The following is a 72,089-nucleotide window of genomic DNA, read 5'->3' on the forward strand; positions in this document are numbered from 1 at the left end:
TTTTTTATGTCTGTCACCACTTCGTTATCTTTTTGGCAGGAGAGTAAATCTAGTTGTTCCTTTGAGGGGCCAAAAGTAAAAAAATTCACGGTAATTTTCTTAGTATTTGGGGAAAATGAAAATACAACTGGGCAAGTAGGCTAGAAGGGGCGTCCTCAATGGGGGGGGGGGGGCAGTCGCCCCCCATGACCTATATTTTCTTAATAAAAATAATATTAATCTGTTGATTATACTTTGTTTTTTGTATGTATAACTATGCTTATATGTCGGATGCCCTAATGACATTACATACCCGAGATAAATCAGGTAAAACACTTAGTAATTGGTGTATTTATATATATATATAATGTATGAAGTTCACCCCCCTCCCATATAAAAGGGTCTAGGGACGCCACTGGTACCTAGGTAATCACTCTAATGTACAATTTTACAGTATTTAGTAGGTGTTGACGTTGAGTATAGGTACCTCGTCATATACCTAAAGTAGACATAAGTATGATATTAGAGTAAATTAATCTATTGTCAAAATTTTGGGTAAGAACATTATCTGTGCTTCAGCGTTTCGCTAGAAAATTAAAAAATCGAATAAAAGCCGACGCTTAAGCACAGATAATGATCTTACTTAAAAGTTTGATAATATGTAAATTCACTCTACTATCAAAAATAAAATAACACTATTGAAACTATAGTGAACGAAAATTTGATATATCGTACGCGTTTGTAAGACGGAGACAACAAACACATGGGTAGCAACTAGCAAGAGGTTATATTGAAAGACAATTTCAACCACTTATTAAAACAACAAAAAATAATTTACATTTATTACAAAGTACCAATTAAAATTTCATTTTAAAATAGGTATTTTTACTCTATAGAACCAAAATCGAGCGAGTTCTACTCGGACTGTGTAAATGCGATTTGTCGAAGTCGTACGTGCGTAAGAGGTTAAAGTCGTACAACTTTAAGAGGTTAAAGTTTCTTGTAGACTGTAGTTGAGAAAACGAGAAGTATAATAATTATTAGATTCTTTTTATGGGAAAAAAAATTTTACTTACCTTATAACTTTTAAATTTTAATTTGATTTAATTTTGTTAATGAATAGGTACTGCTGTAGTTACAATACAGATTAAGATTGTTATTGCAATATTTAGTAAATTTAATGTTGTTTATTTGTAAAGGAGAAAGGGGTAACTCTACAAAAAATTGTGTAATATTGGTAAAAACATAAACACAATACTCAGATAAAGTACAAAAAAAACCAGCAACTGACAGTTTGAATTTCTTTTAATATAATAATCTATAAAAAATTATTTGAAAATTAAAAAAAATATATCTTAAAGAACTTTCCTAATATCTTTTTCGAGTTATTGCACTTCCTCAGAGTAGAATTGCATTGCTATGTTTGTACTTTGTACATTATAGTTTATACGAATATTTTTACACAATAAGTAATATTAGAATATTATTTGATAATATATATATATATAAATATAGGTTCAAAAATTATTATATCATTTGTTTTATTACAGACTATGCGTGTTTGTTACTCGATTATATCCATGATAGTAAATTGTAAAAAATAAAATTGGTATTCATCAATTAATTAATGTTCGGTATGTTATTTTTACAATTAATATCGATTTTGGTCATAGGTAGTTAATGTATTATTATTTATTCAATATGACTTTATGTAAAGCTGTAAAGTATAAATTACGGAACACGTTTATTATATTTTTTTCTAACACTTAGACTTAGGTACCTAATTAAGTGTTTTGCCATTATATTATGATAAAATTGTTTTTTTTTTTAAATTTAGTATGTAAGTAAATTCTTATTATAGGTCTTATAGTTTTGTTTCTATAAAATAAATGAAAACAATAAATTAATTAAATTTAATGAATGTATTCATTTTACAATGACGTGTGTTTTTATTTTTGTGTCTGAAGACATTTATCCATAGTAAAAAAATTGCACCGAAGATCAACTACAAAAAGTTTGCGATAGAAAATTGGATCTAGTTTGTACTTTCAAAATTTCTCAGAACTTTTATAAATAATTGGTATAAAAAAATAAATACGAACATAGGATGAAATGTTAATAATTTTATGACCTTTATCATTGAATCAAAATGTAATACATCCGTAATTTATTACAGTTACAATAATAGACCTACTCAATTATAAATTTAAATTATAATTTGTAAACAATAAATTTTTTTCGTATTAATTTAACATGTAACTTTTAGATTCTGAGCGAAGCAATGAATAATGTATTGATTTTATAATGATGTGTGTTGTTTTTTTATTTTTTATTTTTGTGTCTGTCGTCGCCTAAAGTAAAAATGGTTGGATTTTCTTCAACAGTAACTTTTCTGATAGGAAAGTGAATCACAAAACGTGAAAAACAAAAGAAAAATTAAGGAAAAACGGGAATTTTTACGCAAAATCTGTTTTTGAGAAAATCAATTATGGTTTTTGGTGTAACTCTAAAACAAATGACCGTAGGTACATGGGATTTTGACTAAATGTTTATATTAGCATTTTTTATGCACCATAACAATTTTCCAAATATTTTGACTTATTTTGAGCTGTTTACGGACCTTTTCAGTTACCATTTTTTTTTACATTTTTTTCATATTGACAAACTACGTGAAAATGTCGAAAATTTGCAAATTATTTTGAGTTAGAAATTCATAAAAAATTTTCTTTTTAAATCTAAGATTTGAAAATATAATACAAGATTCCTCATAAATTTGTCTACCTTTTTCAAAAAATAAATTTCCACAAGAAAGTCAAATTAAATTTTTATGAGCGTTTGAAATTCATATTTGTACAACATTTGATATTCACTCGATTTCTCATGTAACGATATTCTTATTTTGTTGTAATTAAAAAACGAATGACTGTAGATACTTAATATTTTCACTGAATGTTTATATTAGCATTTTCTATAAACGATAACATTTTGAAAATAATTTGACTCTTTTTGAGCTGTTTACAGACATTGTCAGTTTTCAATTTTTTTAGTTTTTTTTTCTATAAATATCAATAAAATTTTAATTTGTTGCTTACAAATTCGTGAAAATTTAATGCAAGGCTCTTGATATATTGTTACAATAGCAATTGAAAAATAATAAAAATACATACGCACAATTTTTTTTTATAAGCATTTAAAGTTCGAATTTTGACAAAATTTATCAAATCTAAAATTTAATAATTATTTTGTAGTTGAAAATTTATAAAATGTTCAACTTTTATAGCTAAGGATTGAAAATTTAAAACTAGGTTCCACGTAAATAGGTTATATATAAATTATTTTATTCACAATATTATCATCAAATATACTTGGTAATATCATAGGCCGACTGACCGTTTTCGCTCAGAATCGTTTTACTTATACAATGATATAATAATAATAATAATAATAATATTTATTGGCCAAGAGAAAGATACAATTTCGATAAGTAATTAATGATTATATATAATATATATAATATGGTTAGATGGCCCATCTGACCACTGAGGATTACCTCTTATATCATTGAATTCAAATTTAACACCATCCATTACAGAGACCCACTTGTCGCCTACTGCAGTACAGCAGAGCGACATCCACTTACCCACCTTTTTTATGTTGAAATTAAAGAAAAGTAACTTAAAACTTTAAACTTAACTTGACGAGTTAACAATATACTAGCTTGCTCTTCCTTAAATGCACGATATAATGTCGTCTATACTCTAAGGTAGATTTAGTGTAGTACCTATCATATGATTTCCCAGTGATGCAGCGTTGCATAAAAAAGGCCGCAACTTGATTTCACACAATAGGTATTTAGATATATTTTTTACCTTTAAGTTGTAACATTGGAACTCATACAGACACAGCCGCACATAAAGAAATTAAATATATATAATACTGGTTTGGGCACGTATAATGATAATATTGTATAATGATATTATTATAATATCATTATATGTACTCATTTAAATATAATTTATAATATATTATAAATTATAAATATTTAAATATAATATATACTAATATCATTATTATTATTGTATAAAGATAATAATATAGTATATAGGTACTGTGTGACAATTAAATTTTAATAGCAATTTAAAACATAGTGATATTCATTGACTACGAAATTCGATGTACGCTGCTAGAAAAAATATATTTTCCGAATCTTCTAAAAGATATCGCGATGAGACAATAAATAAACTCAAGTAAAATGCAAAATACTTTGTTATTTAAAGGTGAAAAGTTTATTTATTTAGGTACCTAATGACAAAAATGTAATAATTCTACAACTTGTTGGAAAAATTGTAATATGTTATGTACCCTCTACCTAATGCGTACCATATGTTTTTGGATATGGCACAATATTATTAGATGAGCTAAATAACTGTTTGCGTAATAATATTATAACAATTAATTTATCAATCAACATTGATACGAAAATGATGGTAAATAGTGTGAGAAAAATCCAAAAGATGTAGGAAAGTACCGCGTCCAAGCGGTAATTTTCCCCTCCCATTTAGCTAAGACGTTTTCTTTTTTTGATCACCCCCCCCCCCCTTTTCAGAAATCATGTCTACGCCACTGCCGGACACATATTGTGTAACCGTACTAGTCACGACGGTTACAGATAGTAGTTATCGTGCTATAAACTAACTACTGCACGAGTATATTGTGACTATAATATTTTCATGCGCCAGTTACGAGGCTAAAAGTAGCACGCGCGCTTGTTTAGATCTTTCCATAAAGCTCACACCGCCAATGCTATTATTTATTTTTGGTCGATACTGGGACACTCGACAATCGACACTCAACCGTTTCCAAGATAATCTTTTTACGATTGGGATATCTAACCTCAACATTTGCAGTCGTGTGGACGTATCGCTGAGTAGATATACTATGTGAATGACGTGCGATAGTTTTATAATCTTTACTATTGCGCACTATCTCCTACGCAATAACACCGATATTAGCTACTCGACACATCGATTCGTTTATTTATTTTATATTATACAAATCATAATTATAGAATATTATCATTCTTACCCTTTCTTTATCCCTTTATCCTTTAGAATAGGTAGGTACTATTGTAATATTGGGTTAATGCCTAATAATATTTAAATAAATAAATAAATCAAATTATCTAAGTTGGTACCTACGTTTTGTGCCATCACGAAGGAACCGCAAATTTATCATGTTATGTCTATACGTTTGAAAGACGGAGACAACTTGTGCGGGTATAAAAAGTCCTGGGATATTCTCTCTACCGGAACCTCTGAGGTACTAATTTCTAAAGTTCAACAGAGTTTGATTTTTAAATCCCTAAACAACCCAAGACACCCCACAAACCGAATATCTGTGCTATATGCTATATTGCCAAGAAATGTATGAAAATTACTAAGTATTTAGAATAATTGAATAAGTAGATATAGTATAGGTATACACTATACATATTATAATATATGAGTATATGACTACTGTAATAAGTAATTAACAATAACAGTATGTCATATAAACTATAAAGGTGCACCTTGTAGGTACCTACCTATTTATGTATGTATGTATGTAGTGGAGTAGACAAGGGGAGACGTGGGGCTCAGATCCCGTCATTGGCTTTTTATTACCTTAGTAAAAAGTTTTGAGAGGGTGGGGGATTTTCCAATTTTCTCTTCCCATTTAGGTATGTCGTTTTCTATTTTTGATCCCCCCCCCTTTCAAAAAGCATGTCTACGCCACTGTATGTATGTATAATGTATGCATGTATGATGTATCTATGTATCATATGTACATATGTATCATGTATGTATGTAATATGTATGTATGTACATATATTCATACATGTGCCACACAGTGAAACTTGAATATCTGTTGAGTGATGCCATATTTAAGTATATACAGGTGTAACTTTCAAAAATTCGAAATAATGTACACTCGTCAGTAGTTTTATAGTAGATGAGAAAATAAAAATCCCGTTTAAAATGATTTCAAACAATAGACTACGAACACTGTGTACAACATATTGTAACAATTAATAATTGATTTTGTAATACAATTATATTGATAATAGTCATCCAATTATTGCTTCAATATTAGTATGTAAGCTTAGTGAATTCTATTTTTGCACACATTGTACAATTGTTCATTTGTTATTGCGAACAAGACATCGAGTATTATAAATTAATAAGAATGCATGTAAAATAATGGCCAATTAACGTAAAAAATTATCCTTTTCCATAGCATTATACCACTCACTATATATACTTAGAAAAAAAACAAAATGATTGTGTGCATTTAAAACCCATTATTTAGTTAAAAATTCATCATTTTAATTATTCTATGTTTTCTTCTCATTAAGTTACTCGTTTATGACTACAGCTCAGAATTGAGGTTATTGAAAACACATTATTCGCCTTTTAATGAGAAATAGAATTAAATGTCTTTCTTTGTCGATGATCTGAGACCATTATTAAATCGTATAGACGTATAGGAATATGTCAACACACAGTATGGGTACAGTTTACAAAGAACTTTTATTATTCAACCATAACACTGTAAAAAAAAACATTCATGTAGGTATAGAATACATATTATAATATGCGGGATAGTAGGTATATCTATTCAAATTTAACCACGTCTATAGTAATTTTTTAACTTTGTAGGTGAAGGGATACACATAATCCACTGACTAGGTACTATATAATAGTTATACAAATGGTTTTTTAAAAAAATTAATATTATGTAAATAAATGTGCCGGGTAAATGTCAAACGATTGTAAACAACGGATATTCAAAGTGCACCTAATTATTATACAATTAGGTTTTATCTTATTAAACACTTTTCAAATTTAAATAAATAAATTATACATATTATCTAAAATATTATAATATTATGTATTATGTATGTATTATGCGTATTACGTTTTATAGTTTAGTGAAAAAAAATTAGATAATAATAAAAAACTACATAATTATAATAGTGATATGTACACGACAACAAACATTAAAAAATAGTTAAAAAATTAAAACAACTAGGTATAGGTACTTATATATGTAAATATTGTATGAATGTGTAATAATAGGACCAAATGCGTAAACTACGCATCTACTCAAAGTCCCAATTTGTCACGCATTGCTATATCTAATGTACCTACCTACCTAGGTAATTTACATAGTAATATGTAGGTATTTTAATATATTATATATATACAGTTATATAGCGAGAATACTGATGTTTAAAAATTAACAAATCATTTTTCGTTTCATTAACAATAATGCTGTACAGTGTAAAAATATAAAGTGAGTATTTTATGTGTATAGTCGCATTTTGCGAAAATTACAAATTCAGAGATGGATTTTTACCATCGGCGACGACGTTTAATAGTCTTCCTGCAGTAAAGTACCCGTTGTCCGTCGTCTCGTTGGACCAGGTTTCAGTGGTCGAATGCGATTTGTTATCATTTTTTTGTCTGTCAAACAATCCATTCTGGTGAACACAAAAAAAAAATCAATAAAATATGAAATCAACATTTTCTAGATAGAATTTAGATCATATTATATTATACAGATATAAAAAGTGCATATTAATTATTTATTTTTTCAAGGGGAGCGTTTAAACTTTTAAAGGTTAACTGCTGTTATTTGCAGGTAATGTCAATAGGTTCTTACACACAGATGTGTACGGTATATAATGTCATTCGCGCAAACATAATTATTTTGATGCCTTTACCGAGGACGCCTATAGGCTGACAGCTATTCTAATACATATACGATTTCAGTGGCGTAATTTGGTCATGTCTGTGGGGAGGGGGGGATTGAAACATTAAGTCTGGCTGACAAATTCTGATTGCACTATTGTGCTTAACTCGTTGAAATATACCAATAGGTTCCCGAAAAAATTCCCAAAAATCGAGCTAAACTGCATTATTTCAATTTATTTGTGCAATAGGTATTGCAATAGTGATTAGTATTTTTATTTTTTGTTACTATAAAATATAGGTAGGTACTATATCAGTAGGTACAATAGAACCTATAAATAATAATATTTATATAATTAAATAAGGAGGTACATAAATATGGTTCGCCAGTTTAAAAAAAAAGTCACGGAGGTGATACGACACCCAAATCCGTCCTCCCCGTAATTACGCCACTGTACGCTTTGAAAATATATTAATTATAAAATTAAAATTTTAAACTAAATGGGTAATAATAATAGCTAGGCACCTATATTCTAATTTAAATGTTTTTCACACTCACAATGTAAGTAGAGATCATGATTCCAATTATCGAACCAGCCAACACGTCCCACCAATGATGTCTGTGATCTGTGATCCTAGTCAGAGAACAGAACATGGCCCAGAGCATGCACATCGCTTGTAAGACTGGCATTAACAGCAACGAACGCGATTTGCATTTGTTATGTAGATACCACTGCAAAAGCAACAACATAATATAATATATTGTACAGAGATCGTTAGAAATTTAGAACAATAAAACAATTAAAATATTATTTAACGAATACGAATAAACTGAACACATAAGGCGTAGGCTCAAGGTAAACATTTACATCCGTAGGTCAAACCCACACATGTTGTCTCCGTCTTACAAACATTTTAACATAGCACGTTTACGTTCAGCACTTCAGAAGAACCAATTTTGTGTTGTCACTTGTTAGTTGTTAGCATTATTATTATAAAAAGTTGTATAGTGATTGGAGTATTTGACATATTATTATTTAATCAAACTTAAAAGTTAAAGGCGAGAACATTATTTTCGTGTTTGTACGCAGGTTTTTTACAATACTTTAAATCTTGAGTGTGTTATGAGTATTTTTAAATTGCAATATTTTAATTACTTATAACTAGCTCAAAAATTAAAATGCCATAAAAAAACCGACGTTCATAGACGGACAATATTTTTACCTTCAAGTTTCATTATAGATCAATCGACTCTTATATTGAAGCTAACAACACCACTGTTATTTTGAATTCTGCTGAGCGCAAATTTGCAGTGTTGTATCTACGTTTGTAAGACGGAGACGACACATATTATTTTATTTGTATAAATACTATGCAATACAAAATGATATGTCTATTTAAATATACTATACATAACCTAAATATGACATATTATATTATCTATAACTACTAAACAAACAAAATGCGTAAACCAGCTAAAAAAAGTGAATCATAACCAAAAGTAAAAAAAAGTAGAAAGTAGGTAACCGCTCTCCTGTACAGCTATTGCATAGGTGTCAATTGTCAAGTGTACCTCGTCATTGAGTAAGTCACTATGATGTAGTGATAATTTTGAATACAATATTATAAACTATTAGATACGAAAAACCAATCTGAGCGAAGACGGCTCGTCAGCCTACATTACCAAGTATAACTATATTACTAATATTTATATTGCTATATTATAGTAATTAATTTTACTATTAGTAATAGCAGGTACGGTAGATTAAATACATTTTTGCTGAAACATGACATATTTTCTTATTATATTATTTTATAATAGTGTATATTTTTAGACTCTGAGCGGATCAATGAATGTATAATTGATTTAACAGTGGTTTTTTATTTTTATTTTTTTCTGTCTGTCAATACCTTTTAGAACAGTAAAAATGCTTCGATTTTCTTCAACAGTATCTTTTTTGTTAGGAATCTAGATGGTTCTTTGAGGGGCAAAAGGTCCAATTTCCGAATAGTTTTCAAAAGCGCCGTGAAAAATAAAGAAAAATTAAGGAAAAACGAGAATTTTTACGCAAAATTGGTTTTTGACTATATCGATTTTTGTTTTTGGTGTAACTCTAAAACAAATGACCGTATACATGACATTTTGAATGAATGTTAATATTTACATTGTCTATACACCATCACATTTAAAAAATATTTTGACTTGTTTTGAGCTGTTTGCGGATATTTTCAGTTTCCAATTTATTTTAGGTTCTGAACAGAACGATGTATATATTGGTTTTAAGCTAAAAAATGTTCAACTAATTTATACCACAAACTTATATTCACGTTATTCATAAGTCTATTGACTCATAAAATATCAGTTATCATAGTTTAAAAAAATAATATAATGGGTAGGTGAAATCAATTTTTTTTAGTGGTCTTGCGTATTGTATAGATTTGTGTGGTCAATTAAATAAATATAATATACAATATGTCAATATCTTAAGCAGACTGTAGAAAGTCTCCACTCAGAATCGTTTTTCGAATTCAATGATATATCATTGAATTAAAATTTAAAAAATCCATTAAATTGACCCACTTGACACCTACGTCATACTGTAGATGAGAGAAGTACCCACTTGTCAACCTTTTTAAAAATAAATATAAATTACAGTTTAAAATTATTAAATTTTGTTAACAAGTTGACTGCCATGAGTATCATATCTGGACCGCACATCGTTTGTACCCTGAGCTAACTATTTTAAACTCGTTCATTTTACTGATATTGGTACTCACCGCGTTTGACTTTCAAGGGTACTCATTTTAACCCAAGGAAATTACAAAATCATAAGGAATAACGAAAAAAACCGCGATTTACGTGGACGTCTGTCAAAAAATACTATGGCGTACGTGACAAAACCAATGAGTTCCTATTCTGGTAGGTAGGTACTCATGGCGTTTGAGGACAGGTCTATTAAAATACTGTGCAGTCAAATTGTTAAGAGTAGTGAAAAAATGAAAAACTTAAGTAATTTATAAAAAAAATAATGATCCAAGACCTGCAAAGTAAGTCGTAAGACAGAAAAATATTAAAATAAATATTGTACGTACGGCTAAAGATATTGATCCGTACACTGAAATGGAAGCATGGCCCGATGGAAATGACTTGCTGGCATCTCGTATGATATATGTGCTTTCATTTTCGTTCATACACGTATAACGATCAATATACCTAAATTAATATGTAAATGTTGTTTTAGATATAACACATCGAAATAAAATAATTATTAAGCGTTGATTAGGTTTATTTGAGCCGATAAAATATTTGATACCTATGTCCTATATATTATATGAATTCAGTTAATAGGCAGTGTATTATAATAAGTTAGATTATTACCTATTAGTGCAGTTTTTGGCTTCTTTAGGAAGACAAGTGTCTAAAAAATGTGGCCTTGGTTCACCAATCAGAAGTTTGCCGACGTCTGTTATAAAAAATACGAATATCAGTCCTAAGATATATTGACGATACCACCGCAACGATTCTTTAAGCCATTCATACCGTTCGGAATCAAATTTGTTTTTTTCTTTAGTGAAGTATTCGGTCATCATTGCCTGTGTACATATTATATCGTATTTATCAATATCAATTGTACATTATATTATTGTTTATTACGAATTTGGCTATAGGTAATATGCATGTTTTAATATTTTAACTTACGGCCAAATATGGAACTATGAGTGTAACTAGTATAAGCACATGGGACTCCACCGTATCGCCTTGGTATTTGTAGCTTATTTTGGGATCCCCGCAAAAAAAGCCGATGCTTTGCAAGTGTGGAATACTTCCAAATTCTACCAAACCCATTGCGATAAAAACTAGAAACAAATAAAATACAGAATTAGATATGTTATGTCTGTAGACTGTAATGTTTAAAGATAGATTATATATCATATATACCTAGTATATAACATAAACAGACAACAGTATATCATTATGAAATATATCCATTATTATATTGATTTTACTCAATTTAAGAATCGCCTACCACTTCATCGTGGACCGTGGTACCAGAAATGAAGCATGCAAGCATTTGTCTTTAGAACACAATAACTAATTTTTTTTATTAAGAAGACGCTACACATGCATTTAAGCATTTGTTGTTTCTGTCGTACACACGTACGACCTATCAAATTTCAGTTCACTAGTTTCTGTAGTGTGTTACTAGTTTTGATATTAGGGTGAATTGATATATTATCAATCTTTTAGGCAAGAACGTTATCTGTACTTAAGAGTCGGCTTTTATTCGATATTTTAATTTTCAAGCGAGATATGAGCATTTTTTATCTATGATATTTCACATACCCATATCTTGATTGAAAATTAAAATATCGAAAATATCACCAATCATTAAGCACAGATAATGTTCTTACTTATAAGTTTTTGATAATAGGTCAATTCACTCTAATATAAAAACTAACAGCACACTATTAAAACTAGTGAACTGAAATTTGGTATGTCGAAAAAATCTATGTAAGATGGATACGCATGGGTAATGTCCTCTTATGAAGAAGATTGCCATATACTTATAAATAAGAAGAAGAGAATAATATAATAATGGGTAGCTATATTAAATAATTCTAAAATCTAAACAAACTTATGGCTTAATATCAAGACATCATAAATTCAATGAATAGGTACCAACTATAAAAGGTTCCTATTAGATATCTTTTTAAGTGTGATGTTAGCACTTAGCTCTTTACAGTACCAAAGTACCTATACACTTTTAATATGTAATTTTTCATAATATGTATAATGTATATATTTCACAGTGCAAGTTTAGTATTTTATTTATAGAGACATTAGTACCTAAGTGGCTAGGTATATAAATATAGTTACCTATTATGGTGAATGATGATTAGTAGAGCGCGGATTTATATGCATTAAAAACCAACCAAATATGCGCTAAAAAATCCTAAATATGCATAAATATATGCACTAAAATGTTAAAATATGCACAAAAAATTAAAATATGCATAATTAAATTAGCAAAAAAATTATCGAACCCTACTATAGATACTTATCTATTTTTTTGTAGGTAGTTTTAATCTATAAGAAAAAAATAGGAATCAATTTATATCAACAATTATGTATCCTAAAACAAATTTTAGTCTTTAAAATCTTTATCTTATTATGTATTTTATTACCCTGATTATTGATCTAAGGTCATATTTGGGAAAACCGTTTATACCTACGAGTATACCTATTAATTTATTTTGATATTAATCGAAACTATAAAAATATGATATTTTTTTCTTATATTATAATACTATATATTTTTAAAATGTCTAAAAACACATCGAAATATTCACTAAAAGGTGAAATATGCTATTAAAATTGTAAAATAAGTCCTTAAAATAGAAAAATATCAAAATATGCAAAAATATGCGCGAAAAAGTTTAATTTTTTAAATCGTCATGTCATGAAACAAATTATGTGCTCACTTAGTATATCATACGATCAACCAGAATAAATATACAAATTCATACAAATCCGCGCTCTAGTGATTAGTTTCTAATAATTATGTACCATAATCCTTAGTGGCTACGAGCTAGTATCAATAAACATTTCAAATGCATATAGAAATTCTTCACAGTTAAGCCATTATTATTTTTAGTTATATTTTATCCTTTATATTATATTATAAACATATATCATAATTTATTTGTAGGTACCTACCTAGGTACTTTTAAATGGTATAAATAATTATAATACCAGTATAAAATTAAAATTGCTTAGATCCTATTCCACTTAATTCTAACGTAATACCGCACGATAGAGGTATTTGACTAGGTATTAAAGTGGGGACATTTAAGGACTACATAGGTTTCAGCTTAAAATATCTCATATAATGGAATGTTTGACATATCGTGTTGCGTATTGCGTAGGTATATAATATATATTGAATACGTCGGCGTAAAAATGTTGGTAACACGTGTTAACTAAAATTTGAATGCATTTGGTTTGTAAACACTCAGCGATTTGTGGAGTCCGCCACACATTTGTGAAAATGTCCATTGGACAAAATTTAATGATGTAATACTGTATACTCACACCTACTAATTATGTATAATTATGGAAATTTCACATTTTATTTAGTACGTTTCGTATAACTTATAGTTTCGAGGGAAGACCTAGAGGCTAGAAGAAGCACTTCTATGTTATGATTTTATTCATATACCGTACAAATATAGCAGTCACAGGTCACATGGCTTGAATTTCAGTAGGTAATTAATAATATTACTATAAACAAATGCGAAGTATTTACGTAGTGATGTATTATAATAAAGTTATAGGTATAATAAAAGATAAAATATGTTTTTATTTTCTAAAAGAATAAAGATACGTAGGTATAAGAGATATTATATTATGTAATGTAGGTACTCGTACTAATGTACTAATGTCCAATGTCTAATGTGCATTTAAACTGTTAAGTAGGTAGGTACTATTTATTGTTTAAAAAACGTGTAAGAAGATTGAACAATATTCGAAAAATATGGCAATATGCCAATATTCATAAATATTTTACTCTCTAGTATTATACGTGGGGTCGGGTAGTCAAAAATTAATAAAAAATCCTCATTATTTTTCTTACTGCAATCAAAAAATATAAAAATACAAATGCACAAATTTTTTTTTATAGATTTCAAATTACGAAATAGGATTAACGATTTTGGTTATTTTGTTGTTATTCAAACTTGTTTGTAAAAATTTCGCTCTTCATATTAGTTACAAAATTTTAAAAAAAGCTATACATTTTTTCCTTTTAGTTTTAAAAATGATTTAATTACTTTTATTTAAAAATAAATGAACGAAGAATGGAATAGGATAGGGTATGCGTCGTATACCCGCGTATACCCTCCAAAACACCACTGGGTACAGTAGATTGATTTATCTACCTAGTTTTTAATATTATTTATAGTTGGTTAACGATTATAATTCAGATAACAATGCTAAGCCCTAAGCAGGAGCTCAAAAGTTTTTTTAAGCTTTAAGGATAATATATTATAACATAAAAAATCGGGATATAGCCATAATGCGGTAACATATATAAATAACTAATATATTATTTATCTTTACTATAAGTGTTACAACTAATTTTAACACAGCTACCTAACTATCAATCATCATTATTATCGGAAAAGAATTTTAGACATTTATTGCAGTTCGGTTAGGTACTTTATTATCGTGTTTGTAAAAGTATACTGAGTAATAACTGAACTATTGTACAAGACTTGTATTAATTGTTTTGATAACATTTTATTAGTCCGATGATACAATACCACACAAAAAAGTACCTACTTAAAATTCACTTGATTATGAGTTATATTCATAAATATAGATTAATAATCGTAATATTGAGTAGATACCTAGTGCTTAATGTCTAATTAATAAATACCTATAATAGCATGGCTATAAGTGAATGTGTTGTTAGTAAGTCACAAGTCCAGTGTTGTAAAAAATACTTTTAAAAAGTATTTAAGTAATTACTCTAATACTTTTAAAATTAAGTATTTAAAATACCTCCCAAATACTCTAAAAAGTTAAGTAGGTATTTGAGTAATACTCAAATACTTTTTAGAAGTATTTGAAATAACCTATAAATACAAAAAAAAAATTCTATTTAGTTCTGATATAATTTGTTATAATCAAAAATCTGATCAGTCACGTTAGTTCCTTTTTAGTGATGGTTTCATCACAACAATGAACTTTTCTCTACAGAGGTATTAGATTAAAACTATATAGGTATGTATTTGGATAATTGGATATTCCATACTGTCATCGATCCTCGTCGACGATAAACAATAATGATATTATTGATAACCATTTTCTTGGTAAATAATGAATAAAAATATTTTCGTATAGTTAAATAAATTATAAAGTATAATAGCTGTTAAGCAAAAGCTTGTTGAATAATATATATTTGGTTCTTGACTTAATTAGCTCGTTCTGGTATCGTAGTCGTCGACGACTGGAGAAAAAAAAACATTTAATGAAGCTATTAGTCGACGTAAACCGATATCGAATTGTCCATAAATGATAAATATATAATATAATATTGTTATTATGTTGAAGGATAAACATGACGGCACGTTTTTTTTTTATTTAACAAGAATGACAAGGATTTAACAAGGATGATAAATAGAAACAAATTAAGAATTAAAATAATAAAAAAAAAGTATTCAATAAAATAGTATTCAATAGTAGGTAAAAAAAAGTATTCAATAAGGAAAAAAGTATTTGAATACTTTTACTCAAATACTTTACAACACACTAGCAACCCTTATCTATTTATAGTAGTAGATTAGGATTCAATTGAATTCAATAGATCCAGTGCCTGTGCCATAGCCACAGAGGCGTATTTATGATTTTGGCACCATAGGTACACACATTTTGGCGCCCCATTTTTTCTCAGTTGCCTTTTATTTATTGTCACAATTTACTTTTAAGCCCCCTCTAATTTACAATTTACTTTTTTTATGACAATATAATAAAATACATCGTATATACATTAAATATAGAAATATGTATGGAAATGTAAAAGATATTATAAGAAAGGTACAGGTTATCACTTATCACTTATCACTAATAAAATTTCTCAACAAATCTAATAAAATAAAAGGGAGGGGGAGCCTATTTTCTATCTCATCTTGATTACAACACTGAATAAAATGATATAATATTATAGTAAATATAAGTACTTATATTTATTATCAAACATCCTACCATAGAAATAAGTCACAATAATTTACCTCTTCAAATATAAAATATGAGTACTTATAAAAATTTAAATCAATATTATGATTTTTTATTTTATAATTAATATTTATTTAACTGATTTAAAAGTACCTATACCTAGCCCTAGTGAGTTAAATATTTCTTACTTTCTTAACTGAATATCAAATTTCAATAGACTTAACTTGTAGTCTTTGGGGATGTTGGACACGTGCATCATATAACATATACATACAAATAGTCTGAGTACTATTGATTAACCAAGGGTTAACGTTTTTTAGTGTCACATGTAGAATTCACGTAATAAGTTTATAATGTATATATTATATAAATAAATCTAAAATTTTGTTTATTTGTATACCAACAAATTAATGAACTTTACACGTCTTATCATCATTACCTCATTACCTCATTACCCAGTAAAACAATAACATTGATAGTTCATATTATTATGCACAGTAGGAACTCGTTAAATGAATTATTATGTATTATGCAATACCCATTTGTTTTGAATAAATAATATTGTGCTAAAATTGACTCTACAATGAATTGTAATGATATTGCAACATTAAAAATACAATATACATTATCTGCCTTTAACATTTTTTAGTTTTTATATTAGGTATTTAACAACTCCGGTCGCCGGAGTAGCATACTAGTAATATAATGTTATATTTGTTCACAATAATATTGTTAAAAAAATACTTTACTAAATGTACATAATATAATACATAACTCTAGTTACGATTATAATTCCTAGTATCCTAATAGTGTTACATGTTACATGTTACGTAGTTACATGTTACTATTCCAAAGAAATGTTTATCGCTTTTCTAATTCTAATGGAATTCATCGTGATTTATTTCAATCGGTTAATTTTTTAATGCAGCGCAACAGCCTAGGTAATGTCCTTCTACACCTACTCATTTAATCGTCGGTCGTCAACACTTACCAAGTAAAGTAATTATAGTACGCGAGGCGAAAAGTGAGCCGCGATCGTTGCGCGTCAAGCGGTCATTTTTTCTGGTTTCAGGGGTTCTACGTTTGTGTGCAATGGAAACAGCTGGCGCGCATTTTAAAAACGGCAGGTGGTAATTTATTGTACAATTGATTGTATTTTGGAGACCAATTTATTTTCTTTTAGCAGTAGGGGGTAGTGCTGCAGCTGTTGCATACCACAATATTTTGTTAAGGTTTGGTTAGTCATTCGACATTCGAGATACGAGTTTACACGTGTTTTTATTCGTTTATTATCTACGTTTGTAATCATATTTCCCGCGTTCTTACATGGTTGGTTTTTAAAGTGCGCGCTTTTAAAGTTTGAATGTTAATAGTATTTTTAATTATTTCTTTAATAATTACTCGTATACAAAAATAGTTTTAAAATGGCATATCAAGACACACATTCTCAAACGAAGAAAGTTATTTTTCATGTTTATAATTATTTCAAAACATTGGCTGGTGACAAAGGTAAGCCAGAAATTAGTAATTTTTTTCGTCAAACTCGTGAAATGACTGCTGAAGCGTGTGGCGTAAGTCTTGCTTGTGTTAAACGAGTTTGTGCTGAAGGGAAAAAAATGACTGTGGGTGAAAATCAACTAGCTGCCGAACCTTCTTCATTTAAGTCTCCAAGGAAATCTTATAAACGTGCCAAACCTATGACCAACTTAGACGATTTTGACAATGAAGTTGTCAGAAGAACAGTTCATAGTTTTTATGATAATGGTCAGTATCCAACTAGTGCAAAAATATTGAGAGCGTTGCATGAAAAAATTAATTATTCGGGTTCACAATGGTCCGTGCGACATATTTTGCGTAGTTTAAATTTCAAATACAAAAAATGTAATGATGGGCGTAAATTTCTAATGGAAAGAAATGATATTATTTGTTCTCGGGTTAAGTTTTTGAGAAAAATGAACGAGTTCAGACGTAATAACGATACAAGGCCAATAGTTTACTTAGACGAAACATGGGTAAACCAAAATCATACGCGAGGACACATATGGCAAAACTCCGACAACACCGAAGGATTAAAAGTACCTATTGGAAAGGGCGGTCGGCTTATTGTGTGTCATGCTGGGTCACCTTCATTTGGTTTTGTCAAAAATTCAAAACTGGTTTTTCGTTGCAAGTCGGGATCGCAGGCAGACTATCATTCTCAAATGAACGCCACCATTTTTCAAAAATGGTTTATAGATATGTTGGGCAATTTAGAAGAACCTTGTATAATTGTAATGGACAATGCCTCATACCATTCTACCTTAACAGAAGAATATCCTAAGGCAAATACTCGAAAGGCAGATGTACAAAAATGGTTACAAGACAAATCTGTAGACTTTTCTCCAGTAGAGACATTAAGCGAACTACGGGAAAAAGTCAAATTGACGATTCCAAAAGAAAAAAAATATAAATTGGACGAAATTGCACTTCAAATGGGCCATGAAGTGGTAAGACTTCCTCCTTACCACTGCCAATATAACCCAATCGAATTAATCTGGGCGCAAGTTAAGGGTAAAGTCGCGGAAAAAAATAACACCTTCAAAATGGCAGATATAGAAGTGTTAGTAAATAGTGCTTTAGATGCAGTCACAGCAGAAGATTGGGCAAAATGTGGCGACCACTGCGATAAAATTCAAGAAGACGATTTGGTGAAAGAAGGATTAAGAGATGAAATTTTGGAGCCTATTATAATGACAATTAATCCCGGCGACAGTTCTACTGACGAAGACGATGATGAAGACGATATGATTAATTAAAAAAAAATGTATTATAATATGTATTAATCGTGTTATTTGTATTTTATGTATTACTTGTGTTATTTGTATTTTATTTTTATTTTTTATTATAATTTATTAAAAAAATCTACATTACGTCGTTTGAAATTACTTTATAGGCGGGAAAACAGTAAGAATAGGCGGAGTAACCCTGACGAAAAATAGCCGCTTGGCGCGCGACGATCGCGGCTCACTTTTCGCCTCGCGTACTATAGTAAATATAATCAACTGTAAATTACGTATAGTTTATGGTACAATATTCAATTCGATTAGCATATCTAAAGCTTAAACGCACCAGTTGGCAGTTGCATACGGTGACCTTTAGGTCATAGATTAGATAGGTAATACCACTTCGTCATCGGCGTCTGATTCGTCTTCTAACGATGGCAAAAACGTATCACCAATCAAGATTGTAAACAATAAAATCATAAGTAAAAACTAATAATAGACATTCATACATATCCTACCCATGCGAAATGCAAATGCGTATTAGACAATATTAAAACAAAGTTATTTGCAACTAATCCATCTTACCACACCAATTAATTTTTAAATCTTCTATAAAAAAAATCATTATAGCTTTAATTTTTGAGACTCATCATCACACTAGTCTATACACGTGTATAAAGTTTATTCATTCACCATTCCAGGTTACAAAACAAATTATAGAAATCCAGATAACTTTTCCCACAGTTAGGTGACTATTATAATTAAATCTTCTTTAACAACGTTAAACAGTTGTATTTATGCAACCAATTAAGAGGATGCTACCCATGCATTAGTTGTCTCCGTCTTACACAAGTACGTTTTAATTCAATAGTTTCAATAGTGTGCAGTTATTTTTGATATTATAGTGATTTGACCTATTATTAGTTTTTTAGATAATAACATTATCTGTGCTTAAGCGTTGGCTTTTATTCGCTATTTTAATTTTCAAGCGAGATATGAGCATTTTTAATTTTTGTAATTCACATACCCATATCTTGCTTGAGAATAGAAATTTTTAAAAATCTCCAGCGCTTAAGCACAGATAATGTTCTTACTTAAAAGTTTTATAATAGGTTAATTCGCTCTATATCAAAACTAACAACACACTATTGAAACTAGTGAACGACAATTTGCTATGTCGTGCGTGTGTAAGGCGGAGACAACAAATGTATGGGTAGCGTCCTCTTAATGCACACTTTTTATAATCAGCTGTCATAAAATTATTGTTAAATTTTAAATAATATACCTACCTATTACAATTATTATAGCATCTGTATACTGTTCCTCCCTGTAGACATTCTGTCCCTACGTTCAATTACGATCGTTTCTTTCCCACTCGTGATCACAGTTTCATACTTTCATCAGATAGAGATTATACGCCAAAAATACACAACGGGGGTAGATATTACTCAAATATTCAAAGAGGTAATACTATATCAAATTATAAACAACAATAATTTAGTAACAAATTCGTCAGAAATGCCATCGTACTGGCCAAGTAAGCGCTCAGACATTACAGAAATCTTCATACCTAAAATTCTTAACCATATACATTTTACACCAACAAATGCATAACCTTTTAAATCAACGTTCAGACCACTCTCTAGAATTATGAACACTAAATATCCAACCTAAAAAAATATCTATGTTAAAAAATATTGCTTAACAATCAATTTGGTTTCCGGGAACGACACTTGACTATATTTATCTGCAGATCCATTTCCTCGTTGATCTCATAATATATCGCTTAGTTTGCGTAAAAAAATATAAAGGACAGTTTTTTTAGACGTTTTTCAATCATTTGATTGTGTCTGGTCTGTTACTCAAACATCGTTACATCCATTATATATTTTATTTTTTAAAATCTCTACGATCGGCATTTTGCAACCATATTTGGTAACAATATTTTTCAGCACATATTATGTTAAATACAAGCTGGCATCCCTCAAGCAGCTATTTCTTTCCAGCTACTCTTCAATATATTTACTTCAGCCCAACTCATTCACCACCATCAGCAAGATGGCTGATTATGCGGACGATAAAGCAATCATATTCATTCACCAAGACTCAGCCATCTCGTCATAAAATGTACAAACTCACATTCACAAAACGAAGTGGTACGCAAAATAGCAGGTTAAAATGAATAAAAGTGTATATCCACGTTACCTTAACATTAGTCCTTAAGTAATAAAAACCCCCTTATAATTGATACCAAAACAAAATACGTTGGCTTAAAAAATAGAATATTTCTTAATAATAAAAAAAAATATTTATGTTTAGTAAATATTAAAATGTAGTTATATGACGATGCATATTTTTAAGTTTTAAATTTAAATTTTTAACTATATACATTATTTTATTTATATATTTATTGTAACGACAAAAATGTACAATTTCATATAAGTATATATACATACAACAGTTGTAAACTCATCCTAAAATAATACATTAATACCACGTATTGCAATAATGATACAGAGAATATTTTTACCTGTATAACAATTATATATTTATTTAATATCACATAATTTGTTTCTGATAAGTGATAAACTAATAACTAATACATTTGACGAAATTAATTAAAATAATAATTGTTAACAAATTACCCAACAAAGATGAATTTAAATCATAATAATATATTATAAAAATGCAGATTTTATCACGTTTCCAACATGTTAATGAAATGTTTATATTAAAATATTACTGTACGAGTTATTAATCACCATACTTAGGTATATTAGTATTTGGTTTATAATTAGAAATAAAACTTTTTGAAATTAATAAAAATACACAAATTATCACATCTATAGTATTTTGTAGGTAGTTACTAGTAGGTTATTCATGTACTAAATAGGTATATGAATATAACTATCAGTTGAATCTGTGCGAAGTTGAATAATGGATATCTATTATATTATATATTTTAGATATAGGTTTTACAATGATGTTATTCTGTTTTTATTGTTAGTCAACTACCTTTTGTGTAGTAGAATTATACCAATTTTTAAAGTTTCATATTGTAGACATTTCATAGATTCAAGATTAGGAATACAATACACAATTCGGTACTTTGACCTTTTACATCAATATTAAATTATTTTACACGCTACTTACAATGGTTTCATGTTTACAAACCTTAGTCAAATAAATAATAATAGGTACCTAAGTACATAATATATTACAACTATTTTTATTTTTTAAATATCATGTAGGCATTTTAACTTGAATTTAGATTTAACCCAAAATTACATAAATAGTTTTTGAACCATATTGCATAATGGAATGATTCAGTTATGGGGTGACTCGGGTGACCCAGCGAGCAGCGTTCCAACATCTCAGCACATCTCCACATCACTCCACTGAATCACCAACACAACGGTTTTGGTCATAAATCATAATCTATAATCAACGATACGTATGCTTCATAGTTTATTATGAATAAAGCCTAATTTTTCTCGTGCTCATATAATTTGACACTATAATATGTAGTCTGATGTAGATTGTAATTTGTAATAAAACTCCACAAGTCTTTAAGTTAGGTACATTATCGTTATTATTTATTTCTATAATGATATAAATATTTTTTTATAGTTAATATACCCAACATGAACAATTTAAAAATATTTTAATAAATATAACATAATATATGCATTATGAAAATAAAAAATAATTTAATTTTAGTATACCATTTTAAAGCCTCTAAAATGTTGCCTTCCCAAAAAAAACCCCTTACAATTTTTAAATATTTGATATTATTTGACAAATTAGTTATTCTTTAAGCTTTTATAAAATTAATTTACAAATTTATTGACATTTTTTAATACATTTTTTATCTACCCATCCTATTGTACAAGTATTGACACTTTACACTAATCTAAATTTCAATAAAATACCCAATATGTTTTGCATTCATAGAATTATAGAAGTACATTTTATACAAATAACAAATGAGTTGGTTAATACCTAAGTAATAACATTTATTATTTTTATGGAAAAGATTAAAGTAGGGCTAATAATATTTTACCATTTAAGTATACTTAAACATTTAATTTTAACAACTAATATAAATTATTATGATAAAAATATCACGATTTTAGGTCTAAAAACTAAATAAACACTTATATTTATATAATAGACCCCTACAATAGTAATATCATTAGGATGACTCATATAATAAATAAATACATATTGTAAATCGTGTACTCACGTGTCTGTGTCTACACACCAAATAAATTGATTATTAGGTTGCCGGTAGGTATATTATATTAAATGATTGATTACAATATAATATAGACTATTGCCGGGTCGCATTAAAAATGTATTAATTTAATGATTCATTTAAATTTAATGGATCAAATATTAGTTACTATAAATCATGTTTAAGGGACCATTGGCTCACTATTGATTCATTAAAATATGTTTAATAATTGTTTATGTAACCCGGTATAAAATGGTTATTTATGTGAAAACTAATGATAACCGAGTGCAGTACATAATTATTTATGAAAACTAATAATACAAAATAGGTACCTATATTTCTATATTTTTATTAAAAATTTCGAAGGGAGAAATGTTTAGTCCTCTGATTTTTGTTATAACTTTAAGTAGAGTAAAGTCCGTATTCAGTATAAGTAGTAGGTACCAAAATATAGCTATTATACCTAAATATTATATAGTTATCACTCGTGAAGTTGAGTATTGTTTATATTATGGCCTTTGAGGGAATTGTTAAAATTTGCATAATATTGGCCTCCCTAATCTATTTTAATTTTTCGCCACTGACGTCGTTTAATAATTGTATCTTATACAGTTGTCAGTTATACTAAATCTAAACCATCAGTGGACTGGTGTTAATGGAATTAATTTTGACCTTATAATTAATAGGTGGCTGGTGAGACAATTAAGTATTAACCTAGATATTTTAAATAATTGTTACCTATCTTTGCAGGGTTCGTAATATTATACTGTTGTATTATATTTCATAGTAAAAAATATATCTTACATGACGTATTGACGTACCTATTTCCCCGCTTATGTTTTTTATAAATTAATATTTGATTTAAAAATACTTCAGAAAATGATTCATTAAGTAGATTTTCAATGCTCCCTATTTACTTGAAAATTACATAAAGTCTATCACTTGCAGAAATTAATTTAATATGCCAGTACGGCCGTAACTACTTAATTAAATTTTATTTTAACATTGTACCTATTATTATTATTTTATTATCCAGAGAAAATAAACGAGTGTATCAGACGTATCGTTCGCTACGACACTGTAGGTACAAGTTGGTAACACTACATTGAATTAGGTTCCAGCTTCTTCGATGGAAAGTGATACGAAAGTGGATACCAAAAGTAAACGTACCTACCACAGTTGTTACAGTAGGTACATGCTGTTGCCTGTATTACATATTTATAATATAAATAATATTATAATACAATATAATATATTATATTAATAATACTATACAGGAAACTTATAATACATTAATTCTATATGAGTTCTACTAAATACTTTAATTATGTTAAATAAGATCATCATAATATTATTACTTACATACATACGTTTTGATTTTTACGGAAATCAAACGTTGAAAGAGTTCTTTGCACAGCCACACGAATTGATTGCGTTCCATGTGGTATAACGACGATAATTTATGTAATATGAGAAAAACAAAAGTAGACGACAACCAAAAATGTATGATGTCACTATATAATATATAGTTTAATTTAAAATACACTCGTTATACCGTATTTTTTTTTTTAGTAATTAATTGAAAACAAGCGGCGGTAAACGGCAAAGGGATAGAGAAAATGAATAACTAGGAATAATTAATAACCTGTGGGGTTGTACAGGTAGGTATTGAGTTATTATTTAGGTATAGAGGTACCTTACACAACACGACTATACTATTATGATGCCGGCACAGTTTTCAAACACGTCACAGATCTGAGACTAACTGTTTATACGTGTCGAATACCGCCGTCGTTGATCTCCCCGACTAACACAGAATTACGTGACTATATAATATAATTTATACTACCAGCTATACGTGCATTACATTACGTTGCGAACGAAACGCCATAATATTAGGTAGGTAGCACCACACAAACGTATATTATATGATATTATTATTATCATCTGGTCGGCAGAGTCCGCGAGAGACATAAATTAACGTATTCGTGTCTAAAATTGAAAACAATGATAATATGACATATATAGGTATTGTACAACAGCGCTTAATCAAGGTCATTAGACAGGCGAGGCGTGGATTTATATTGTATATTAAAATGTAGGTACGTAGTACGCCGCCGCCAGTGTTGAATCCAGGTAAACTTCAGGGGGGCATTTCCCCCCTCCGACAATAATACATCATTTAAAAAAATGTACCTATTTGTTAAATGTACAATACTCGTTACGATTACCGCACCTAATGGTGTTCACTAAAATACACAGTTTTTATACCGTATAGAGGTACTATACTACTATATCTACTGACTTTCCCAACCAAAACAAGAGTGAGCCCCCCACCTCCCAGTAAAATTGTCTGTATTCAACACTGGCTGCCGCACTTATCGAAAATCACAATGCGATAGAGTTTTTTTATTTATTAAATCTCTGCGGGTACTGGATACTGGGTAGTACTGTAGTTGCGATACCGAATAATAATGTTTAGCCTATTTCACCAAAACGTCATTAACATAGCAATAACATACAGCCATCATATCAGTATAAATTATTTTGGTTGCATAGATTATTTAATATTTGAATATAAAACCCCGCGAAACCACCGCGGCCGACTGCAATATGACATTATTATTTATTATATTTTATGGATGATAAATTACATATTTCGCATGATTCGCTTATAAACATAAAATCGAATAGGTTAGGTATTCACTTAAAAAAACAAAAACATAGGTACGTTTAAAAAACAAATAAATATGCAAATATTAGCTTTATTTTAAATCTTGGATTTTAATGATTTTACATTGAAAATTATGCGAAATTTAAAAATGTAACTCTATTAGGTTTTATATTAAAATATTAAAAAGATTTTATAATCTTCAAATCTACTATATCAATTTGCATTATAGATACGTAGTAGTTATAGTAGGTAGGTATCTACCTAATTCCAATTTCTAGGTACACATATTATTATTGTTGGTCATGACTCATGAATTGTTCATTAAACGACCACAAGAATACAATTTTAAATCAATGTTTTTAATTACCTGTCTTCGACGTTTTTAATCTATATATATTTTTATAACTATTAAAATGTTTATCTCATCATCAAATAAGCGTTGAAAAATTTCAAAACCAACAAATAAACCCTTTTAAATAACAAATCCAAAAATGTATGCACTAAAATGTTGTTATGTTTCATTCGTTCAGTGAAAAATGCATTTATAGATTACTTAGTAACAAATTTAATATGCCAAAAATAAAAAAAATACATGGAATATCAACTAGGTATGTACCTAAGTTTAAGCAATGCATAATTATGTATATTTACTTCAACGTTATAATAATATAATATTATACTTTATACTCAAATAGTCAAATGTCAATACTATATAAACATTAGCTTACATAAAAAATTGTTTGTTGGTATTGAAAATTATAAAAAAATGTATGCAGGTAAATGTTAAATGCGGTGCAGAAAAATTAAATATTTTTCAAATATTTTATATATACCTATTACCTACTGCGCATATTATATTTGTCTGTTTCCTATTATTCAAGGTTGTAGCTAAAATTGTTTTTTAAAAGGCTTCTTAAATTGTCTTTCTATTATAATCAAAACAAATATTATACTTCCTTGCATCTATAGTATAGTCTTTAAATATATATATAAAACGGCGAGAGAAATCGATAATGTAGTGTCGACCGATATGCCTTTGCCCTTTGGTGAGATACCTACCTACCTAACTTAACTTATACATATTATAAATGTATAATGAATATTCATTATTCATTAATATATTAACTTTTAAAACAATCTCCTTTCGTCTTTAAAACCATTGATATTCATTATATTTAAATAATTTTATTATAGGGTGTTATCACTGGGTACCTTCCCTAATCTTATTATCATATCATTCTTACTCGTCAAACATCAAACCTATTAATTATACTAAGATCATGTATAGATTGTAGATTACTTCAATAAAAATAAAAAAAAAAAATTTTAAAATTTTAGTGAGTACTTAGGTTTAAATAATAGTATTACTTAAAAGTTAATAGTATATTATTATAAAACATGTTGTGTATTGATATTAATCAAATTTATTTTTATTAAAATAACTGATAAGTAGTGTAAAAAGTGATGTATTATTATATTTTACAATAATATAATTTTTATTTTATTTTCTTCTCTATTATTTGTACCTATTTGTCACAGCTCGTCTTATTCACTTGTATATATTAAATATTTTAAAGCAAATATAAGTTTAATATATCAATATAACCTTATAACCTTCTTTTAAACAATAAAAACATTGGTGTAGGTAATAAAGATTTTAGATTGGGCAGACCATAAAATAATAAAAGTAAATATTTGTTACTGCCTTATGAAGCATGAAATTAGATAACACAAAATGCTTGTTTAACTTTGACACTTTGACATAATATTAAAATTAATTAAATGGAGAAATATAGGTAAATAGGTAATGATGACTGTTCTTAGAAATTCGCATTTAAAAATAGATACTGTCAGTAAACTGTAATATAAAATATTCATAATAATTTAAATATAAGCTACACAATAAGGTACAAAGTGTGAACATTGGAAATATTATTCTAAGTGTTTGGAATTAGATAGCTACATTTTTATTTCAATTTTTTTATTCAAACTTCAAAGACATATTATATGGTATACCTAAATAGGTACCTATTAAGAAGATGCTACCCATGCATTTGTTGTCACCATCTTGCACATGTTACACGTATAACATGGTAAATTTTCGTTCACTAGTTTCAATAGTGTGATGTTAATTTTGATATTGGATTGAATTAATCTATTATCAAATTTGTAGGTAAAAACATTATTTGTGCTTAAAGCGTCAGCTTTTTTTGTTGATATTTTAATTTTCAAGCAAGATAATATGAGCATTTTTAACATTTTTTTTATTAGCATTTCACATACCCATTTCTTGCTTGATAATTAAAATATCGAAACAATCGTCAACTTTTAAGCACAGATAATGTTCTTACCTATAAGTTTGATAATATGTCAATTCACTCTTATATCAAAACTAACAGCACACTATTGAAACTGGTGAACGAAAATTTGTTCTCGTATGTTTTTAAGACGGAGACAACAAACGAATTCGTGTATAGAGTCCTCTTAGTGAATTGGCACTTACTATTGGTCATTTGTTTTAGAGTTACAGAATAAATCGTGAATATTTTCGATTTGTTCGGTATTGCATTTATAACATATGTTCGTATTATCTTTATGATATTTTCCTGGAGCAATTTATATTGGTGTATACCTATTTAATTTGTGATATATTCACTGGTGTAAAATATGTAGATAATAAATTTAGGTAGCTTATAAAAATTGGCGCAATTGATGAACACCGTGAATATGATAATAATACAGGCGCGGATCTAGAACATATTTTTAAAATTTCAGCCTAAGTCTGATAAAAACAAAAATAAATAGATATAATAGAAAATTCACCAGTCTACGGGGGGGGGGGGGCATGTCCCCTCGGCCCTTCCCTTGGATCCGCGCCTGTAATAATATGACCCTATGCTTTCACTGAAATATGTATCGAATATTCGAATATCAAAGGTTAAGGTATACCTACTGTCTAGGCACATAATATAAACCAAATGAAAAATGGTAATGTATAGGTAAAGTCAATTCTCAATAATAAGGGTATACACATTTACATTGTAAAAATTATACCTAACTGGCATTAAGTATAGGTACGCATGGGAATTATTTTAAAGCAGCTGAACACTCGACATTACAATCAATTTTGGTGGTTTAGAAAATATTGTATTATATATAGGAAGTGTAAAGTTAGACAATGAAACCACATTTTTGCTCATTACCTATCTTATAAATAATATATTATCTATTTAAGTATTAGGTATAATATTTTTTTTGTTTCAAAACATTTTAACTTTCATAAGTTATGAAAAAAAAACTGTTAATTAAATACTAAATATATTTTAGAAATGTATAATAATATTAAAGATTATGTAAAAACAATTTGTTTTTAGAACAAGAAAATCAAGAAAGAAATGCATAAAAAAAATCGCTGTGTATAAAATATTACGTAAGTATAATATACATTATACGTGTCTACAATTTTTTTTTATTATTAATGTGCAACGGGTGACCTACACGCAGGGATTTATGAACTCATGTTCATGGACCAACATTGACTTTTGCTCGAGTCAATGTCAATGCCATGACGCCTCGTGCCCTCCAAGTTCATCACCCGCGAGTAATGTCACATGTTATATATACGACGTATGCGTATTATTTTAACTGCTGCCATAGCCGCTGTGTATTAAAGTAATAAATTCCGTCAATGACAAGAGGGTATATTAATTTTATTATTATTTCATTATTCTCAAATCGAATAACTACAGACGAGCAACGCCCACCACCACTAAAGGAAATGCTGTAAAATTGATAAAAGTTTGAAAACTAATAAAACGACGTTAATCATGCTTATACCTGTACGAAAAACATTGTATACACTATTTTGAATGGACAATTGAATTTAAATATAATATTTTAAAAATTATAATAGTACATAATATTAGAATTCAAAAAAGAAATGTTCAAACTTTGATATTTAATTACTGAAGACGATAAGCAATAAGCATCTTATAATATAGTAGGTAAATAATTCATAGCTAAAAATTATAAATGTAATACTATTAAAAAAAATAAATATTATATGACAAGTTTATAAATATATGTATTATGTACCTATCTACCCACTATATTATAGTTTAGCAATTATACAAAGCAAAAGATAAAAAAAAATCTGTCTATAAAGATAGGTGTTAAAAAATTTATTTTTATTTTTATTCAAACATTTTAAATAATATATACGATGAATAATAGTTATTGAAAAATAAATTGTATAATAATAAACATATTTTTAAAAACTATTAAGAAGCAAATATTATCTAAGTGCTATACATAATTAAACATTTAGACTTGATAATTAAATTTGAATTCAATCATTAATCAAACACACTAAAAATATATTTTTTTAGATTTTTATGATCGCATATCATTGATCAACAATAAATATGGTAACTATATATAATAAATCATATTTTACACATTCGCTATTACTTCTCGGACATAATACGCAATACAAATCACATGTAAAAATGTAATCTGTTTTAATTCTGACAAGTCTCTTATACACATTTGTCATTGAGAGTTTATACGTTTACTATAATATTAAGAAACATCATGAGAAATTCATCGCAAATACCATATCAAGATTGAAAAAATGGCATTTAATTCCCCGACTTTATAGTCAATAAAATGACTTATGAATATTGAATTAGGTAATTATTAAATTTTTATCATAGGTACCATTGTAATCAATTAATACCTATGATTAAGGACTGGGCACGCCTTATTATTTGACTAATATATTATGAAAATTCAGTTACTTTTCAACCAATTATAAAAAATTATCGTATTGATCTTTCTAATAATTTATATAAAAATGAATACAATTTTTTATAACGGATCACTCATGAAGCAAAGGATTGCAGAGTGCAGGTGTCAATATTTCATAAGCTGTTGCGGTAGTTGTGGTACCTGGTTTTATGGAAACGAAATAGTAATAGTTATAGGTTACTATTATTTTAAATTTTAGTATGTTATATTATAGTCAATAATATCCATAAAAGATTAAAAATTAAAAATTGAATGGGAACGATGATTAGTTGTTCTGAATATCTGAACTGTTACTAATTAATTGTTTTGGATTAACTGTTAATTGTTACTTACTTGTTATATCATACAAAATAAATAGTTGAAGCATGGAATTTATTTTTATTTCGATGGTACCCCATCTTCAAAATAGATTTGAGAACAATCTAAAAACAGTAAGCTTTAAAATTTTGGGCTAAATGCCAATGTAAATAAAAGATTACTATAGTAGTATAATAGTACTATAGTGTCTAATGCCTAATATATTTCACGATCTGTCAAATTAACGCTAATATTTATAAGTTTATTCTTAAAATACTTGACTTATTAATCCTTTTGTTTAATCATACTCAAAATTCCATTAAAGTATATTTAACCATTAACAGTATTCTTTAAACATAATTTTTAAACATGATCAATTTTATACAAAGCACATAGGTATATAAAATTAGAAACAAAATAAACAATATACATTTATTTATAATACAAGTATACAATGATTAATCATCGAATTTGAAAAATAACTTTTATAGCGATTCCGGTTAAATCGACGATTGCTGAGATGTCTTAAAAAGTATTTATTACAGGTTATCGGTAGATGTTCTTAAAACTTTAAGAAACTTCGGGGAATTTTAAAAATTACTTCTTAAAAGAATTTGGCAACCACCCAATCTTAAATTCTTACATACAAATATACAATTCGGAAGCTATAATTAGTATAGTACATGGTATATTTATCATAAATAAATCAAATAATCGTAAATCAAACTATTCTATACAAAAAACTTTGATTTTACGATTGTAGCCAATTTCTAATACTGTAGATTTTAGAATATTCAAATGATAGATCTCAAATGTTCAAATGAAACGAATAATTAAAAAACTAATTGTTTACCACTTTGCCAACACGGCGGTGAGACATATATAGTATAACATATTATTATACAAAATAGTTATGAACCAATGTACCATACGCGTGTAGAACTTTTAAATATCATTTAATTAATTGCCATGACAGTGTCTCACATTTACAACTGTATATTTTATTTTGATTTTTTAATATATTTTATCATTAATTAATCATTTGCAGATAAATTGCTTTGTCTTGCGCAAATATTTTTTGGTTTTAGTTAAAATAGTTTATATTTGTCTAAATTGTATTACTTCGTAAAATGTCTATTATTACCGTAAAATGATGATTCTTTGTAATAATTTGTCAAAGAAAATAACATATCATGATAATTATTATTATCATAATATTTATCAGTTAAAAGTTAATTGTATTCCGTTAATCGGATTATTATTTTTTTTTTCATATTTTTATGTAAATTGTTTTAACTTCTATTTACTGTTTTTTGATTCTGTACATTTCATAGTAGAAGTTCAATATTTTTTAATACGATACATTTTAACAGTTGAAATTTATTTTAGTGTAATAACGATATGTATTTATCATTATATATTTATATATATATATATATATCCATAGGTACGTAATTTTTCTCTTCTAGACTCGTATACAATCTACGGGTAGGTAGGGTGATAATTCAAATTTACATAATATTATGGACAATATTACTTCTATTGTGGAAATGTGGCTAGATTTTGATATTTATGGCCATGACCGTACTCCAGTTATTTTTAGCCACCATTGTTGTCATTATGCAGTGTATTGTAATCGTATTGTCAAACGATGCCTACATACATCTATATTATATACGTAGGTATATAACTTATGTGCGACATAACGAGAAAAATGAAGCTGAACTAGACGAAAATCTTATTCCTATTGTTATGGTTATTTTGAGAGCTGTTCATACGTATAAAAAAAATATTACAATAGAATACAAAGTAAACATTATATAATCGTATATAATATTTGTAAGTGTATCAAAATGAAATAATTTTCATTTGCTATTATTATAAGGGACTTAAAAATCTCTTTATTATCGCATTAGATCTTCAGTTTAACAATACACGCACAGGCAATATATTATAAATGATAATACGTCGAAATGTCCATTCTATAGTACATAGTTATTTTTTTTATCTAACCGTTGTCCGTGGTGTTTATTCACTTTTCGATGCTCATAAATTAACTAACAATATAGATACTTACAACTTAAGTACCTATACATAAAAATAAACACACGCCAAGCTTGTTTTTTGTACGATAATTACCTATATAATATTATAGATACTATCAAATGAATATCGTTAAAAGTCAGTTAATTAAGTCTTAATTGACGTGCAGCTGTATTAACAATTTCATATCTTATCCTATGCGGCTATGCTGTCATTTTTCGATAGGTATTTACTATACAGGTCATAATATCTATAATATTATGGCAGATATATACCATACATATAGACACACCGAATAAATTACTCACCAGCGTAGAATAGTTACGAGAATGACTTTGATCATCTAGTTATACATCAATATAATTTACCCATGCGGCATATAAATGCCTATTACATATATTTTGAAAGTTGAATATTATTATATTAAAACAATACTTCCAACATATTTATAATTAGTGATTACACCTACTCATATTCATAAATACATTGATCTTTAATCTTTAATCACTACGATGTACGAATTAAAATTGTAAGGCATTAGGCTATTATTAATAGGTAGGTACTAATAATAGCAGTAATACGTACTTAAAATAAACTTGATTATAGTAATAAAATATATTTTGTTTTGCAGGTGGTTTTATCTTCGTCCGTCTGCATAAATTTAATCCACAATTATTATGTCCGTAAAACTATACTATATAGTACCTATATACAAGTCAATTGTATTAAATAACATTCCTATGCATTTATATTTTATAACAATATATAAACGAATGAAATTAACCATTGTATTATTAGTTATTAGTTATTTCTCATTGGACATTGAAATTGATGATTAGTCATGTTATAATATATTAAAGTTCATGAGTCTCAGCTCTCAGCCCCTCGGGATCGTCTCAATATACACAGATCTATAAATCTATTGTTTTTCCTGTACAATAGACCATGATATCCGGTCAATATATTATATAGTATATAATACTATATATACACATAATATAATATTTTATAGCACTATAACAGTAATTATTATTTCAATTCGACACTACCAATTACACGTCATAATATGTTGGTTTACTAGCATGACCCTTTGCTTTTCCGGGATAGGTTTTACCTTACTTCCTTTTCATACACGTAAGCGACGTCACATGCACTACGTCATGAATATACCTATTAAAATCATTTAAAATGCAGGAAGTTCATTGTTGACGTAGTGCATTATCAACGTCACTATTAAAATGTTGCACTATTTAAATCAGCGTAGAAAATCGCATACGGGAATCATTTTTTAATTAATCTATATTGTACTTTTTAAAAAATACTTCTAAAAAAATAAAAGAATGAAACATTATTGCAATATATATTATAATCAAAAACCCAGTATTAAAATTGTTTCGTACTAAAAACAATTAATACGTAGGTAAAATTATATTTAGGCACTACGCTTACTATTTTGTAACGTAAATAAATATTTATTTTTGTAATCTAATAACTTTAGCAGTTAAACATGTAACATGAATGAAAAAATAATAAAAAATATTACAATTTAACTGAATATTTTAACTGAACCTGAATACTATTACCAAAACTAATTTTATTGTTGGGACATTGCCAATAGAAATAAATAAATAAATTACATCTTTTCTTTCTCTTCTTTTTTTTTTTATTTTGCAAACGAAATCAATACAATCGCACATCGTCTTCCAACACTTCAAGGGTTGTTGCCCTTTCGTCTTTGGCCTATAAACTTATGAACGAATTCGAAACAAAAAGTTTATAGGTAGATACATTTAATATTGAAATTATATTATATAAATATATATTATACATTATATTTGAAACAACGAATACCTATAATGTAAATATAAGTTAGATAAAATCTTAGTAACAATTTATTAACTCAATAACGTTTGAACAGCGCCCACATTGTCCATGTATATTTTTATTTAATTTTCTTGTTTAAGCTTATAAAACAAAATATGTATTAGAAATTAAATGTTTTAATATGAAATTTAGTTGTTAAGTCATTTCAATTTAGTTTATATGAATTATGACTTTACAATATCGATATACCTACAATTATATTTTGAATTATGTACCTTTATTTTGTCTTTATCTATCACAGTCCCAAACTTTAGACTTTTTAGTAATCATTTTTGAAATTAAGTACTAGCTATTATTACAGAGATAAGTATACTGTATAGGTAGGTATATTTAATATGTAGGTACTTCTTGCACTCTTGTAGTTTATCAACTATATATTGTATATGGGATATTATATAGTTCATTATGGACAATAGTGTACTGGATTTGATAAATTGAAGGATTAAACTGTAAACGTTTTTATAGTATATTGTAATAACATTAAATGTTTAATTTAACAAATTTTGTTCTAAATAAAATTGATTATTTCAAAACAATTAATCCTAAATGTGTAAAACTGAACTACTTAAGTCACGCCTGTTTTGCCTTTTAAAAACACTATTAATTATAATACATAGGTACCTATTGCCATAATTTGTTATGGGGGGGGGAGGGGGTGAATTGTTAATAGTCACGCTCTGTTCAGGTAAAACTATCTAGACATGCGTGTTCAACAACATTTTTTTATGAGTTTTTACTTTTAAAACTTATCAACTTAGATTTATGTACGACTCAAAATAAAATTGTTCATCTCAATAATACGAGTGCATCGTTATCCTATTGTTGGAAATAACTTATAACTTATTAGACGTTTTTATAAAAACATATTTTTTAACAAATATATTTTGAAATATACTCAAAGTCCGACATTTTCATGAAATATTAATAAAAAAAAACAAGTAAAATGCAACTTTATTTAAAATAATATGCATATTTATGTAAAAACGTCAAAAAAAATGCGAAAATATGCAAACTAAAATTTCATTTTTGAACTCGTTAGCTTGTGATTCTAATTTGAAGCTCATCCAGCAACTGTTTGATGCATTCAGTAAAAACATGCAAATTTATGAATTTCCGGGCCCTACTAATAAGTATTACTGTATTAGGTTTAGGTATACCTATTTAACTTATTGAATATCGTGGTAAAATATGAAAAATAAAACCGCCATCAAAGTGTTATATCAAACTAAATATAATATATTTTTAAACTTTAATAAATACAGAACATAATTATAGACTATTGAACAATGATGTTAATATTAGTATAAAATATAAAAGTTTTAATTTGTGAGGTCGTAGCTTAGCATGTTTTTCACGGCCATACAACCTTGACAAAGAAAAACTAATCAATTGTTTATACTTTTAAATACAACTATCATAACAACTTAAATGTACTAAGTGTTTTAAAATAATATGAACGGTCAATAAGATTTCAAATTTAATAATAGGTGGTAGGTACTTATAGTGTAATTACAGCCTAAGTTTTGAATTATATTTATTAATTATTATTATAGAAAATTCTGAAACTAATTGGATTTAAAAGTTTTTGTTTTTGTGATTTTTAAAATTAAAATGTATGCGTAGCATATTTTATAAAGCATATTTCAAAACGTATAATTGTTGTCAAGTTGAAAAATGGTAATTTATGTAATTTTTAACGAATTATGTTTTTGTTAACTTAGGTAGGTATATTCAAGACAAATACGCATTTAAAATGTATAATAAAAAGAAATAAGAAAATTATGTTTAAATAAAGTAAGTCTAGTGTCTGCCTATACTATATAGTAAGGTATGAAAAAATGCATCATAATTTTTATATTTTAATGTGAAGAATACAATCTATTATTTTTGTTATCAAATATGATAATAAACAACAAATAAGTTTTACTTACCCAGCACTAGTAGTACGAAATCGAGAAACAATATCCAATGCTTTTGGTTGAACATTTTAATAATTTAAGGACTTGAAAATTTTAAACTTAGTGAAATTTAATATTGTGAAAACGTACTAAAATAACACCTAATAAATATTACTTTAAATATAAAATAATTCACCGTCCAATTATTGTATTTTACAAGCTAAATTTTAGCACCACGTGATAGCGTGAATCCAAAAGGCACGAACCCGCTGGTCTGACGACAGTTCGATTCAATGGTTCCCCAGAGAATGGCACACGCTTGATGTTACGTAGTTTACCTACTACTTACTATACGTCTATACTGGAGTAATACCATATACCGACAACCAACCGCGGCGCGAGTACACATCATTATAACATACAATATAATTTTTCTAAACGATAATGTTCGTTTCGTTATCATGGTTTATTTTTATTGTAGCATTTTTTTTTGCAGCAAACATGTGTTTCTATCAAGTATGACAATTATTACTATCAACTGTATATGGCATGTTAATTATGAATAACAGTTAGCAATAAAAAATAATAACAATTAATTAATATACATATTATAACTTTATATTGTTATTAAGATTTAATAGGTACTCTAATAATGAATAACTGTTTATTTTTATATTAAACATTTACACTAATCAGTTGCATAATATTATATTGTTGTAGTATTGTATAATTGTTAAAACAAAATAATTTTATCAAAAAAAAAAAACTTTTCTATAATAATAATATGTACCTTCTCTCTTAGACATGAAAATTGTTTTTTTATATTTACATCATCCACATAAATTATAGCTATGGCCACCAAAAATAAATAAATAATTATTATTAGTTAAATACTTAAAACTGTCTATTAGGTATTTAAAAAAAGTTTTGTACATTTTATTATATTTTAAATATCGGATGTTAAATTTCATGATGGAGAAGCCCTCCCCCCTGTGAGGTGGTTGTCACGAAGAGGAGGGGGGTCTTGACTCATATAGTTAATTATAAAATAATTATAATTCATGATATCAATGATATTATTATTTCAGTATCGGTAAACTTTAAAATGAAGTAATTTGTGTTGGTTAGTTAAAACCTGAATATTGAAATTGAATGGAATAGTTAGTTGTAAGCAAGCGTGTAGATTTCCGTCGTTCAGATTTAGAAGCTATTTTTAATGCGTTGAATTATTATTTTTACAAATAATCTAATATCATAAATTAGGTACAACATGCCACTATCTTGTGATGACGTAAGCAAAACGAGAAGAATCCCTTATTACATCCCTGCAGTCTATAGTTTATTTTGTATTTTTATTATTTTACTAGAATATGGTTTGCTGAGTGCATAATATACATTTTAATATTGGTGAATTAGTGAATTATCAGATCATCTTAAACAATGAATTTGAAAATTATTGTATGTATTAAATAACCTTATGAGTTATAACTACAGTGAATTGTAGAGTAAATATTATTGTACAACTACTATGATAGTATATAACACATAATATATATCGTACAGTATTATACACATTACCCACAATGTGTCTATGTATGATTAATCTTTCATAATTAAATTTCTAGTTTAATAATAAACTGTATACATACTAGCTGACAGCTGTTTGGGTACTACAATGATGAATCAGACTGAAATAATAGAATCTGATCAATTTCCTATTAAAGTTGTGGCGAATTAAAAAAAAATATATGAATTAGATAATCATCTTACATTGTTCGGCCAGGTCCACGATCATTATTATTATTATTTTATTACAATATTGTACAATGTACTATTATAGGCCTATATACTTAAAAGCCTTTATTTTAAATGAATCCAAAATTCACTAATTGTTATTAAAACAAAATAAATGATTAATAATTATAATATTGAAAAGCTAAAAACTGAAAACTTTTACCTACTTTACATTTTAATTTTTATTAAAATATAAAAAATAAAAGGTCAAAAAACGGGTAATTTGATTGATTTTGTCTTACAAGTTTATTAACCGCAAAAACCATTTATTACCTTTTTTTTTACCTTTGCATATCGATGTCTTGTATACAATTTGTAAAGGTAAGTGTTATATTTGATTGCATCAATAGAAACTATTCAAATGGCTTCAATCAAACACAAAAAAAAAATAATATTCCATCAATTAAATGCATATAATATTATTTCCTACCACTTTATTTCAATGATATTTATTTTTTATAGCTACCTACTTAATATATTATTCTGTATTGTAAAAATTATGATAAAAATCGGAGAATTTTCTTTAGTATTTAGTGGGTTTTGAGTGTTCGTCGTTGAGTGAGTCACTGTAATGATTCTGTTTTAATTTTTAGTTAAATTATGAACATTGCCTACGTAAAACAGCTCTGAACAATAACAAAAAGGCGTAGATATTAGCTTTTATTTCTATGGATATTTTATATTTTAGATTATACTACAATTATAATATATTTTTGCTAAATCATATACAATCATTATAATACTATGATATTGTATATTATATTATATTATCATACATAAATACATGATACAATATTATATTATTATGTTAAAAGTGTAGGTTAATGCACAAATGTACCTTAGAACGGGGTGTGAATAAGATCGTGATATCGTGATATAAATATATAAAATTATAGTCTAAATATTTGTAAGATTTCTTTGCGTACGGAAAAAGTTAATTAAAGTAAAAGTGGAATATTTAAAGTTTCTACGACAATTATTTTTGAATATTTTAAAAATAACAGAAATCATTATTATACATTTACACGTTATAATATCCAAAACCAATACACATCTAACCGCGCAGAATATAATAGGTACTGATCTAACATTTTAATTATTATTTATTAAATCCGTAATTTAAAAAAAGCGGGTAAGTGGATGTCGCTCTGCTGTACTGTAGGTTACAAGTGGGTCACTGCAACGGATGGTGTTAAATTTGAATTCAATGATATAATATCATTGTATAAGAAAAACGACTCTGAGGAAAACGGTTAGTCAGGCCATGATATTACTTTATAAGTATATTTGATATTATTGTGAATAAAGTAATTTATATATAACCTATTGACGTGGAACCTTGTTTTAAATTTTCAATCCTTAGCTATAAAAGTTGAACATTTTATAAAAAATTTTACTACAAAATAATTATTAAATTTAAAATTTTGTCGAAATCCGAAATTTAAATGCTTATAAAAAAAACTGTGCCTATGTATTTTTAATATTTTTCAACTGTTATTGTAACAATATATCAGGAGCCTTGTATTAAATTATCACGCTTTTTTACCCAACAAATAAAGTTATATTGACATTCATAGAAAAAAATACTAATCAAATTGGAAAGTGAAAATGTTCCTAAACAGTTCAAAACAAATCAAAATATTTTGAAAATTTTATTTTGTACCTACCTATAGAAAATGGGAGTATAAACAACCAGTGAAAATTTCATGTATATACGTTTATTTGTTTTAGAGTTACACCATAAACCAAAATAGATTTTGTCGAAAACCGATTTTGAATAAAAATTCCCGTTTTTCCTTAATTTTTATGTTGTTTTTCCCGGTGCTTTTGAAAACTATTGGAAATTTTAAATTTTAACCTCCCCCATGCATCATCAATATTTACTTTCCCATTGAACAAGATACTGAAGTCGAAGCATTATTTCGACTACTTATCGTGTACACAGACAAAAAAATAAAAAAAAAAACACACATCATTGTAAAATCAACACTTTCATCGTTCCATTCAGAATCTAAAATTATATTTTATAATTCGTAGAAACTTGAAACATTCCACTTCACTCAAATTATCATTTTCTATAGGTATACATAACAATATTAAATATTTAGTCAAATTTTAAGTTATTTTTAGGCATTTGTTGTTTTATAATTTATTGATTCTGAGTGAAGCGATGAATGCATTGATTTTACAATGATGTGTGTGTTTTTTTTTTTTTTTATGTCTGTCATCAACTTTTAGGGCAGTAAAAGTGCTTGGATTTTCTTCAACAGTAACTTTTTTGATAGGAAAGTGAATCTAGTTGGTACTTTGGGGGGTCAAAAGTAAAAATGTCCTAGTAAATTTCAAAAGCGACGTGAAAAACAAAAAAAAAATTAAGGAAGAACGGGAATTTTTGCGCAAAATCTGTTTTTGAGAAAATCAATTTTGGTGCAACTCTAAAACAAATGACCGTAGGTACATGGGATTTTGACTGAATGTTTATATTAGCATTTTCTATACACCATAACATTTTGACTTATTTTGAGCTTTTTACGGACATTTTCAGTTTCCATTTTTTTTAGTTTTTTTTTCTATAAATATCAATAAAATTTTATTTGTTGGTTAAAAAAGCTTGAAATTTTAATAGAAGGCTCCTAGGTTATTGTTTCAAAGGCATATGAAAAAAATTCAAAATCCATAGCCACAAATTTTTTTTAAATAATAATAATTTTAGCATTTAAAGTTCAAATATTGACAACATTTAATAATTATTTTGTAGTTGAAAATTTATAAAATGTTCAACTTTTATAGCTAAGGATTGAAAATTTATAACAAGGTTCCATGTAAATAAGTTATACATAAATTACTTTATTCACAATAATATCATCAAATATACTTGGTAATATCATAGGCTGACTGACCATTTTCGCTCAGAATCGTTTTTCTTATACAATGATATTATAATATCATTGAATTCAAATTTAACACCATCCATTACAGTGATTCACTTGTAACCTACTATACAGCAGAGCGACATCCACTTAACCAACTTTTTTTTAAATTGTTTTTCGATAAATGTTGATAAATCTATTTTTCTTGATAAAATAGCCTAAACGTTTAATTTAACATGTGACGTGTCTCAGAACAAAATTACGTGTAATATTATTTTCTATAGGTACCCAATGCAATTTACTAACTATTGAGATACATTTTAATCTATTTATACAATTACACCTTGAACCTATTCACAGTTCACACCGCTACGATACGTCGGTAATGAGTCTAAAGACCGGATTTAATACATATTGCAACTTTTTAATGATATCAGTTAAATCAAATCCGATCAAATATGTACACGAATCGGTGAAATTACTGTCTTCCTATTTAATTTTGTACATATTTTCAACGATCTTGCAAACTATGCAATTTTTGTATACTTTGCGTGATAAATTACCTATACAAATTATTATTTCTTAGATATAATTTTATAATAAAAATACAACTACGATGTATATTTTCGCATTAAGGTTTTCGTAAATTCCTAATAGTAGAGCAACTTTCTATAGATACGGTCATACACTTATATGTGTGTCGTGATATATTATTAATAATTTATCCATAATAATAATTGATTGGCCGACGTTTTCCAGGTCCCAATAGGAAATTAGTTAAAGATAAATTTAAATATATATCTTAGAAAAAAAATTATGGATATAAAACTATTAATACTTACTCTGATGTTACGGCAGGAAATCAAAATGTTAATTTAGATAAATTATTTTAAATATTATGCACCGATAACAATTAGTGTAGATGTTGAATGTACTCTTTCACTATATAAACTTTAAGTAACAGACGATACAATTTTAAAGAACAATTTAGAAATGTGTATAATTAATAATTATACATTTTAATTCAGAAAAATAATATTTTTTAATTTTTAAATACTTTTTTATAACTATGTAAAGTAATCTTAACAATTATATAATATTTTATATGATATTGTATGATTTTTGAATAACTTTAATATCTTTTTCATAGAAATGTTATCATAGTCTTTAGTAATGAGTAATGACGCAGAAGTTAGGCATACCGATAATATACCAGTATCGACTGACAGCTATAGTATTAGTATAATGCTTACTAAGTTAGGTTCATATGTATATAATGTGGTTAGATTTTGCCAAAAATAGTTGACTTATCCTATTACTGACTTACATTCTACAGTACAACGATTATAAGAATAAATTACTAATAGTATTATAAATATCAAAATATCATCAGAAATATAGCTGGCTAACAATATATTATATCCGCTTAAAATTACTTTTCCTACTTTGCCTGGTTTTTGAATGTTAATTTTCCGTACTCTCGGCCTTACTTTTTAACAGAAAACATTATTAAATGGATCGCGACATCTAGAACACAACTATAGAGTTAAACGTTCATGAGTTTGGCACAAGATACATTTTTAGAATGGTCTTTTAAGAAAACACTAAAATGCAAATAGGTGCCTACGATAGATTAAGGTAATAATTCGATTTCGAGAGATATCGTTATAATATTGTATAGATAATAAATATTTTACGAGGTGGTCCACATTCTTTTCCCGTTTTCTTTTGATGCTTCGTTGAAAAACAATAAAACATAATATACCACCCTGCGCGCTCATTATAATATAGAAAAGTGGAATCAAATTTCTAAGCTGACACTAATAATTTATGTTTAAATCTTATATTGTAATTACTCTTTTTTTATTTAACAAATTGACGGACACTTACTGCTATAATAGCAGTCATGATAATTAAGTCTTGTACCTACGCGCATGCCTGCAATTGCAGTCATAATAACAATAGAAACAAAATATTAGGTGTATACTGCATAACTCCTATGTATTATAGTCATGTTCATAATTTTCGTATTATACTACAGGTTTTGGTGTCCTATTTTGACTTCACGGTTTGTGAGGCACTCGATATTATCAGATGTATTTGGGTCAATAGATTATAAGATACGAAACCGACGTCAACATTGCAGTTGATGTCACATTGTTACTACTAATATAGTGATATATTGATATACCAATATAAATCAGCAAATATTTGAAATATTGAAATGTATACTTGGAAGTGGCACACCTCAGTTTTTAAAGGGGAGGCGAATTTTTATTTTTATATTTCGTAATAATATCGAATGAGTGCACACAATAGCATCGATTTGTTATAGATATACACAATACACTATACATCATATTATAATATGTACAATGAACTTACCCGCCCTACCCCATAAAAGGAAAACCCGTACACGTATTTTGATGATTGATGATTATCGTTTGAGACGAATAGATGATATATATAGAGATAATCATTATTATTTCTATATATATTTACCTGGCATCCCCTTACTTAACCTTGGACATACCATATACGAGTATACGACTGAAAAGTACAACCCTTTTTGTGTTACAGTTAAGCTTGTGTTGTTCAGGAAATTTTAAATTATTAATATAATCATTAATTTTTTAACATTTTACAGTGGGTGGGTTGCAAGATCGTCAAAAAATTTTTATATTTGATTTTCACGGTTTATTTATATTTAATCTCCTTATTGCCATCTATTATTTGTTTATATAACAAATTCCTAAGGAGATTTATGGTATTCAATATTTACGATGTGATTACTTATCGATAAGTCAAACAATCGGATTAGTAAAACTTCACGCACGTATAACAGTGCAGTACTGTTTCTACACAGAAAGTATAATATGCAAACCAGGACAGGCCACTTAAAAATAGATACTCTTATGTCTTTATTAACCTTCAAATAATACCCAAACCTAACACAAATAACAAAAACATTTTTTTTTTATTTTTAGCCTTAATAAAACAATTAGTCATGACAATAATTATAGTTTATAAATTATAATTTACCATAGACATGTTAGATAATATTATGTGTAGTGTAGTTGTGTACCATGACAAAGATTAATAATTGTAAGGCCCGTATATTATGATCATATATAAATATGGTGGCAAGTACGACAGGGTGTAGGAGAGAATTGAAGAGAACAATAGGGGAATATTATAAGTGAAGAATAATAGCGTTTACGTTTGTTAAAATATTGATGGACATTCGAAGAGAATGTGCAGTGGCACGTCACAAATTGATGTAGGGTTGTAGGGTAGTACAGATTATAGGAGGAAGCGACATAATATTTATATTGTTATTTATAAATTAAAATTTAAAACCAATTAGATTTATTTTTACATTTTACTGCTAGTATTATTTGATAATTCGAGTTTAAACTTTTGACGTACTGTATAGGTAGCTAATTTATATTTTAAATTATATCTCAATGCTCTGGCCAGGTGGATATCATAGCTATTTACTCTTGATGCGAAATGAGTGATCACTTAAGTATTTGTATTCGATTGTAATATTAAAACGATACAGTACACCTAATACCTATACTACATATACCTACATAGTTTTAAAATTAACCAAAAATTTGAGTTCAAATATTTGCGTGGAACAAATAATAGATGCCAATAAAAAGTATTCAATATGAATAAATTACAAAAATTAAAATATTAAATATAAAAATATAAAATTGTTTGGTGATCTTGCGACTCATTCACTATAAAATTTTTAAAAATGTATAACAATTTTGTCTGAACAATATTAACACTATTGTAATAAGTAACCTAAATTCATCCAAATAATAACGATTATAATAACCCAAATTTGTATTTCCATGTTTGAATAATAATACAAGAAACACTTACAAGGAACCACCTAGGATTAAATATATCCAAACCTTATACATATTCAAATTTGAAATTTAATGACATTTTGACCTCAAAATAATTAACACATTTTCGTGGTTTTAATGAAATGTTTGTTATTTTTATCCAATCATTAACAAAGTGTTTAGAATTTTTTACTTTTGGTTCCTAGATAAAATTTGCTACCCTCAATGTAGAACATTCCTGATCTAAAATGTGATGACAGACAAAAAAACACACACCATTGTAAAATCAATACATTTCTCACTCCACTCAGAACTGAAACTGATTTGTCATCGTTAAATAAAATATATTAAATATTAATAATAGGGAAAAAATTACGAGACTTAATAATGATAAATAAAATGGTTAAATTTATGGGTTATAAGTGTTAATCAAAAATCAATATCGTAGTATTATACTTACTTTAGTACCTATCTATCCGTTTATGTTTGTGTATTTATTGTACGAGGTTAATATTTAGTATGTTAGTTTAATGTGATATTATTTTTGGTCAAATGTTTACTGCCGAGATGGAATATTATTGAGGTAAGTACCTATCTACAAGTTTTACTAATAACATATTTTGGGATTTTATATATTTTGTAGAAATAAAAAAATAGTTCAGTGTTAATTATATGAAAATATAATTAGGTAATTTTAACGTAACGTATTAATCAATAATCTGTAGAAAAAAATCACAAAAATCAAATATTAAAAGAATATTATAGGTATATGATCATAGTATAGTAAATGCAATTATGAAAAATTATTTAATGAATTTTTAAACATAAAATAAATATAGATAAGATTATCTCAGTCGATGTTTAGATTAAAATATAATACATTTTTAACCTAAAAGTGCTGTTTTAAGAAGTATAATTTTTAATAGTTTTAACTTTAAGAAGTCATCTGGATCACCAATTGACGGAATGTCATCTCTCTTTCTTGTGTCTGTGGGATCTGAATCAATTGGTGCCGATGCAACAAAAAATACCGCAAGTAGCAAACAACACAAGATCTGAAACAAAAGGAAAATAGTTTAAAATTTTAGAACATTTAATAATATACAATCGTTATATTATAATTATTATTTTTTTTTATTGTATATTGGATTAAAGCTTCGACGACTGAGGTTGTAAGGTTGGTAGGGTTGGTACGGTTGTAAACACGTGTATGTGTGGCAAGGTTTTTTTTTTGTGCACTACAAACCCGGATGGTCACCCATCCAGGAACTAGCGGCAACGACCGTTACTTACTCTCATAGCAGCTAATACGCCGTACCAAGCCACAGTTAAATTATTATATTGCATGCATAATGAAAATTCAAATTTTAAATACAAATAGTAGGTAATACATTTTGTAAAATGTTTAGATTTTTAAAGATGGAAAACAATTTACCAATTATTTAAATAGATTACTATTTTATAATATCCTGTACTTATATACCTATACAATATAAAGGTATAAGTTCTATAGGTGATACAGTAAGACAATGATTCGGGTTCCCTCTAAACACCATTGCTCCTTACTTAAATTAATAAACAAATGATTAGTAATTTGCACTTAGGTACGCTTATGAAAATATAAAATGTAAACTATATATTATAGGTACTTAAATCTTTAAAATGCATTAATGATCAACATATAACTTTCTTTATTTTTCCATTTTTAGGATTTTTAGTAATTTTATGACATGTAACATGTTGATTTTATTTTCAATAGAAATTATAGACAATGTTTATAAATATAAAAATATAGGTATGTTATTGAAATCAGGCTATTTAGATCATAGAATCTAAATCCTACTCATATAGGCTAAGGCTATACTACATGTATGAACAAAAAATTAATGTTAATAAAGGACCTTATTCTTTTATACCAATGTATCTTATTATAGGTACTTTAGTACTACCTATACATATGTTCTATAAGACGGTATATCATATTTTATAAGGTACCTATTATAAAGTGTACCCAAACAATAACATTTACACTGCTCGTAACTTGCAAGTCAAATTAATAATTACATTTACCTTGCGGCTACCGGTATATAAAGCTATTATAATTAATTGAGTGAAATAAAGAATTACCTAGTTAGTTAATAGAGAAGAAATCATTGTGACTATAAAAACTATAAGTGATTTAGGCTATATCGACTTAGTTACATTCAAAGGTGCGATTCTTGAAGTAGATTTAAGTAAAATTAAAAAATAAATGTTAAAATACAGTTCATAATGCGTTGTGAAATTTCAAATTTAACAATATTCATGTTTAAAACGACAATACCCAATCGGTAACACTGATATTAAATTGTAGGTATGTAAGATAATTTATGTTAGTTACTGGTTTAATGAGTTAAACTTTAAAGCTATCGATCACAAGATGACCTAATCTATTACGCACCATGATATAAGGCACTTGAACATTTAGATGGTAAAATATTTTTTATGTCTTTTTGTTCTTATATTATATAGCTTTAATCTTTATTTACTATAACCACGCGTGCTCATATGTCATAATCTGTACCTAGTACTTACCTATATGGCTATAATATATTATATACTAATATACTATCTTTAATTGTAGAATGTAGTAGGTATACAAAAATCAATAGATATTATATTATACAATGAATATTGAATGGTATATAATATAATATTTATATTTTATAGATATCAATAGTTCAAAATATTATTTAGGTATAGTTCGTTTATGGCTATTTAGTTATTCATAAATATCGCGGAAGTAATGCGAAAGCTGTCCCCGCGACGCCGTCGGTTCAAACAGGAAAAAAAAAAAAAAAGTTATTCATAAATAACGTTACTAAATTATACTTATATTACCTGCTATATATTATAGGGAAACTATTTTAGTTAATGCATTAATAAAACTAAAACAAATATTGATGATATAATAAACATCTAGACTCTAGAGCAGTGGTTCTCAACCTTTTTTGGTTCTCGGTACACTATTATATATCACAGTTTTCACGACACACTCACGCACTTGAAAATAACAACAACAACTTTGGAAACCATGGGCCGTTCTTAGGATTTTTGAAGTCCAAATTTTAAATCAATTTTACCACTTTTTTCAAACGTGATGAATCCAAATGTAAGCAAAAAGCGCGAGGTTCAGGGCCTGGGCCCTGCTCGCCCCCCTTCCTAAGGACGGCCCTAATGCGAGAAAATTAGTCATCACTCATCGCTATGCGCTTACATATGCATCGCGGTCTTATCTGCACAATTAATTGACATTTAATTGTCGCAGTTTTATAAATATTGGTATTTTCAACAGCATGATCCCTAATATCAGGCATTTCTCGCGGCACACCTATACCGGGCTACACAGTAGTTTTATTACAGTACGTATCTGATACCCAATCGAGAATCGCTAGTTTTGTAATTTGTTATAGGTTACATTTTTGATTGAAAATGAAAGATGTCTGATGTACTTTTAGCTTACAGTGTAGTTATAACTTATAACTTATAAATAATGGACATTTTTTTCAAAATCTAGTTTCGTTTGTTCACCGTCTTGATCTATTTACCCAGGGTCAATGAGTAAAATTAAGCAATACAAATATTTCTGATTTAACTTGTTTCATAATAAGACTTACTCTCTAAAACTGCCTTAGTAATATTTTTCGAGATCTATTAAGTGAACAAGCTTCAACTATTCCAAAAGTTGTTGACAATGACATGTAATGCAATTCTTACCAATAATACATTCATGTACGAAAGCAATAAAACATTAATATTACAATACTTTCAGTTGCCATACAAGTACACAACCCTTTTAACGATTTTCGAATTTCTTCATAAGTAATTTTTTTGACACGGGATGACCTATATATTATACTAAATACGTGATTAATGATTATGTTATTTTCAAAACAACCATTAATACATCAAATAAACAATAATTGTATCATAATACTGCGTACTGTCTATTTGAACTACGCCACCAAGGCCAAAGTATATGACATTATATTATATTATACTACCCATAAGGCACTTATTATCGATTTAACTGTTTTATTAAACAATTTTTAGAGATATTGAAAATATTTTTATGCCCTTATCAATTTTATTATTTTCATACAACAAATAATAATAGCAAACAGGTACTATTTGTATTTGTTTCGATTTATTCATTAATTGAAGCCTGAAAGTATATTGAATGTTTACTTTTGTTTTTCAAAATGAACTCTGTTTCGATACCTATACAATTCAAAATTCAATGAAACATTGTACTTGTGCAATGTTCTATGCAGTGAGTGGAAATTGCATGACAAATTTTGCAATCAATAATACTTTAAATGTTCAAGCACGTAAAAAAAGTTTTTAGTACCTTATATTATATAATATACTGCATACATTTTAGTCATACCTATTTCTTGGATGATAAATATATTTTCATAATAATTGCGTTACGAATTGAATAGTTTATTGTTTGATTAAAATCGAGTAGGTACATATTTGAATAATACTAAATTGGCAAGTCAAGATTAATTATTGTCTATAGACATCATTTACGTAGAATAATAATCGGCACATATATTAGGTAATAAAAAAAATAATCAAATATGCGTAAATACGATCAAGTGGAATAATTCCATATTTATTTTTATTTTTTTTTGCAAACCTACATTTGTTTTTTATTGTATCTTATTATATTGGCTATACAAATATTGATAATCCATATTAGTATAATAAACACTCGAGTCATAATTAAATTAGAACAAAAAAAAATCTAGTATCATCTTATATACTTTATTTATAATGCATAATATAATATTATAATGTATTATTAATATTATTTATTTATGTATTGTTTATTTATCAAGTAAACGCCCAGAAGGCTCAAGTACAGTAATATTTAAAGCAATATTAAAATATATAAAATAAATAATGTACCTGGTGAAATAGATAATAATACCTAACTAATTTGTAAATCATATCAGACACATATCACATGCATTTGCATATTTCATATAGGTAAGTACGTATAAATTAAATTAGGAAATACGAAATATTATTATTATTCAAAAATGGGTTAAGAAAACATATATACAATAAGTAATATTTAAAAACAAATCACACAATATGATGATGAGTTTATAATTAGTTTAATCATTATATTATAAGAGATAAGATGAGATAGGAAAAGGTTCTTGTGTGGTGATCATGTGACGCCGTCACTATAGAACTCCGGCTTTAAATAAAGTGATTATATTTAATAATCATTCATATTTTGTTTGTGTACGTCTGAAGTTACCGGCGTATACAACAGGAGTACGTCCTGCAGGACATATTATAATATATAACCATGTGATTTTAATATTTTATTATTTCATTTTTATACCCACTTATACTATGTATACATAATATATTATATATTGTAATATTACTATGTACAATTTGGCTATATAGTAAAAAATTGTTAGTTATAAATATGACGTTTAGAAGATAGAAATTATTTATTTGAATGGCTCTAGTGAGTTGTAACTATAGTAAACACTACAAAGCACAAACTAAGAATATAATAGGCACCGAATGTGTGTTGTAGTGCATGCCATACTAATTAATTTTACATACTTATTAATGTTCTATACTTATATAATAGTTTATTTTAATCAAATAATTGATTCATTATTATTATTGGACGAAAATAAATGCCATGCATAATTAAATAAATAAAAGTGAGCTGGCACAGGCGTTACATAATACATACCCTAAGCCGCCTAAGGCCTAAAGGCTAAAATACATGTAAGTATATATGTATATATTTATTGTTAACTCAAATATTAAATTATGTTGTAACTATTCGTTTGTATCATATTATTTTTTTCAATCTGAACTGTAATTAAAACTATAATTAAACAATGCATTATACTTACTACTGTTTTGTACGACATATCGGCGGACGGTGATCAATTCTTCGTTTTTGTGAAGAAATATAACTTAAACCTCTCCTCAGTCAGATGGCTGGCGAAGAAAGACGTTACGATGAAGTTACTACCACCGCTTTTATAGGTTCCTAACAAACTCATATGTGGCACATATATATAACATACTTATTACTTAAATACATAAAAGTATCCACTAGAGACAAGATGACCTTGCTAGGTTAAACTATTGGTAAACTCTCAATCTTTCATCTCTCCTCTTTCTATATTACTTAGTTCATATTGTGTGCACTGCAGATTGTTAATTCATTAATAACTGTAAATAAAACAAATTTAATTAGCATAGAAAAATCACTAAGAGAATATATTGGTAGGGAATCCTACCTATATTATGATAATATGATAATAGGATGTAGATAATATTTTGCAATGACACAAAGTATACATCCAATAAAAATTTGCATTTATGTCATATATACTGAGATATATTAATAATATATTTTTGAATGTCTTTTACAGTTGAAAAATAATAATAAATTAATAAAATTAAAATTAGTAGGTAATTTAGGAAGTTATATATCGAACTTACTATAATATAGTAATACAATACATAATATTATAAGGTCACAATTTTTAAAATAATAAGACAACATTTATTTTGTATTAAATTTAATGTGCAGAGTCTATAACACGTCTAAGAGCTGTAGAAGTTAAATATTGATAAATGATAGTAAACATCCGATGTTATGTAAACTAATTAAAAATGTTGATGAGGAAAATGTACATAAGCAGTGGACACCGTGATTTGTTAAATATTATATTATTCTAAACACATTATCGAAACCATTAACGATGTGTTTCGTGTTTTCAGTGTTGTAATAATTTTAGGTAGGTACTTGGAATTTTAAATGGGAGATGATGATACGACCAGTTTTTTTCAACACATATAAAATATAGGTACATATTTTTCGTCGAGGCTTGATTTTTCGAGTTTCATGGCGTAGTATCCATTAGAGTGCTGTTGAGTTCAAACAAGTTTGTGAAATGTTGATTTTTGATAAATTTGGTTCTTTGGAATAGAATATCAGCACGGTCAAAAATCAAAAACTGAAAACTGAATCTAGTGCCTTGTCTATATTTTTATTATTAGACTTATTATAGCTTCGACGAGCTACGCATTATTATAACTATTGTATATATTTACATTTGAACATACCTACATACCATATATTATGTAGACTTTTAAATCAACTACTACATATTTAGGTATTATATTATGTTTCTGAGTGCTTAAACTGCCTATATCATGCCCACGGAATGTCATATAATTCATTGGTATTAACTATTTCATATTCTAATATGATTTTTATAAATAATCAAAATATTACACGGGGATTTATTAAGATTAGGTAGGTAGTAACCAAGTTATGAACTTGACAAACCCATTATTAATTTAATATAACGATTACAAAACAAGTCATAACAAACTTATTTTATTTTAAATTAACATACCTGCTGGCTATTTGACTAGTGGCATAAAATAAAGCTTTTACATCAGGTATTATACTAACGTCAAATAAAAAATGCCAAACAACTTTCAAATTTTTTCATGCATAATATCAAAATATAATTATCTAGGTATTTTTTTTTTGATCTCATTAGTCATTACTCTATATATAATAATTATAATTTCAAAATTGTTACCTAATTAATAATTAAATAATATACTGATAAGTTGAGAGAATCCAATTTTTATATTAAGCACTCTTATGTCCTTAATCCTAATCCTAAAACAATCAAATTATTTCGTTACCTTTAAACATATATATTACACACATAAATAAAATAATATATTCAATTTATACCTATATATATTATCAATCAAACTGGTATTTGGTAATACCTGTCCAATGAGTTTTAATAAGAAGTAGATAGTAGATACTGTGTTAAAATTATTATTACCAGACATGGATATTTATACTGGACACTGGAGGATATTAAAACTATAAAACAAAACTGACTGGCCAAATATTGTTAGTACATTTATAAATATTTATTAGGTAGGTATTTATTTTAATTTACTATTTTAATTCCTTACAACTATAAATTAACTGTCGAAATAACATTATTTATACAATTATATATTTACGTAAAGTTTAACTTAAATTATAATATCTCATTATCATATTATATACCATTTATATTGTTTGTGAGCCAAAAACATCACCTAATATCCCATCATTTAATTTTTTTTCAAATGTCAATGAGTACCTTTTAGATTCTGAGCATAGCATGCAAAAAGTCCTAATTCAGCGTCTTTTCTGATAAAAAAGTGAATCTAGTTGATGCATTTGTAAAAATAGAAAATTCACAGTCGTTTTCAAAAGTGTCTGGAAAAACCAAAAAAAATTGAGGATAAATGAGAATTTTCACGCAAAAAAAATTTTAAACAAAATGGATTTAATTTTTTTGGTGTAACTAATGACCGAAGAATACTTTAATTTTCACTAATTTCCATGAACCATTTTCCATACATAACATTTTCAAAATATATTGACTCTTTTTGAGCTATTTATAGTCATGAGAAATTTTCGATTTTTGTTCAATTATTGTCAATAAATAATTTTTTGCTCAATCAAAAAACGTAATTCCACATAAGTTGTTAATAGTATAAAAAAAAGTATAATACATAAAAAAAGGTCCAGCGTAAATCCACAATAGTCTTTATGATTATCAGAAGAGTGAATTAAGAATTTTTACGATATTGCATATTCACCGGTAAATTAACAAATTCCTATAGGTGGATAAGTACCAATCGATTTTTGATACATTGTTGTGATTCTAAAACGAATAAGCGTTAAACGCGTGAAGACACTTGAAATTTTCATCGAATATTTATTTTATCATTGTCCTTACATTATACAATTTTCAAAATATTTTTTCTTGTTTTGAGTTATTTATAGACATTTGGACATTTAAATATTTTAAAGTTTTTTTTCAATAAATGTTAATAAAATATTTTTTGATGTGTCAAAAATCTTAAAAATAGGTGTTAATAGAGAATAGAGATATTAGATTATAGAGCACAGAGGTATCTATTTTTATTTTTATAAAATATTAATATTTTGTATTAAACAGTTCTGGCTCAAAGAATAAGTAATAACATTGTAATTGTTTTAGTACCTGTAGGTACCTTTGCTTCACAATACTTTTTAAATGTAATAATATTAGGGTAATTACATAATTACGTCATGATGGATTCAAAATTAATAAAATAGTAGGTATGATAGAAAATTGTAAATCGATAAGTAGATGACAGACTTTGGAATGTAGAAAGAAGTAACAAGGGCACATAATTATATGGTAGTACTGTTGGTGTTTATTATTTTAATCTCAATAAAAAATTCTAAAGCCGAAAAAAAATGTAAATCATTTTATTGATTTTACTTACTATAAAAGCATGAAAATGTTATACGTTCGGTTCACTTTAAACCACCAGTTAAAATAAACCGTATTACTTATATTAATACTACACTTGAATTTAAATCCATATATCTACCTATAGCTAATGTGATAAAGTTAATTCTATAGTAATTTTTAAAATAAATGTCTAGAGGGATCCAACATATTAATTAAAATAAGTGGAGAGATGGAATCTGAAACCCACTATTTAATACCTATCATTGTAAACCAGCCACTGAAGAGTATTATTATATGTTATTAAATATTTAAATGTTTACCTATGCCGCTATATAAGTTTATGCGACCAGTATAATTATCTAATTGGTAAAATACATACTTTAAAACATATAATATGTTACAATATCAAAATATCAAAATATTTTTAAAGATTAAATTATGAAAATGTAGGATTAAGAACAGTTTACAACGATGATCAGAGTTTTATTGTTTTCTACAAATTAATGTAAATTAAAATTAGTTAATAATTTATTTTTACATAGAGTTTACATAAACAATGATTATTTTATAACACGAAAATGTGTAAATTATTTTGTAGTTAAAAAATGTATGCGATTTTTAATTTTAATACTCAAGGCTCGGAAATCGAATTAAAGATTCTTCATAAGTTGTTCTTACTGGAGTTTAAAAAAAACGTTTAGATTAAAGCAACAATAATTTTTATAAACGTTTGAAGTTCAAATGTTAACGAAATTCAAAGTATTACAACGATGTTTACCAAAACGATTCTAGTTATTTATTGTTGAAATTCAAAAAATAAAAATCGTAGAAACTTGAAACATGTCACTACAAAATTATCATTTTCTACGCGCAATAAAAGATTTAAAATAATAAAATGTCATGTTATTTTTAAGAATTCAACATTTTAGAATTTTTCAAGTTTATTTCCTAGAAATGTTGATAAAATTTTCTTTTCTTTGTCAAATAGCTTGAATTTAAAGGTTTTCGTAAGTTATTGTTACGGCAATTTAAAAATATTGAAAACGCATATGAACTATTTTTTTAAAAGCATTTGTAGTTTTATCTTTCCTTTGACAAGTTATTTTTTGCAATTAAAAATACTATTATATACTAATATAGTATAACTATTTTCTAATTTTTTACACAATTAATTTATAAAATATTTAGTCTAATTTTAAACTATTTCTACTAAAGTCTACAATCCTATTTACTCTATTCACTTCGGCACTTCGGTATATAATATTATCCTATACGTTAATAACAATAGGTATACATATATTTATATATATATATAAATGTAACGGGTAATGTTATTTGGATAAAGTCGACATTAGCCGGCTAATTTCGACATTAGTCATCCATTTTGGCTAATGTGTAATTTTTCATTTATAAACATGATAATGTTAAAAGTTATATATTTTATAGAGTTTTTGTTAGCATTTTATACAATAATAAAGCGTTGGACTGCCAGAGTTTAATATCTTAATTTTATTAACCTATAACCGAGTTAGTCAGTTATATTACCGATTAAGTGCTTGATGAGGTGGTACATGCAGAAAAATCATTAATGTTAACAATTGACTAATGTTGTATTATTCGGCTAATGTCGACTTTATCCAAATATTAACATTACCCGTAACATATATATATATAAATAAATGTTTGTTTGTCTGTCCTTTATGCATTGCTAAATTGCTAGACCGATTTTAATGACATTTGTTGTGTGTGATTGAATGGTTCCTGGGATGATTTAGATTCACAATTGGACCCTCTAAGTCCAACCCGGGGGGGGGGGGGGTGCTCAAACAGGGATTTCGAGATTTACAATTGAAATTGTTGTTTATAAATCGTTGCTATTGGTTATAGGAGAAATAATTAGTAGAAATTAGTATTTATTATCTTATTGGTTTCTATTGGTTGATCGGTCATGTCAATTACAAACATGCATCAAATTACAGCACTTACAGCGAGTTACATCCAAAAGGAGTTGAACAATTACATATTTTTTTTAAGAGTTGTCATTTTTTACGGGAAAGTGCGCGGGATCAGCTAGTAAATGATAAATTTGAGTTTAATATTATAGAGACCTGCTCAATGAAGAGCTATATTCGAAACCTACGACTATACAACAGTACGACTTCCTCAGTTTTCTAAATATACATCTACGACATATTACATTGTTACAGCTTCTTTCGTTTATTTTATTGTTGTTATGTAATAATTATTATTCGAATACAAATAAAAATGTGTGTATTTATTTGATATTTACTTGTTGTACTTGACACACTTGCAAACTTCAGTATAATGTGCGAATTGACGTTTGTTACAACTTAAAATTAAAAATAGTGGCCCATTAAGAAAATTGGCATGGATTTTCGTATTGTAATATTGACATCGATAGTACCTATACCTGACAGCTGTTTTATGTATTATGTTATACTACGTTTAATATAATAATATAATGTTACGAATTTTATAAAAAACGACATACGTCATACAGTATAGTTGGCAATATGCCGAAAGATAATTTTTACCATCAATCTGTTAATATGATTACTATAAAGCACATTGACGGTGAAGTGGTTAATCAAACTACTTGTGATTCCGAACAAATATAGGTAGGTTTAGGTACCATAAGTTAATATGTTGTTATACGATCGTACATTCGTACGTCCTTGACATCAGCAAACGGTCATTCAAGTTCAAGTTATATGAATCTAGTGGCCACGTAAACACGTGGCTGAACTGTATTTTAAAAAGTTCTTAATCACTAATCAATCATCCTTTATTATAGCAATAAATTATAAATAGTTTTATATGTTTCAACAAATTTGAATGTATTTTAAGGTTTATCATTTACCAAACAATATAAGAAAATCGAAATACGTTGCAAAAAAAAATTTAATTTAAAATAAAAAGGGGGGGGGGGCTATAGTACTAACCGCTCTGTTATTCGAGGTAGTATGAGTCGAGGTACCCTTGTTATTGAGTGAGTCTTCCAGGTGATAACCTAAGTCTTCCAGGTCCCAATGGGAAAATAAATTTAAAGATAAATTTGAATATGTCCAGTGCATCATAGGAGACAAAGAGACAACGTCTCCCCACTTAGAAATTAGAACACGGGACAAATAAATAATTATTATTTTGTTTTATAAAATATTTAAAAATGTGAATTTTATTTTATATTTTATTAATATTTATTGTCTTTTATTGTAATTTGTCCTCATGGGCCATGGGCTGATGATTTAATTAATGCCATTTTTAACGATGGAATTATTAACTACTTAAACGAAAAAAATGTGTACATTTGGATTTGTAATTATATTAAATTATCATTTTAAGGAAGTATTGTAAAGTTTTTAATTTTTTTAATATAATATTGAAGTTCATTTTTAGTTTTTGAGCATTTATTTCTTACCATAAAGATAAAATAAAAATGGGAGAGGGGGGAGTCTAGGCATATTAGTACCATTTTATTTTCAGTTAACCTCACGCCTCGCTACTGAATATGTCTTAGATAAACAATAAAGGATATACAATTATATGACTAATAAAACTTACACTGAGGTTTGGCATGCATCAAAATGTTGATTTAGATATATAATTTGTTTTTATTATATTTTAAACATGCACTGATGACAAGTGTAGATGTTGTCATTTTGGACATACTTTGTATTATTATATAAACATATAACAGTTTAACCACAATAATATCCTTTAAAATGCCCCAAAAATTGTTTTGACAATAAAAATGCAAAATAAAAGTTAAAACATGTTTTCAATTATCGAATGTATGAAACGAATTTTGCACTTGAAAAGCATTTCCTGCATAAGCTGCAGATTTGTCCCATGGGATTTCCAAAATGTAATGCATTTTTATTCAAATCTGGGCCCTAGTAATAATAAAAATAATTTCAGTCAGTATAAAATAAAGTTAGTGCTCGCTTGCAGAAGTTTTTGGACAAAATAATAAATATTATAAAAATTAAAAAAAAATACTACGTAGGTACCTCTATATTGATAATTTTAAAATCTTATAGTCAGTCGGTCAGTTATCAAAAAAAATTACTCAGTTCACCTGCGGATAATATGCCTATATAGATTTATGAACAATTATTTTCGCACTTTACTGTATAGAGTAATGAGTAGGATATGTCTCGCTCACGATTGCTGCCCGTCTTTGTAGTTTTCTGCCGGTGTAACAAGCAAATCTTACCCCCAGGATATTGTTACTCGGGGGGGGGGGGGGGGGTATGATTTTCCTAGGATTATTTTACCCCCTGTAAGATATTCCTAGGTTATTTTCACATCCGGTCCGAGACCGTATAATATAACGCGTATACGTTAGCAGCAGCCGTACAGGACATCAATAATATATTATTATATTATGCGAAATTACATAGGCGTTTTATAAAGTATAGTTATATAATATAGTATAATCTTATTTTAAATTTTCCTCTTCACGATCGAGTGAACGAAAAATAATATGGTTTTTAAATTCATCATTGCTAGGATACTAGCAACCTAACCTATGCACGGATGAAGACTATTTTAAGGCCACACAGTCATTTTTTTTAGAGGCCCTGATACGAAGTAAATAAAATTTTTCTATACCTAATTGTATTTTTATTTTCATAGAACCTATTTAAATAATATATCAACTCATATAGGTACCTAATAACTAATAAGTATTCAATTAAAAAATGGATACTACTATACGTTTACGTGACCAAAACCTCAACATATTTTATTGAGATTTCCAATTTAACAAAAACAGTTGGTTATCTCACACGAGCTAATTGTTCAATGGGGGACATTATTCTATTGAAATAAATAAAGTATAAAAATATACTTCTTAACACAGAAACAATATACACGATATCTGGTTTTTAGAAACAATTAAGTATAACTTTATTACATTACAAATCGAAATACGAATCCTCGTTAAAATATTATAATATATAATATATTATTATACCTACACGCGTATATAGGTATATCAATAATTATGGATTTGGATAAATAAACAGGCACGGAATCCTGAAATCAGGACCGATATCAGGCCGTGCTGACCATCAATGCCACGAAGTCACTCATTCCTCTGTCTTCGTTACTATATCTTCAGGATGGTAGTCGGTTGAGTATCGGCGTGACGGCGTTCACTTTTGTCCATTAGAGCGGTGACCACGTCCATGACAGAAACATCAAAGTAGTCCCTAAGGATCTGATCGTCGTATTCTCTGTACATGATGATGAAAACTGTGTATGTGTGCATACGACTCGGAAATTCAAAATATAATGAACGCAAAACTAGAAAATCGTCCTAGCTGTCACTGAAAAATACAAATTTTTCACAGACGACGGGTGCCGAGTTGTCATTATTCTGGCAAGTGAGTACACACACACAAGTACACATAATAATATGTTCTAATCGGTTGGCGTCAAGATGTTGTGCCTGTTTATTTTTTCAAATCCATTATTATTGACACCTATATACGCGTATAGGTATAATAATATATTACATTATAATATTTTAACGAGGATTCGTATTTCGATTTGTATTAGCTGATTTACTTCAGCGCTCGATGTATAGGTACTGTTAGGGAAATCTTTTTTAGATTCTGAGCGGTTTTTTTTCGTATCTGTACACGTTTTATATAAAATTATTACGTCTTAATACGTTATTTCTATTATCAAATTCAATTTAGTTGGTTCATCAATATTGACAATTCTTTGTCCTTGCCAATTTTTCAAACATACACACACACACACACATACTACTACTATTTCAGCACTTACTTTATAGGTATCATATAAGGAGATTTTCAAATTTATCGGTCTCTATGTTAGAAGGTATATATTTTGCTAATTTGCTCATTGCTCATTCTACTTGTTGTTTAGACTTTAGAGGTTATTATGTGCGACGTCACCATATAAGACCTTTTACGGACATTGATAACTACTCGAAGATAATCTAGCCTTTGAATTGCTCCTATATGATCCTACGATTAATATACTATACATGGTGAAAAGTATTAAGTTTGATGGAAATAAATAATTAACTAGTTGATTTGGCGAGTAGTACAAGATAAGTAACAAAAGCTCATACCATATGTTCGAATGACTCAATATACATACAAGTGTGAATGCATTTATTTAAATGCCAAAAAAATATATCGTAGTGCATATATACTGGCGTGGATGTTGTGTCTTGAGGCTCCTTTTGAACTCATTGGCTTTCCACGGACTGACGAGCTGGCTGTGTCGATTTTGTCACATCCTTATATAGAACGATTTTTGTGTAATCCCTTCTTTGTCGATGTGTATCGATATTTAACATAACGTTGAAGTATTTATGTGTTTATGATTTTATTTTGTGTGGTGTGACAAAGCCACAAAGGTGTCACTGTGTTTAATTTATTGTGTTCTTTTTACTGAACTTCTGAACGGAGAGGTGTTAAATATTATATTTTATGTGTTGCATGTGTCACGTGTGTATATATGCCTAATATGTACACTGTAGGGTGCTACATTCCATATGGCCCCTAGTTAGCCCGTGTTTTTATTTAAGTATAGAAATATTATATATTACGGTTGGCTGGACCTGTCAGTAACACCCGGAAAATGCGCTCCACCCCGTTGGAACGGATTTTCCACACGTCTTGTGTTGCTGTCGACAAGAAACCGTCCACAGCGACACAGCTTCCAATAGTTCAACCCTGGAGACGTCGGACAGGATGACGGCGACGCAAAGGAGGGGAGGACACGAGAAAGATTGTGTCTTTTTTTGTCTTGTCGAGTGTATAAATCAATTTTTACAGATTTAACGACTAAAAATCGTTAAAATATATATTTTCAACATAAGACTCGTGAATCCTGCAGTATAAACTGTAAACGCTAGACAAATATTTTATTATGTTCCAAGAAATATTTAAGCCATCATACACTAAACGTGACGAAAACTGCTAAACATTTTTGTTTAACTCCACCAATAATTAGATATTTACAGATTGTCATATACAATCGTCATCGAGATTGATCAAATCATGTAATTAATGTTTTGCTAACATATCAACGCGGTGCCGATCACAGATGGTACAATATATAATGTAGGTTATCTGCAACATCGTATCCCGATAATGTTAATTAGGTACCTATTACGTAAAATCTCTTACTTTACTGAATTTATTAGTTTGCGCCTGAACTTAAAAAAATTGAATACCTAATTTATTATAATACAGACGATGCCCCCCCCCCCCCACCCCCTTGGATACGCCACTGCAGATGTACACAACTCTAAAAATGTTAGTGTCGAAATGCCAGATTATACCGATCAACTAACATATATCTAACTTTTACCTTTTTTACGAAGCAAATGCAAAAAATAATGTACATTATCTACATATTATACCTAAATGTATATGTTAGATGTGATTTTTTATAAACTGAAAAAAAACTTCATTCCGAAATGTTACATAATAGATTCACTACAATGCTACATATTATATTACATAATATGTTTAAATTATAATTGCTAAAATTACTAGTATTACAGAGCATACGTACTGCAGTGCCCATAAGAGGTACTCATATCGTTCAAATAAATGAATATATGTATATTTTATATACATGTATATGTGTTAAAAAATGTGCGAAGTAATTTTTTAGAATGATAAAAAGACTGATTTAATAAACATTTAATTTCTATATAGCTTTCAGCCTTTCACATTTCAATTTTCATTGAATTAATTTTCTATTCAACAATAAATAATAGTACGCATTTATTTATTAAAGTTATTAAATTCGTACTAATTATACGTACATTGAAAAATACAGTTACATTATACAAGAACGTAGTTTAAAAATATAAAAATCAATGAGGATCTTTGTAAGTAAATTATTTTTCATCCATGGTACCGGTTTTACGGAATATACTTGCAAGATTTATGAAATTCACCCTTAATGTGACCACTGAACACTTATAATTAAACAAATAATTTCAAAATATATATTATATTTGTTGGTAAATCTTAAATTTAAAAATATAATATCATTTTTTTTTTTTACTAATTTTGAGTAGGTACCAGGTTACCAGGTACCTGGTACCTATATACCGACTATAATGTACTATACCTACCTATTTAAAATTAGTATTTACCCACTGCTAAAAAGTATATTAAAAAGATCTCCACATACTCATATAGTCATATTCAATTATATATTTACTTTATATGTTTACTGTTAAGTCTAATCATAAATATATTCTTAAAAATATTTCTCTACACATGTCTATCAACCATTTGTGTAATTGTGTCCCTAGTCCTTATTAAAACTCCTTAATTCTATTTACGAGTGCCAAAATGTATGATGGCCTGACATTGAGTGCAATATAATGTTTATACGATTGTATAATCGGGTAATTTTGGTACTTAGCGTAATTTCAGTCAAAATATAATTTTTTTTTTATTACCAATGATACTTAGATAGCTTATCTTGGTTATAAAAAAAAAATTTTTATTTAAATCAGTCTTATAATTTAAAACGAAAACACAATTCTATACGATTGTAGTATATTGCATATCGTCGGCCTAAGTCGCAAAGGGCGTATGTCCAAAATTACAAATATTTCAGGAAAGGGAAAAACATTTCGTCGGCGTAATTCTATAATTTGATAGAATGATTTCTAATCATCAATTTCATGGAGTAGAAAATGATGCAATTTTAGTTACAACTTTATCATACGTTGCGGGTTTTTTCCTTATTTTAATCACCAATAGACAATAATCCCGAAGTTCAAAAAAATGGAGTTACGCCCTTAGTCACTTGGGCCGACGATATATACAGTGTATCTTATGTCATTGTACGCGGGGTTTTTTAACGATTATGGAACGATGAAACGGAATATCGTTAAAACGAAAAAGACGTGTTTCTTTATTTTTAACAGGCAATTTTTTCATAACAATTTCAAAATTTTTGAATACGCAGGTGTACCAATAGCAAAATCAACTTTATTTTTTCAAATAGCAACTACCTACTATATTTTTGAATGGATTCTGGTAAAGCTTTTTTTTTGAAAATTTTGATAATCACATCATCAATTTTGGTTCGCTAGTTTATTAACTATGGCCCTCTAAAGTTTAGTAAAATCTGCATCAATATACTTTTAATTGAAATAATTGGTATAGGTTTAATTTACAAGGGCTAAATACATTTTTCTTATAACTAACTTTTATAACTTGAAATTTGAACCGTAAGTTCCCTATATTGGTAGGTATTGCATGCAAAGTATGAATTTAGCAGTCGAAATTCTTCAAGAATTATTTAATGATCGTGATTTAAAATAAACTATTTGCAAGATATTTAGATAAATAGCCAATCTCAATATAGGTTTGTAACCAACTAGTTTGTAACCTAACTTAGGCATACTTTTAATCTAAGTTAATTACAGATTTTTAATATTATTATAACAAGAATCAAATATCATTAGGTAACCTATTACCTATGGTCCTTAGCTACCTAATAAAGAATCAAAATTAATGCTATGTAAGAGCTGCTATGTTAAGTATGATAGGAATTTATGATAGGAAAAGGACGAAATAAAATTTAAATTTTAAATGTCCAAAACTAAAAAATAAGAGGGGTTATGAATTTCAACTCCTAAATTCATACTTTGCATGCGATACCTTCCAATATAGGCCTACCAATAAGTATAACCTATATGGTTCAAATTTCAAAGTTTATCCCACTACGAGAAGAGTACCACAAAACAGTGCACTTTTTTCATTTCAAAATTTTTTTTAACCCCCATACACTATACACACCTAAGACATTAATGTCAACAATCGAATACCATTTACCAATTTACCATTATTACTTTAGCCACCTAATGAAGAATCCAAATTTATGATATTATAAGAAAAGTAATTGTGAAGTAATTAGTTACGATTACATATAATAACAAATTAAAATAATAATATTGATTTTGATGATTGTATGTTAAAATAAAAACAATGAACTATGTTTGCCAACAATTTTGTTTATGTTGTTTTTTTTTTTGAGTGTCATTAAATTACCGACTAAACTACTTAAGTGTATAAAAAAGGTAGTTATGAGAAAAAATTATTTAGATCTTGTAAATTAAACCTATACCAATAATTATTTCAATTAAAAGTATTAATGCAGTTCTTACTAAACTCTAGAGGACCATAGTTAATAAACTAGCGAACCAAAATTAATGATTTGACTATAAAAAATTTCAGAAAAAAAGCTTTACCAGTATCCATTAAAAAATATAGTAGTTGCTATTTGAAAAAATAAAGTTGATTTTGCTATTGGTACACCTGCGTGTTTCAAAATTTTGAAATTGTTATAAAAAAAATTCCTGTTAAAAATAAAGAAACACGTCTTTTTTTGTTTTAACGAAATTCCATGTCATTGATCCAGAATCGTTAAAAAACCCCGCGTACAATGACATAAGATACACCCTGTATATAACTATTGAGAGTAAGTATTTGTTAGTATTGTAGTTCCTATACATTATATAATATAAGATATTAAGATACGTTGATAATTACTCGATATAAATATAATATATAATATACATGTATCCATAGTAGGATGGTACATACTTATATAAAATGTCTATATTAAACTACCTTTAAATTATGCAAAATTTAACTATAGGTAAAAATTATCACAGAAAAATAAGTCAGAGAAAAATAGTCCACAGAATAAATAATCAAAAATTAAATCACATACAAGTAGTAGGTATTCATGTTCTCAAATGGGTACATAATAATATGAAGTCATATATAGTTGTAAATTATACATAAATATTATATGAGTGTTTGATAACAAGAACCTTATAAAGTTATAAAATATACCTCTGAAGTCTGATATGTATACAAATATCAATGACTACGTCTAGGTACCAAACGTGTACAAATTATAAGGTTAGATACTTAGGTAGGTATCACTCATTGGTCTCATTGTAATAATTAGGTATACAGGAAACGATAGAAAAAATATTTTAAATATTATAGGTACTTAGTTATAATTGCCAAGTTCCTATCCATTTACAAAGTATTTAATAGATAGACTATTATTCCTAGTATTTAAAGTAGAATAGGTTTTGTTAGTTTAAATGTTGGTTTCAACGCGTCAACATTTTCATAAAAATTATCTGATTCACAATTTGCTTTGAAACATATATAGGACTTATGTAAAAATGCAATGTTGGTATCGCCACAGAATATTCTTTAAATGTTGTAAAATATCTAAGTATTCAAAAATACCATCTTTTACGACTTTTAAAAATTAAAAAAAATTAAAATTTGAATATATGCATCATTTATAGGTACATCAAATTATAAAAATCGGGTGGGCATGCTTAAAAAATCACTGTACCTACCGATATAGTAAAATTTACGACGAACCCCCGCTAATCGTGTTAATATAATATTAAATATAAGTACTAGCTTGTTTGTATTTACCTAATGATATTAATTATTATTATTATATTTTATTTAGGTTAAACAATCTATAGAATTGTTGTATAATAGGCTTATAGATTATGTTAAGTAATTAAGTTTAGCATACATTTTTGAAAGGAGAAGCAGCTCACCTACGAACGAAACTCCTGGGGAGTGATTATATGGTTAAGTTAGACGGACAGAAAGTCATGACACCATTTTCTTTTTAGTATTTTGGATAGATTTCCGAGCATTGATTTTGTTAAATTTTTTGCTAGAATAAATGGATGATCGGAGATTGGGTTGTGGTAGTACGTGTAGGATTTAATAGCATGTTATATAGACTATCTTCAACAATAGTTAGTAGGTATTCAAATTAAAAATAAATATATCAACTTAATTGTAAAAAAGTGGCATATTTAAAATGTATAAGTCTTTCTTTTATATTGATATTAAAATGTGCTATGATCAAGTAATTCTATTGTATATTATATTTTGCATTTTTCAACATAGAATATGTAGTCTGACAATGACTTGTATTATTTTATATTTTAACGATTTATTATGATACACAAAATAGTGTTCTTTTATCAGATGTTGGTATGAGGAAGCAAAAGTCTCGTTTTAGGCACTAACATAATAAGATAATAATTTGATAATATGATATATTGTATTCCATGTTTAAAAAAACTACTTTTGAATTTAGATTAATAGTACAAAGAATTTTTACTGTTAATCGTCGATCGTCGTTAGAATAGCATGAGAATTCGTAATGTTCACATAACATGAAATAAGTACCTATGTCATAAGTGGTTCCCGCTAGTTGTAAATAAAACTTATTATTATAACTTATAAGTTAGTTATAACAGTTTATTGATTAAAAAGTATGTTTACTTTTTATAAAATGATTTCAAGTATTTAATATTGTACATACATTTATATTTAAGCCATATTATTATATTGTGTAAATAATAAATATGACTATTATTTATTAATTTTATATAATTAAATACATTATTATTATATCTAAAATCTATGAGACTTTTCTTATTATTAGTTATTAGTCATATAACTTGTGATATATAACAAATAAAAATAAAACTTATTTATTTTATGTTTCATATTCAAAAGTAAAGACATGGGCGTGACTAGACTTCATCGGCAGGGGCAGCCTAGCTAATGATCGGCGCTACCTTATTAGTGAACCAAAAAAAGCCCTATACACCCAAAACCGTATTTTTTTAAGCCACCCTACCCTCCACAATGAAATATTTATATAATTTTAAAAAAAAGTCTAAATTATCTATTTACAATAATAATCTACAGTAACTTCAGAAATATTATTCATATACAGCCTTTGATTACACCACCTAGCTACAAATCAAACATAATACAACAATAATATCAATAATACCTATATGCGTATACCGTACCGTCGTCGTTTGTCTCAAGTCTTTATAGTAGGTTTTTCCGATTTCCGAAGTCAGGAAATTAATTTGACAATACATGTTAAATAAAGATTATCTACCTAATTTTGTTGAACATATCTTTGTAAGTAAATGGTAATTATAACAATACACACACAAAAATAAATGTTGTGACCCTTCTGATTTAAAACTCGGTTGACCGGCACCTTTCAAAAATTGCAGGGGCAGCCCAGGCACCCTAGGCTGCCACCGTAGATACGCCTATGAGTGAAGGTATGGTCCAAAAAATGCTAGTCTTGTGCGCACTCTTTTCTTTTGATATAATCTATGCTTCTGAATTGTGGGGCAAGCAAAAGTGTAAAGCAAAAAGATTAAATAAAAAAATTATCACAAAAATAACTAAATCAATAAAGTAAATAATAAATATATTCAATATAAAAAAGATAGTCAAGTGTGTACCGCTCTGCTGTACATCAGGTCTTGAGTGGGACACTGTAATAGGTATTGTGTTCAATTTGAATTCAATGATAAAAAATTATTAAATAAATATTCTGAGCAAAGACGGCCAGTCAGTCTATATTACTTAGCATATTTTATGATATTTTTGCTATTAAAGTCATTGATTTTACTATTAGACATTAGTAATCCAGTGAGTTGAATTAATTTTTCCGAAAAAATTTCAATGATATTTATAAAAAAAAAACTAAAAATTGGAAACTGAAAATGTCTATAGGCACCTAGATAACTTAAAAAGAGTCAAAATATTTTGAACATTTTATCATGTATAGAAAATTATAAACAGCTGGTGAAAATGTGAAGTATCTATTCGGTAGATACGATAGGTAATTAGTTTTTGTGTTACACCCGCAATAAAACAAAATGGCTACAAACTGGTTTTGCGTAAAAGTGCCTAATTTTCCTCAATTTTTTAATTTTGACCATCATAAGAACTAACTATATTAATTTCCCTATAGCAGAAAAAAAGCTGAAGTATGAAGTCTAAGCATTTTTACTGCTCCAAAAGTTGATGATAGACACAAAAAAACACACTCATTGTAAATTGTAAAATCAATACATTGAACATTCATTGCTCCGCTCAGAATCTAATACAAGATAGGTACATTATTAGTTATTACATTATGTAACTTTATATCTACACTATGTCAATGGTTAGTAGATTATATAAATAATAAATTATGTAACTATTATGTAAATAACAATATAATTAACCAACATTTTCAATTGTTCTCAAATAAACATTTTAGAAGATCTATCTTCTAAACTTATTTCTGAATTTAAGTTTTTAAATTAAGAATCACATTACTAATAAAATAAGGAATTTACTTATTATATTATTAAATCGTTCAATTTTTTGAGTTACCAAATGTTAGTTTTTTGAGTTAATTCGTATAATTTATCATCTTTTTCAACACATTATTGAAATTCAGTTGAAGATTAATAATTTGTTAATATTTTTAAAGATATAATATTATTTTATTAATTTAAAATTACGCGTTTCATTATTTTTTTCATATTTCTATAATAAATAAATAGAAACATCAAAGTGTTTACTGTTTAACCTCCCCTTTCCCACCATAACACCAAATAAGATTTTTTTCACATTATAAAAACGTGAAAATATTTTCATTAAACACATATACACGGTGATTTTTTAAGCATGCTCACCCTAGGTCAGGTTATGTTTATGCTTAAATTATCCATATATTCAAATTCTGATTTTTGAAATTTTAAATACACTTGAAGGCTATACCTATAATTTCAAATACTTGGAGATTTTTGTAAGTACCATTGATTGATGATCCTGTAACAATACAAACTTCTGTTTTTCAAATAGAAACTCCCTCCCTTCCTTTTTACTTTTAATTATTCAACAGGTATTTATTTTTTTTTTTGAAAACTTTTTATGTTTCCATTTTTGTGCAGTTTGAGTAATTTTGAGTAGTTTTTGAGTTATGTAACTTTGTGTACTAAGGATAATATATTTATGGAAATGGACTAAGTATATGCATGAAGGCTTAGACAATTTGAAAATTTTAGAAATTACTATTGTTCTATCAATATAAATAATTTGTAAAAATAATTCAAATATAATAAATACTACATAATATAATATAACATACGTATAGTTTAAAATTCTGTAAAACCATTTTTAAAGATTATTATCCTTAGTATAAACATTATACCTAATAATTCAGAAACTATTCATTAGAATTATCAATAAAATCATCCACTAAATAATTTTGAGTAAAAATGGTGGTTTTCATTTGTAAAAAGGAAGTTTGTTCCACCGAAAGATACTCCTTAGACCTTAAGTAGTACAGAAAATATCTGAAATTTGAAAATATTGACTTTGGTATAGGTACTTACTTACTTAGGAATACTAAGAATCAAAATTTGAATAAATTTACTATTATAGAAAAATTGGGGGTCAGCATGATTAAAAAATCACTTTGTATATTATATAAATGTGTTTTTCCAATATAACATCCCCCAATGAAATTCTGTGTACGCCCCGGATTACACAAATAATAATTGTATTGGTACTTATAAGTTATACTATAACGGCTACAACTTAATATATTTTGATGAATGTTATCGGACGCCTGTATTTTATAAAAGGTAGACAACAAAGTATACACATAAAAATAATAAATATAGTACAATAGCGCCTTCAAATAAGTACAATCAATACAATAACCTTATTTGCAGTCGATATAGGATTTTAAGGAAAATAATATAGGCAGTTTAACATGACGGTATTTAAGTGACTTTTCAGTTTGTTCAACTTCAAAGTAAATGAACATGAGTGTGTCGTGTGTGTGTGATTGTAAATAGTAATCGTAATCGCACAATAATTTATATTTTTATATTGCCTACTTAAAATCCCTTTTAAAAGCGATTTTGTACTAAATCATAATACTATATACATATCACGAACACACACAACTACACAAGACAATACATTAATACAATAGTATGTGTTGTGTTACAAGTACAACTGCATTGTATTGGAGAATTTACTCGGAACTCCGAACACTCATACGCAGATACCTACCATTTATCTGGATATCATCATTTTTTACAACTGCACGGTTTCTAACTCTCATCGGTATGCATTGACAGTTAATGACAAACATATTTTAACGGAATATTTCAATAACATCATAATATATAGTTATCTCGAAGTACTTGCCTATGTTATACCATTAATGCAAATTTTAAAATTACGCACTTTGACACGAAATCGGTATTAATTCTGTCGACGCATATTAACCTTGGTTTTAGGTAGGTAAAATTATAGGTAATTATTAATATAACAAATAAAAACATTGTGTGCTATCTATGAACGTGACCCGTAATTTTTTTTTATACTTGCATTCACATTTGTAAGATAGATACATTACAGTATAAAATGTTGTACTATATTTTAAGAAGACACCACACCCACATGGCCACATGTGTTGTATCCGTCTTACTTCACTCTTACTAATATTAAATATACATCATAGAAAATGTGTGTTCAGCGGAACCGATTTTGTGTTATTAGTTGTAATATCAGAGTGAAAGAATATTAGGATATTGGATAGGGCATATCTTAAGCTTTTATATTGGTATTTTAACTTTAATGTGAGTTATAAGCCAGCGTTCGAACTATGATCAAAATTACCTTATAAATAGATTAATGCAACTTGTAAACTATTTAAATGTTGATCTGTTTTCCTGTGTGGCTGTTTATCAACTATTAATAGATGACTTTAATTATTACCTAAATAGTATTTTGGCTGGATAATCATTAAATTCGTGTCAATGTTATACGTTCAAGTTCAGTTTAAATTGTGCTATTATTTTTTTACAATTTTTTGTTAGTGTATTATTTTGTTTATAAACATTCAAAAGTCACATGCATTATACTTAAGTCAGGTATCTACTTACTGATTATATTACTATTTGTTACTTAATGTATTATATGTAAGATTATAGCTGTCACTGCGTCTTAACAAAATATTATTGTTAATTCTAGACATATTATGTCTATATTTGTAATTGGGCACGTCAACCAGTTTATATATAAAAATAAATAAATAAAATAATCACGTAAAATAATACAATATTTTCAACATTAAAATAATCATAACTTGTTTTAAAATTGAAATATCATTATAAAGCTAGCAACATAAAATTGGTTTTAGTATAATATAGT

At 27.5% G+C, this 72,089-nt stretch overlaps 1 protein-coding gene and 1 long non-coding RNA gene across 3 annotated transcripts; both read right to left on the reverse strand.

The window, feature by feature from the left end:
- Window positions 1-6,534: 6,534 nt before the first annotated feature.
- On the reverse strand, window positions 6,535-37,453 carry LOC132943519 (putative phosphatidate phosphatase). Of its 2 annotated transcripts, none has more exons than XM_061012548.1 (6): window positions 24,811-25,256; window positions 11,413-11,570; window positions 11,092-11,306; window positions 10,806-10,926; window positions 8,272-8,445; window positions 6,535-7,501 (listed from the first exon to the last, which is right to left on the reverse strand). In XM_061012548.1, the coding sequence occupies exons 1-6, from the start codon at window positions 24,887-24,889 to the stop codon at window positions 7,352-7,354; spliced, it is 897 nt and encodes a 298-aa protein (XP_060868531.1). In that variant the 5' UTR covers window positions 24,890-25,256; the 3' UTR covers window positions 6,535-7,351. The 2 variants fall into 2 exon arrangements, with proteins under 2 accessions (XP_060868531.1, XP_060868532.1); XM_061012549.1 differs by lacking the exon at window positions 24,811-25,256 and adding an exon at window positions 37,087-37,453 and having other exon boundaries at window positions 6,537-7,501.
- Window positions 37,454-46,242: 8,789 nt separating this feature from the next.
- Window positions 46,243-51,822, reverse strand: LOC132943896 (uncharacterized). The gene is made up of 2 exons (XR_009664385.1): window positions 51,520-51,822; window positions 46,243-46,635 (listed from the first exon to the last, which is right to left on the reverse strand). It is a non-coding gene; the product is annotated as an uncharacterized LOC132943896 (long non-coding RNA).
- Window positions 51,823-72,089: the final 20,267 nt, after the last annotated feature.

The sequence above is a fragment of the Metopolophium dirhodum genome, chromosome 4 (assembly GCF_019925205.1).
Source record: "Metopolophium dirhodum isolate CAU chromosome 4, ASM1992520v1, whole genome shotgun sequence".
Taxonomy (NCBI): Eukaryota; Metazoa; Arthropoda; class Insecta; order Hemiptera; family Aphididae; genus Metopolophium; species Metopolophium dirhodum.

Excerpts from the sequence above, each read along its gene's own strand:
- LOC132943519 (XM_061012548.1), bottom strand. The coding sequence starts at position 24,889 with ATGGAACGCAATCAATTCGTGTGGCTGTGCAAAGAACTCTTTCAACGT. Across the intron at positions 11,571-24,810 it reads AAAAATCAAAACGTATGTAT|TTTTTATCGCAATGGGTTTG; the intron begins GTAAGTAATAAT and ends ATTTGTTTCTAG. Across the intron at positions 10,927-11,091 it reads GCCAAAAACTGCACTAATAG|GTATATTGATCGTTATACGT; the intron begins GTAATAATCTAA and ends ATATTAATTTAG.